Source organism: Nerophis lumbriciformis, linkage group LG11, assembly GCF_033978685.3.
Source record: "Nerophis lumbriciformis linkage group LG11, RoL_Nlum_v2.1, whole genome shotgun sequence".
Classification (NCBI taxonomy): domain Eukaryota; kingdom Metazoa; phylum Chordata; class Actinopteri; order Syngnathiformes; family Syngnathidae; genus Nerophis; species Nerophis lumbriciformis.
Genome location: NC_084558.2, coordinates 54,023,861 through 54,095,949, shown reverse-complemented (window position 1 = coordinate 54,095,949; position 72,089 = coordinate 54,023,861).

The following is a 72,089-nucleotide window of genomic DNA, read 5'->3' as shown; positions in this document are numbered from 1 at the left end:
ACTGTTTATTATTTACCGTCCAGACCTGTCATCCCTCAACAAGCGCAGCGAAATTGTATCAGCATGCCGCCACAGACGGAAACACCTCCTAGGTAACACATGAGCCAACCACCATGCCCCTACGCCAGCCTGTACCCACCCACTCTGTGCCCTATATAAACCATGGTATGTGAATGCTCCCATTAAAATCTCCTGATGATTGAGGGAACCCCTCATGAAACAGGCCTGTAGAGATGAAGTAGTCTTGTGATTTTTTTCCCCACACATACATATATATATATTTATATATATATATATCTCCTGAAAATATGCAAACAAAACTGTGTTTAGATAATTGATACTTCAAACTTGCATAAATAAATATTAAGGAATATAACAACTTGGCTTCTGAGAGCTTCAAAATGTAATGAATAAAATGCTAAAGTTGTTGATAAACAAGCAATTATTTTAATAATTAAATATGGTCATTTTAAATGAATTATTATGATAATTCAAAATGAATTATTTCAAATATGTTTATTTTAATGTATAATTCTAATGCCTGGATGTAATAAGGAGTCAGAAAAAATACAAATAAAAATACAATTAATTTTGATGTTTTTAGCAAAATACAGTAAAAATGTATTTATTTATTTATTTTTTAAATTAATAAATATATTTATTTTTAGGTAAGATAAACATAATAATACAATTTATCTCTAGTCTGGATGATTTAGTTCTTGTCACCCTGTTGTCCTCCCGTCGTGAAAAAAGGCTGTCCTCACTCAGGTCCGCATGGAGCTGGAGGGGGCGTGGCCTCCAGCTCGGCCTGAAAATCGGGAGATTTTCGGGAGAATATTTGTCCCGGGAGGTTTTCGGGAGAGGTGCTGAATTTCGGGAGTCTCCCGGAAAATTCGGGAGTGTTGGCAAGTATGTTGACAGTACATTGTTATACTCCATTACATGGTCTTTAACTGAGAGTCCGCCGCCCCCAGCGGTCAGCAGAGGTACTGCAGGGCTCTCCTAACATTTTGCTATGATTGGACTTAATTAGACTCATTTTTCCTTTTCATCAAATAGAAATATTTTTACATGCACATTCATTTTGCTTAGTGTTCACAATCCTAAACTGTCAATTTCCCAAGTTCCAAAAAAATTCCAGGAATTCACAGAAATCCTCTTTTTTCCAAACCCCTTTTTCACCCTTTCTCCTTCCACATTTTTCAACCCACTTCAACCGTTCCTCCGTCCAAACATTCCTCTTAAAAACAACTTTGTTTTTTGTCCTGTAAAAATCCCCGTTTTCCCCCGAAATTCCAGGAATTCCACAATACCATTTCTCAATGAAAAATGTTACTACTTCAACATTTCTCGAGCGATTTGGAAAAGTCCCACACCAAATATTTAAACTCATTCACAACATTTTAAAAATTTTTTTTAGCATTTTCAAAAAAATACTGTAAAAATTCCCATTTTTCCCGAAATTCCAGGAATTCCACAATACCATTTCTCAATTAAAAATGTTACGACTTGAACATTTCTCGACCGATTTGGGAAATTCCAACACCGATTATTTAAACTCATTCACAACATTTAAATTTTTTGGAGCATTTTCAAAAAAATTCCGTCTTTTCCTCGAAATTCCCAAATTTCCCTGAAAAGAATGGGACATTTTTCAAAGTTCCACAACTCCCACATTTTACTTCTGATTCAAATCGTTGCAACTTCAAAATATTCAGCCTGTTCAAGAATTGTGTGCTCTACTTCAACAAATTAAAAAAAATTCCCGAATTTCCTAGAATTTCTAATTATCAGAGACATTTTCCCTATTCAAAATGAATTATTCATTTTTCAAACTTCCCCAATTTCCACATTTTTCAACTGATTCAAACCATTCCACCTTCAACACATTCTATTCATCCTGGAAATTCAAACAACGATGTTTCCACGTTCAACGAATTTCCAGGAAATCCTGTTTTTAAAAAAAAAAACGTATTTCCAACCTTTTTTAGTGCGACGACTCCTTTCACATTTTTCAACCCATTTCAACCGTTCCTCCGTCCAATCATTCCTCTTAATCGGGACAAAAAACAAAGTTGTTTTTTGAACTTTAAAAATTCCCGTTTTTCCCGAAATTCCAGGAATTCCACAATACCATTTCTCAATTAAAAATGTTACGACTTGAACATTTCTCGACCGATTTGGGAAATTCCAACACCAATTATTTAAACTCATTCACAACATTTAAATTTTTTGGAGCATTTTCAAAAAAATTCCGTCTTTTCCTCGAAATTCCCAAATTTCCCTGAAAAGAATGGGACATTTTTCAAAGTTCCACAACTCCCACATTTTACTTCTGATTCAAATCGTTGCAACTTCAAAATATTCAGCCTGTTCAAGAATTGTGTACTCCCTCTCAACAATTTCCTAGAATTCCCAGTTTTAGGGAAATGTTTTCCCCGTTTAAAATAAATTATGCATTTTTCAAACTTCCACAATTCCCACATTTTCAAACTGATTCAAACCATTCCACCTTCAACACATTCAATTCATCTTGTAAATTCAAACAACCACAAATTTCCAGGAATTCCTGTTTTTTTTTTAAACTTATTTCCAACCTTTTTAGTGCGATGACTTCTTTCACATTGTTCAACCCATTTCAACCGTTCCTCTGTCAAATCATTCCTCTTAGTCAGGACAAAAAAAAAACTAAGTTGGTTTAAGAACTTGAAAAATTCCCGGTTTTCCCGAAATTCCGTTATACCATTTTTCAATTAAAAAACTGTTACTACTTCAACATTTCTTGACCGATTTAAACAATTCCAACATCAACCAATTCAGCTCATTCAGGACATTCATGCTTTTATTTATATTTTTAAAATCCTGCTTTTCCCCAAATTCTAAAATTTCCAGGAAGTTCTCATTAAACTGAATGGGATATTTCTCAAAGTTCCACAACTCCCACATTTTTTATCTGATTCAAACTGTTACAACGTCAAAATATTCAGCCTGTTAAGGAATTTTGTGCTCTTCTTCAGAAATTCTTTAAAAATGTTTCCGGATTTCTTAGAATTCATAGTTTTAGGGACATTTTCCCCCATTTAAAATGAATTATCCATTTTTCAAACTTCCACAATCCCTACATTTCTCAACCGATTCAAACCATTCTACCTTCAACACATTCAACTCATCCTGGAAATTCAAACTACAATTTTTCCACGTTCAACCAATTTCCAGGAATATTTTTTTTTCTTCTAACCTTATTTCCAACCTTTTTTAGTGCGATGTCTCCTTCCACATTTTTCAACCCACTTCAACCGTTCTACTGTCAAAACATTCCTCTTAGTCAGGACAAAAAAACAAGTTGGTTTAAGAACTTGAATAATTCCCGGTTTTCCCAAAATTCCGTAATACCATTTTTCAATTAAAAAACTGTTACTCCTTCAACAGTTCTTGACCGATTTAAACAATTCCAACACCAACCAATTCTGCTCATTCAGGACATTCGTGTTCCTAATCGTTTTCTAAAAAATCCTGATTTTCCCTAAATTCCCACATTTTCATGAAATTCCCACCGAAAAGAAAGGGACATTTTTCAAAGTTCCACAGCTCCCAAATGTTTCATCTGATTTAAACCGTTCCAACTTCTAAATATTCAGCCTGTTCAGGAATTGTGTGCTCCCCTTCAACAATGAAAAATAAAAATCCCAGATTTCCTAGAATTCCGGGTTTTTAGGGACATTTCCCCCATTCAAAATTAAATACAAATTTTTCAAACTTCCACAATTCCCACATTTTCAAACTGATTCAAACCATTCCACCTTCAACACATTCTGGAAATTAAAACTACAAATTTTCCACGTTCAACAAATTTCCAGGAATTCCTGTTTTGGTTTTTTTTTAACCTTATTTCCAACCTTTTTTAGTACTCCTTTCACATTTTTCAACCCACTTCAACCGTTCCACTGTCAAAACATTCCTCTTAGTTAGGACAAAAAAACAAGTTGGTTTAGGAACTTGAAAAATTCCCGGAAATTCCGTAATAAAATTTGTCATTTAAAAAACGGTTACTACATCAACATTTCTTGACTGATTTAAACAATTCCAACACCAACCAATTCAGCTCATTCAGGACATTCGTGCTCCTAATCATTTTCAAAAAAAATCCCACTTTTCCCGAAATTCCCAAATTTCCAGGAAGTTCCCATTGAAATGTATTGGACATTTTTCCAAGTTGCACAATTCCCACATATTTCAACCTATTCAAACCGTTCCACCTTAAACACATTCCACTCATCCTGGACATTCAAACTAACACTTTCCCAAGTTCCAAACCAAATTCCCGCTTTTCCCAAAATGCCCAAATTTCCATGAAATTCCCATTGAAATGAATGAGACATTTTCCAAGTTCCAAAACTCCCACATTTTTTATCCAATTTAAACCGTTCCAACTTCAAAATATTCAGCCTGTTCAAGAATTGTCTGCTCTACTTTGACAAATTAAAAAAAACAACCCCGATTTCCTAGAAATCAAATTTTCAGAGACATTTTCCCTATTCAAAATGAATTATCCATTTTTCAAACTTCCACAATTCCTAAATTTTTTCAACCGATTCAATTAATTCCACCTTCAACACATTAAATTCACTCTGGAAATTCAAACAACCATTTGTCCACGTTCAACAAATTTCCAGGAATTCCTGTTTTTTTCTCTTCTAACCTTATTTCCAACCTTTTTTAGTGCGACGACTCCTTTCACATTTTCAACCCATTTCAACCGTTCCATTGTCAAAACATTCCTCTTAATCAGGACAAAAAAAACAAGTTGGTTTAAGAACTTGAAAAATTCCCGGTTTTCCCGAAATTCCGTAATACCATTTTTCGATTAAAAAACGGTTACTACTTCAACATTTCTCGACCTATTTAAACAATTCCAACATCAACCAATTCAGCTCATTCAGGACATTCGTGCTCCTAATCATTTTCAAAAAAAAAATCCCACTTTTCCCGAAATTCCCAAATTTCCAGGACGTTCCCATTGAAATGAATTGGACATTTTTCCAAGTTGCACAATTCCCACATATTTCAACCTATTCGAACCATTCCACCTTCAACACATTCCACTCATCATGGACATTCAAACTAACACTTTCCGAAGTTCCAAACCAAATTCCCGCTTTTCCCAAAAGTCCCAAATTTCCATGAAATTCCTATTGAAATGAATGAGACATTTTTCCAAGTTCCAAAATTCCCACATTTTTTATCCAATTTAAACCGCTCCAACTTCAAAATATTCAGCCTGTTCAAGAATTGTCTGCTCTACTTTGACAAATTAAAAAAAAATCCCGGATTTCCTAGAAATCAAATTTTCAGAGACATTTTCCCCATTCAAAATGAATTGTCCATTTTTCGAACTTCCACAATTCCTACATTTTTCAATCGATTCAATTAATTCCACCTTCAACACATTAAATTCATCCTGGAAATTCAAACAACCATTTGTCCACGTTCAACAAATTTCCAGGAATTCCTGTTTTTTTTCTTCTAACCTTATATCCAACCTTTTTTAGTGCGACGACTCCTTTCACATTTTTCAACCCATTACAACCATTCCACTGTCAAAACATTCCTCTTAATTAGGACAAAAAAAACAAGTTGGTTTAAGAACTTGAAAAATTCCCGATTTTCCCGAAATTCTGTAATACCACTTTTCAATAAAAAAACGGTTACTACATCAACATTTCTTGACCGATTTAAACAATTCCAACACCAACCAATTCAGCTCATTCAGGACATTCGTGCTCCTAGTCATTTTCAAAAAAAAATCCCACTTTTCCCGAAATTCCCAAATTTCCAGGAAGTTCCCATTGAAATGAATTGGACATTTTTCCAAGTTGCACAATTCGCACATATTTCAACCTTTTCGAACCATTCCACCTTCAACACATTCCACTCATCATGGACATTCAAACTAACACTTTCCCAAGTTCCAAACCAAATTCCCGCTTTTCCCAAAATTCCCAAATTTCCATGAAATTCCCATTGAAATGAATGAGACATTTTTCCAAGTTCCAAAACTCCCACATTTTTTATCCAATATAAACCGTTCCAACTTCAAAATATTCAGCCTGTTCAAGAATTGTCTGCTCTACTTTGACAAATTAAAAAAAATCCCGGATTTCCTAGATATCAAATTTTCAGAGACATTTTCACTATTCAAAATGAATTATCCATTTTTCAAACTTCCACAATTCCTAAATTTTTTCAACCGATTCAATTAATTCCACCTTCAACACATTAAATTAATCCTGGAAATTCAAACAACCATTTGTCCATGTTCAACAAATTTCCAGGAATTCCTGTTTTTTTTTCTTCTAACCTTATTTCCAACCTTTTTTAGTGCGACGACTCCTTTCACATTTTTCAACCCATTTCAACCGTTCCACTGTCAAAACATTCCTCTTAATTAGGACAAAAAAAACAAGTTGGTTTAAGAACTTGAAAATTTCCCGGTTTTCCCGAAATTCCGTAATACCATTTTTCAATTAAAAAACTGTTACTCCTTCAACATTTCTTGACCGATTTAAACAATTCCAACATCAACCAATTCTGCTCATTCAGGACATTCATGCTCCTAATCGTTTTCTAAAAAATCCTGATTTTCCCTAAATTCCCAAATTCTCATGAAATTCCCACCGAAAAGAAAGGGACATTTTTCAAAGTTCCACAGCTCCCAAATTTTTCATCTGATTTAAACCGTTCCAACTTCTAAATATTCAGCCTGTTCAGGAATTGTGTGCTCCCCTTCAACAATGAAAAAAAAAATCCCAGATTTCCTAGAATTCCGGGTTTTTAGGGACATTTCCCCCATTCAAAATTAAATACAAATTTTTCAAACTTCCACAATTCCCACATTTTCAAACTGATTCAAACCATTCCACCTTCAACACATTCTGGAAATTAAAACTACAATTTTTCCACGTTCAACAAATTTCCAGGAATTCCTGTTTTGGTTTTTTTTTAACCTTATTTCCAACCTTTTTTAGTACTCCTTTCACATTTTAAACCCACTTCAACCGTTCCACTGTCAAAACATTCCTCTTAGTTAGGACAAAAAAACAAGTTGGTTTAGGAACTTGAAAAATTCCCGGAAATTCCGTAATAAAATTTTTCATTTAAAAAACGGTTACTACATCAACATTTCTTCACCGATTTAAACAATTCCAACATCAACCAATTCAGCTCATTCAGGACATTCGTGCTCCTAATCATTTTTAAAAAAAATCCCACTTTTCCCGAAATTCCCAAATTTTTAGGAAGTTCCCATTGAAATGAATTGGACATTTTTCCAAGTTGCACAATTCGCACATATTTCAACCTATTCAAACCATTCCACCTTCAACATATTCCACTCATCATGGACATTCAAACTAACACTTTCCCAAGTTCCAAACCAAATTCCCGCTTTTCCCAAAATTCCCAAATTTCCATGAAATTCCTATTGAAATGAATGAGACATTTTTCCAAGTTCCAAAATTCCCACATTTCTTATCCAATTTAAACCGTTCCAACTTCAAAATATTCAGCCTGTTCAAGAATTGTCTGCTCTACTTTGACAAATTAAAAAAAAAATCCCGGATTTCCTGGAAATCAAATTTTCAGAGACATCTTCCCTATTCAAAATTAATTGTCCATTTTTCAAACGTCCACAATTCCTACATTTTTCAACCGATTCAATTAATTCCACCTTCAACACATTAAATTCACTCCGGAAATTCAAACAACCATTTGTCCACGTTCAACAAATTTCCAGGAATTCCTGTTTTTTTTTCTTCTAACCTTATTTCCAACCTTTTTTAGTGCGACGACTCCTTTCACATTTTTCAACCCATTTCAACCATTCCACTGTCAAAACATTCCTCTTAATCAGGACAAAAAAAACAAGTTGGTTTAAGAACTTGAAAAATTCCCGGTTTTCCCGAAATTCCGTAATACCATTTTTCAATTAAAAAACTGTTACTCCTTCAACATTTCTTGACCGATTTAAACAATTCCAACACCAACCAATTCTGCTCATTCAGGACATTCATGCTCCTAATCGTTTTCTAAAAAAATCCTGATTTTCCCTAAATTCCCAAATTCTCATGAAATTCCCACCGAAAAGAAAGGGACATTTTTCAAAGTTCCACAGCTCCCAAATGTTTCATCTGATTTAAACCGTTCCAACTTCTAAATATTCAGCCTGTTCAGGAATTGTGTGCTCCCCTTCAACAATGAAAAATAAAAATCCCAGATTTCCTAGAATTCCGGGTTTTTAGGGACATTTCCCCCATTCAAAATTAAATACAAATTTTTCAAACTTCCACAATTCCCACATTTTCAAACTGATTCAAACCATTCCACCTTCAACACATTCTGGAAATTAAAACTACAATTTTTCCACGTTCAACAAATTTCCAGGAATTCCTGTTTTGGTTTTTTTTTAACCTTATTTCCAACCTTTTTTAGTACTCCTTTCACATTTTTCAACCCACTTCAACCGTTCCACTGTCAAAACATTCCTCTTAGTTAGGACAAAAAAACAAGTTGGTTTAGGAACTTGAAAAATTCCCGGAAATTCCGTAATAAAATTTTTCATTTAAAAAACGGTTACTACATCAACATTTCTTCACCGATTTAAACAATTCCAACATCAACCAATTCAGCTCATTCAGGACATTCGTGCTCCTAATCATTTTTAAAAAAAATCCCACTTTTCCCGAAATTCCCAAATTTTTAGGAAGTTCCCATTGAAATGAATTGGACATTTTTCCAAGTTGCACAATTCGCACATATTTCAACCTACCGGTATTCGAACCGTTCCACCTTCAACACATTCCACTCATCATGGACATTCAAACTAACACTTTCCCAAGTTCCAAACCAAATTCCCGCTTTTCCCAAAATTCCCAAATTTCCATGAAATTCCTATTGAAATGAATGAGACATTTTTCCAAGTTCCAAAATTCCCACATTTCTTATCCAATTTAAACCGTTCCAACTTCAAAATATTCAGCCTGTTCAAGAATTGTCTGCTCTACTTTGACAAATTAAAAAAAAAATCCCGGATTTCCTGGAAATCAAATTTTCAGAGACATTTTCCCTATTCAAAATGAATTGTCCATTTTTCAAACTTCCACAATTCCTACATTTTTCAACCGATTCAATTAATTCCACCTTCAACACATTAAATTCATCCTGGAAATTCAAACAACCATTTGTCCACGTTCAACAAATTTCCAGGAATTCCTGTTTTTTTTCTTCTAACCTTATATCCAACCTTTTTTAGTGTGACGACTCCTTTCACATTTTTCAACCCATTACAACCATTCCACTGTCAAAACATTCCTCTTAATCAGGACAAAAAAAACCAATTTGGTTTAAGAACTTGAAAAATTCCCGGTTTTCCCGAAATTCCGTAATACCACTTTTCAATAAAAAAACGGTTACTACTTCAACATTTCTTGACCGATTTAAACAATTCCAACACCAACCAATTCAGCTCATTCAGGACATTCGTGCTCCTAATCATTTTCAAAAAAAAAATCCCACTTTTCCCGAAATTCCCAAATTTCCAGGAAGTTCCCATTGAAATGAATTGGACATTTTTCCAAGTTGCACAATTCCCACATTTTTCAACCTATTCAAACCATTCCACCTTCAACACATTCCACTCATCATGGACATTCAAACTAACACTTTCCCAAGTTCCAAACCAAATTCCCAAATTTCCATGAAATTCCTATTGAAATGAATGAGACATTTTTCCAAGTTCCAAAACTCCCACATTTTTTATCCAATTTAAACCGTTCCAACTTCAAAATATTCAGCCTGTTCAAGAATTGTCTGCTCTACTTTGACAAATTTTAAAAAAATCCCGGATTTCCTAGAAATCAAATTTTCAGAGACATTTTCCCTATTCAAAATGAATTATCCATTTTTCAAACTTCCACAATTCCTAAATTTTTCAACCGATTCAATTAATTCCACCTTCAACACATTAAATTCACTCCGGAAATTCAAACAACCATTTGTCCACGTTCAACAAATTTCCAGGAATTCCTGTTTTTTTTTCTTCTAACCTTATTTCCAACCTTTTTTAGTGCGACGACTCCTTTCACATTTTTCAACCCATTTCAACCATTCCACTGTCAAAACATTCCTCTTAATCAGGACAAAAAAACCAAGTTGGTTTAAGAACTTGAAAAATTCCTGGTTTTCCCGAAATTCCGTAATACCATTTTTCGATTAAAAAACGGTTACTACTTCAACATTTCTTGACCGATTTAAACAATTCCAACATCAACCAATTCAGCTCATTCAGGACATTCATGCTCTTAATCATTTTAAAAAAAATCCCCACTTTTACCAATTTTCCAGGAAGTTCCCATTGAAATTAATGGGACATTTTTCCAAGTTGCACAATTCCCACATTTTTCAACCGATTCAAACCATTCCACCTTCAACACATTCGATTCATTCTGGAAATTCAAACTACAATTTTTCCACGTTCAACAAATTTTCAGGAATTCCTGTTTTTTTTTTTTTTTCAAACCTTATTTCCAACCTTTTTTAGTACTCTTTTCACATTTTTCAACCCACTTCAACCGTTCCACTGTCAAAACATTCCTCTTAGTCACGACAAAAAAACAAGTTGGTTTAGGAACTTGAAAAATTCCCGGTTTTCCCGAAATTCCGTAATAAAATGTTTCAATTAAAAAACGGTTACTACTTCAACATCTCTTGACCGATTTAAACAATTCCAACATCAACCAATTCAGCTCATTCAGGACATTCATGCTCTTAATCATTTTCAAAAAAATTACCACTTTTCCCAGGAAGTTCCCATTGAAATGAATGGGACATTTTTCCAAGTTGCACAATTCCCACATTTTTCAACCTATTCAAACCATTTCCAACATCAACACATTCCACTCATCCTGGACATTCAAACTAACACTTTCCCAAGTTCCAAACCAAATTCCCGCTTTTCCCAAAATTCCCAAATTTCCATGAAATTCCTATTGAAATGAATGAGACATTTTTCCAAGTTCCAAAATTCCCACATTTTCTATCCAATTTAAACCGTTCCAACTTCAAAATATTCAGCCTGTTCAAGAATTGTCTGCTCTACTTTGACAAATTAAAAAAAAATCCCGGATTTCCTAGAAATCAAATTTTCAGAGACATTTTCCCTATTCAAAATGAATTGTCCATTTTTCAAACTTCCACAATTCTTAAATTTTTCAACCAATTCAATTAATTCCACCTTCAACACATTAAATTCACTCTGGAAATTCAAACAACCATTTGTCCACGTTCAACAAATTTCCAGGAATTCCTGTTTTTTTTTCTTCTAACCTTATTTCCAACCTTTTTTAGTGTGACGACTCCTTTCACATTTTTCAACCCATTTCAACCATTCCACTGTCAAAACATTCCTCTTAAACAGGACAAAAAAACCAAGTTGGTTTAAGAACTTGAAAAATTCCCGGTTTTCCCGAAATTCCGTAATACCATTTTTCGATTAAAAAACAGTTACTACTTCAACATTTCTTGACCGATTTAAACAATTCCAACATCAACCAATTCAGCTCATTCAGGACATTCATGCTCTTAATCATTTTCAAAAAAATTCCCACTTTTACCAATTTTCCAGGAAGTTCCCATTGAAATTAATGGGACATTTTTCCAAGTTGCACAATTCCCACATTTTTCAACCCATTCAAACCATTCCACCTTCAACACATTCGATTCATTCTGGAAATTCAAACTACAATTTTTCCACGTTCAACAAATTTTCAGGAATTCCTGTTTTTTTTCAAACCTTATTTCCAACCTTTATTAGTACTCTTTTCACATTTTTCAACCCACTTCAACCGTTCCACTGTCAAAACATTCCTCTTAGTCAGGACAAAAAAACAAGTTGGTTTAGGAACTTGAAAAATTCCCGGTTTTCCCGAAATTCCGTAATAAAATGTTTCAATTAAAAAACGGTTACTACTTCAACATCTCTTGACCGATTTAAACAATTCCAACACCAACCAATTCAGCTCATTCAGGACATTCATGCTCTTAATCATTTTCCAAAAAAATTCCCACTTTTCCAGGAAGTTCCCATTGAAATGAATGGGACATTTTTCCAAGTTGCACAATTCCCACATTTTTCAACCTATTCGAACCATTTCCAACATCAACACATTCCACTCATCCTGGACATTCAAACTAACACTTTCCCAAGTTCCAAACCAAATTCCGGTTTTCCTGGAAATTCAAACTCTTCAACATTCCAAACAAACTATTCATACTACATTCTGTCAGCATTTCACTTCAACTTCAGCATTGGAACATTCACACCTCAACTAGTTCCTTAGTAAAGCAGGAAACATTGTATAAAATAAGTATATTTACTTGATATTTAAAGTGAGTATATATATTTATATCATCTCTGCCCATCAAATAGTCGTCCAAATATTTGAAGATCTCACTGGCTTGGAATGACATCACTGGCATGATTAATATCAATGCGATGCTTATCGGGACCACTCGGTCGGTGTGGATGGCAAAGCCTCAAAGGCGGGAAGACGCCCACATGGTCACCGAGCGCTTATCGGCCGGGCGTGGCCGCCGTGCAAACAAGCGCTTGTTGTGGTTAGCGTGTGCGTTTCAAGTCGGCGTGTGAGGGACGGACAATGAGCATGTCGTGCCATCCAGGAGACGTTGAAGAGGATGATCTCCTGCTGGAATGCCAGGAACCCACAACAAAGAAGCTCCTCTGTTTATCGCCGGGAGGGATCCATGCGGCTTATTGCACACCCATGTGCTCGCAGGTGTGCCCGCTATCAAGATGCATGCCAGAGATGCTACCTTCTGTTGTGGACCACATGTGTTAGTGCATAAGCTCTTCAAGTGGTGAGAACATGGCTGTCAAACTCTGATTTCATTAAGAGTATGTGAAAGTTCAACTCCTGCTTTGTTTACTTCTGTTAAAATTCTCTTTAAAGCAGAAATATTAAGCACCTAAAAGCATACTTGCCAACCTTGAGACCTCCAATTTCGGGAGGTGGAGGGTGGGGAGGTAGGGGGCGTGATCAGGGTGGGGCGGGGGCGTGGTTGGGGGGCGGGGCTAAGAGGGGAGGAGTATATTTACAGCTAGAATTCACCAAGTCAAGTATTTCATATATATATATATATATATATATATATGTATGTGTGGGAAAAAAAATCACAAGACTATTTCATCTCTACAGGCCTGTTTCATGAGGGGGGGTTCCCTCAATCATCAGGAGATTTTAATGGGAGCATTCACATACCATGGATTATATAGGGCACAGAGTGGGTGGGTGCAGGCTGGCGTAGGGGCGTGGTGATTGGCTCATGTGTTACCTAGGAGGTGTTTCCGTCTGTGGCGGCATGCTGTTACAATTTCGCTGCGCTTGTTGAGGGGTGACAGGTCTGGACGGTAAATAATAAACAGTTTCTCTTTCAAGCATAGGTTGCATCTTTTATTACCACTATTGTAAGGTGTGCTGGATGCAAGAATTTGCCATGTTATTGAATATTCAACATTATTGTCTTTGAGGTCCCAAATGTGTTTGCTGAGTTCTGTGGTATTTCGCAGGTTTTGGTTCCTGAAAGAAGCCTTGTGATTGTTCCATCTGGTTTTGAACTCTCCTTCAGTTAATCCTACATATGTGTCGGATGTGTTAATATCCTTGCGTGTTACCTTAGATTGGTAGACAACTGATGTTTGTAAGCACCCCCCGTTGAGAGGGCAATCAGGTTTCTTTCGACAGTTGCAACCTTTGTTGGTTTTGGAGTCGCTCTGTCCGGGGGCCGACGGCTCATTTGCAATTGTTTTGTTGTGGTTTGAGATGATTTGTCGTATATTGTTCATACAGCTGTAGCTCAATTTAATGTTGTTCTTGTTGAATACTTTTCTTAGGGTGTTGTCTTTGGGAAAGTGTTTGTCAATCAGATTGAGGAATTTGTGTCCAATGTTAGTTGAGACGTTTTTGCTGTATGGGGGGTTGTACCAGATGATGTCGTTTCGTTTTCTGTTCTTTTTCGGTTGGTTTCCTGGCGTGGGTTCATAGGTGAGGGTGAAATTGTATCCGCTTTCATCAAGGGCTTTTTGGTACGGGGGGGTTGCTTGGTCAAATTCAGCTTTGCTAGATGACAGCATCGATAGCCTTTTATTAATTCCGGTAGGTATTCTTTTCGTGGTGGTGGGTGGTATATATATATATATATATATATATATATATATATATATATATATATATATATATATATATATATATATATATATATATATATATATATATATATATATATATATATAAAAGAAATACTTGACTTTCAGTGAATTCGAGCTGTATATATATTTATGTTGTTATATATATATATATATATATATATATATATATATATATATATATATATATATATATATATATATATATATATAACAACACCCTAAGAAAAGTATTCAACAAGACAACACCCTAAGAAAAGTATTCAACAAGACAACACCCTAAGAAAAGTATTCAACAAGAACAACATTAAATTGAGCTACAGCTGTATGAACAATATGCGACAAATTATCTCAAACCACAACAAAACAATTGCAAATGAGCCGTCGGCCCCCGGACAGAGCGACTCCAAAACCAACAAAGGCTGCAACTGCCGAAAGAAACCTGATTGCCCTCTCAACGGGGGGTGCTTACAAACATCAGTTGTCTACCAATCTAAGGTAACACGCAAGGACATTAACACATCCGACACATATGTAGGATTAACCGAGGGAGAATTCAAAACCAGATGGAACAATCACAAGGCTTCTTTCAGGAACCAAAACCTGCGGAATACCACAGAACTCAGCAAACACATTTGGGACCTCAAAGACAATAATGTTGAATATTCAATAACATGGCAAATTCTTGCATCCAGCACACCTTACAATAGTGGTAATAAAAGATGCAACCTATGCTTGAAAGAGAAACTGTTTATTATTTACCGTCCAGACCTGTCATCCCTCAACAAGCGCAGCGAAATTGTATCAGCATGCCGCCACAGACGGAAACACCTCCTAGGTAACACATGAGCCAATCACCACGCCCCTACGCCAGCCTGTACCCACCCACTCTGTGCCCTATATAAACCATGGTATGTGAATGCTTCCATTAAAATCTCCTGATGATTGAGGGAACCCCCTCATGAAACAGGCCTGTAGAGATGAAATAGTCTTGTGATTTTTTCCCCCCACACATACATATATCAGTGTTCATTTATTTACACATATACACACACAACACTCATCTACTCATTGTTGAGTTAAGGGTTGAATTGTCCATCCTTGTTCTATTCTCTGTCACTATTTTTCTAACCATGCTGAACACCCTTTCGCAGGTACCCAGAAAGGTTTCGAGTACCACCAAAAAAACTGAATCTCTGAAGACAGTATAAAAATCTGTGTTCAAGGTGTACAAATACTGTTTGTATAACAAGCATGTTATTTTTTTTTTTTTTTTACAAATGAAGGTTAAGAGTTCAGTACTAAAAAAAAAAAAAAAGAATGTGGCTTTTTTTGGTTGGGTTGTTTATTTATTTTGAGTAACTTCTATGCATTTCTAAAAGGGGAATAATGTAATAGAGTGATCTATGTTTGTCTGTTGCCATCTCCTGGTGAATGTTGGCTATAGCGTACTGGGGTTACTTTTTGGTTGGCCAACGATTTACGTGGCGTTGCGCACCTGACGTCACTCAGGTCCGCATGGAGCTGGAGGGGGCGTGGCTTCCAGCTCCGCCTGATTTTCGGGAGATTTTCGGGAGAAAATGTGTCCCGGGAGGTTTTCGGGAGAGGCGCTGAATTTCGGGAGTCTCCCGGAAAATCCAGGAGGGTTGGCAAGTATGCCTAAAAATCAAATAGATAGTACTTCATTGATTCCTTCAGGAGAGTTCCCTCAGGAAAATGGATGTGTGGAGAGAGGGTTTTCCCATCATGCCTTGCAATTAATTAAAATGGCTTTTTTATGGTGAGGCCGGGGATGTTTTTTTTTAAATTATTATTATTAATATCCATAAAGTTCAGTGAGCAGGCTGTGTTGTGTGTGACCATGCGTGTTGACTTTTTTTTAATTTTTGCGCCATGACAAGGAAAGGTTGTTTGGATTGGGTCATATAGATAAATGCTGTGCGGGAAATTTCAAGAAGGTACACATCATAGTCACTGTCTCGGTTACTGAACACTGTGAAATAGCTCTGGGACTAATCTGTCACCGTGAACGTACTAACTCATGTTCACGTCATCATCCTTTCGCCCTATCCACCATTGCATTATCATTTAACAGATTAGCACATATTAGCAGTTTAAGTAGTTGTTTTTAGTGAACGGTTAATATCTATTTTTTTATATTGAACATCATGTAACCTATTTTTATGGACTTGCCTCTTTGTGATGTTAAGTTCCTGGTATAAGCTGTTACACAGTATATGCCTTGAGCTCTTATTTTGAAGGCGCAAAGAGCGGAAGTGGTGACACGTTGTACGTAAATGTAACCGAGGGTTTATATATGTCGCCTATACTGTATAAAACTACAAAATAACAAACACGGAGGCTCCAGTTTTACACGTGGAACACTTTATTTCGTTTGTTTTCAAAACTACGCTCCACCACAACGTGTCACCACTTCCGCTCTTCACGCCTTCAAAATAAGAGCTCAAGGCATATACTGTATAACAGCTTATAACAGTAACTTAGCATCCCAAAGAGGCAAGTACATAAAAATAGGTTACAATTATATTGAATTACTTGTGTGTTAAACATACTAAAGCTGATTCTGACCCAGATTGATCTAAACTCGTTAAAGTCGAGTCAACGCAGACTTCAACAGGAAGTGAACTCGCGTGACGTCACCAACCAGACGTGAAGAAAAGTTGGGCACACAATTTGCATTTATTAAAATAAATAAATAAATAAATAAACATTCTAAAACGTTTACAGAATAAAATAGAAGAAAATAAACATATTTAAACACTTAAATAAAAAATAATATGACTCTTATGAAGCCAAAACAATATTAAATGTTTCCTCTGCCAAGAACGTACATTGAGTGTCTATTTCAGTGTGTGTAAAAGTAGTTTTTGAGCACATTCGACAATACCGTTATAATAATGACAACAACAAGTGATCATTTTGGACACAATAAGAAAGAAGTATGAAAGAAGTAAACAACCTGCCTGTAACTCTCCTTTCCCGCCTGCAGGGCGCGCATACATCACATATTTCATATTTCACCTCGTCAACGCAGGAGTCTTTCTTAGGCCAATTAATGTGCAGGAAGTTGTTTAAACTTCACTTTGGTTCGACTTTTTGTTCTTAGGGGTTCCATACTCCAACGAAAGACAGCATTTTTGAACGTCCCTTCTGCCAGTTTTGTGCTTTGTCGAGTAAAAGTCCGGTGAGTGCACTGTCACTAGCCTGTTAGCTTAGCATGCTAGCTGAAGCTATCGCTGCTAATTGTTGACTTTATTGTGTTATAATAAGTATTGCGAGTCTTCTATGAATTAAACAAATCGATGGTATCGTGAATGTGATGTATATTTACATTAATGATTTATATTTAATTGTTATTTCATGATCATTCTTGTGCTAAACTAGCCATTTTCTGCATAGACGTCTTATAAGTAGAGGTGGGTAGAGTAGCCAGAAATTGTACTCAAGTAAGAGTACTGTTACTTTAGAGATTTATTACTCAAGTAAAAGTAAGGAGTAGTCACCCAAATATTTACTTGAGTAAAAGTAAAAAGTATGTTGTGAAAAAACTACTCAAGTACTGAGTAACTGATGAGTAACATACACACTCATATCATATATATATATATATATATATATATATATATATATATATATATATATATATATATATATATATATATATATATATATATATACATACATACATATACATTGATATATACAGTATATAATTTATATGTATTTATTTTGCTGTTTTTGTTTACATGTTAAAGGTGTTTTAATGAATATACATGCATGTTTAACATATAGATTCCTTTCTTTCATGAAGACAAGAATATAAGTTGGTGTATTACCTGATTCTGATGACTTGCATTGATTGTAATCAGACAGTCGTGATGATAACGTCCACGTTTTCAAATGGAGGAGAAGAAAAGTTCCTCCTTTCTGTCTAATACCACATGAAAGTGGTGGGTTTTTGGCATCTTATTTGTCCAGCTTCCATATTCGTTTTTATACACTTTACAAGAAATATATTGGCGTCAAACTCCGTAGCTTGCTAGCTTGTTTGCGCTGGCTTTCGGAGACTCTTGTTTTGAAAGCGCAGGCGCGATGGAGCGGCACTTTTATTGTGAAGACAGGAACGTCCTCGTGCGGTTGAAATAAAAAAGTATCTTTTTTCCTTCACACTTTTGATTGATTGATTGGAACTTTTATTAGTAGATTGCACAGTACAGTACATATTCCGTACAATTGACCACTAAATGGCAGAGGTGGGACCAAGTCATTGTTTTGCAAGTCACAAGTAAGTCTCAAGTCTTTGCCCTCAAGTCCGAGTCAAGTCCCGAGTCAAGACAGGCAAGCCCCGAGTCAAGTCCAAAGTCAAGACTGGAAAGTCTCAAGTCAAGTCCTAAGTCCTGCATTTTGAGTTTCGAGTCCTTTCAAGTCCTTTTAACCACAGACTAATATATTAACACAGATTGTGTATGCTTTTCAAACGCTGTATTTATTTATTAAAACAAGTGCATTTTAAATTGCAGGAAAGAAAATTGTGCTGACATTGCACTTTATAATAGCACTATTAACCAGTCATTTTAAACATTAACTCATTCCTTTACAGAACAAACACATTGAAAAATAAAGTGCAAATGTACTTATTTGTACAAAAGTGTTAACATTGAAAAAACATGACATATACGTGAACATAACAAAAAAGTTGTACTTTTTATATGTCAGGGCCCTATGCTGCATTGCATTTGCAAAAGACCAAATTAGCCAAGAGTCTGTCAGTCATTTGTGCACGATGGGGGCGTAGTATGATGCCACCATGGCTGAAAACTCGCTCCACTGGAGCACTGGAGGCAGGCACTGCCAAGACTCTCATGGCCACTCGGAACAGTGAAGGAAGAGTCTTCATGTTCAATGCCCAGAACAAAAGGGGGGAGAGAGTTGTTTTGGGTTGGTGCACTACTTGTAAGTGTATCTTGTGTTTTTTATGTTGATTTAATTAAAAAAATAAAAAAATAAAAAAATTCTTGTGCGGCCCGATACCAATCGATCCACGGACCAGTACCGGGCCACGGCCCGGTGGTTGGGGACCACTGAGGTAAACAACCAACAGTATGTCAGAAAGCTAGCTAAAACGGTACACATATTCATAATATAGTATACATTTTAACTGACCTTTATTTGACTATTTTTGTCTTTTTTTAGGTGGCTAAAATACGCGGTGCTGCTGACCGCCGTCTAACGTTACGTGTGATATATTGACTAACGTAACCCTGCTTAAAAAAAATCACTGAACAAAAAGTATGAATAAGGTAGTGAACTGCAACAGATTCCCGTGTTTGCAATAACGTTATAACGTTAGCAGTGAGTTTACAGCCTCACTGATTTAACTACACAGCAAATAAAAGTCACGTTACTTAGCCAATAAACGTTATCTTACATTCAAAACTTACCGTTCTTTGTGCAACTTCAAATGCCGGACGAAGTTGGAAGTTGTTTCCTCTCCATCAGTAATTTTCGAACCGCATGTGTTGCATACTGCAAACCGTTTTGTGTTGACCACCTCGTAATTTTTATACCCAAACAAAATTATTTTAGGTATCATTTTTTGTTCACTGGCGTGTGGTTTGGACATGTCTTCTTCGTTGGTTGTCCTGCAATTTGATTGGATGAATGCTGTGTGATGAAAACAAAGTAGATCTAATTTGATTGGCTGTTGTACTGAGAGCACACCAGCTGACACATGCAACGCTGATAGACAAGTACACAATGAAAAATACGGAGCGCTCCCGAATAACTTTTTCATCTTTGGGTTTTGGGGAAAGTAGCAAGTCATGTCAAGTCATGTCAATTCAAAAGGCTCAAGTCCAAGTGAAGTCACAAGTCATTGATGTTAAAGTCTAAGTCGAGTTGCAAGTCTTTTTACATTTTGTCAAGTCGAGTCTAAAGTCATCAAATTCATGACTCGAGTCTGACTCGAGTCCAAGTCATGTGACTCGAGTCCACACCTCTGCTAAATGGTAACTACTCAGTGGCCTAGTGGTTAGAGTGTCCGCCCTGAGATCGGTAGGTTGTGAGTTCAAACCCCGGCCGAGTCATACCAAAGACTATAAAAATGGGACCCATTACCTCCCTGCTTGGCACTCAGCATCAAGGGTTGCAATTGGGGGTTAAATCACCACAAAATGATTCCCGGGCGCGGCCACCGCTGCTGCCCACTGCTCCCCTCACCTCCCAGGGGGTGATCAAGGGTGATGGGTCAAATGCAGAGAATAATTTCGCCACACCTAGTGTGTGTGTGACAATCATTGGTACTTTAACTTTAACTTTAACTTTAACACCCGAATACGTTTTTCAACTTGTTTAAGTCAGGTCATGTGACCACCTGGCTCTGTTTGATTGGTCCAACGTCACCAGTGACTGCATCTGATTGGTGGAACGAAGTGAAACGTCACCAGTAAGGCAGGCACTTTGACGGTCTGTCTGACAGACCAAAACAAACAAAGCGTGCATTAACAGATCGATAAAAATTAGTAGCGAGTAGCGAGCTGAATGTAGATAAAAGTAGCGGAGTAAAAGTAGCGTTCCTTCTCTATAAATATACTTAAGTAAAAGTAAAAGTATGTTGCATTAAAACTACTCTTAGAAGTACAATTTATCCCAAAAGTTACTCAAGTAGATGTAAAGGAGTAAATGTAGCGCGTTACTACCCACCTCTGCTTATAAGTAGACAGGTGTGGCTGCTGAGACGCGAGAAATTGGGCCGCCATCTTGAAGTGGTGATGAGGAGTCGGCGAGCAGCCTAAACTGACAGTTGACAGGTAGAAAACATAGATGGTGTTTTGATTGATTGATTGAGACTTTTATTAGTAGATTGCACAGTACCGTACATATTCCATACAATTGACCACTAAATGGTAACACCCCAAAAAGTTTTTCAACTTGTTTAAGTCGGGGTCCACGTAATCAATTCATCTTCAGCGTTTTCCTGCTCAAATGAGCAGATCGTTGAAAATAGGAATCGGGGGATTCCTTTTCACAAGTAAGATTTAACATTAACATACTATTGGTTGTATATAGTTCTCTGCAAACCTATGGTGGCATCATGCCTTCAGTGTGCATATTGTATATAGTTCTCTGCAAACCTATGAAATGTTCTATTTTGTCTTCATTATTTTGTCAGAATGCTTCATTTGTATGTGCAAAATCACAAAGAAATCTTCTGGGGCAGGATGACCCCCCTACAGGGGTTTGCTTTACAAACTTTCAGCCTCACCTAAAACTAAATTCCCCAGTCGCCACTGATTATGATGCATTCTCATTTTAGGCAAAGTATAAGACAATACTTTCTTAACAGTGTAATTGTAACCAGGAATAAGTCTTCAAGTAACAATATTCAAATACTAACATTGTTGGGTAAGACAGAATGCGGTTTTTTTCGGAATCCAGTGAAACAGATTGGTGGTTTTAGTTGATATAAAGACTTTCAGGTGTTTATATATGCTTATGTTGAAGTATTTGGCAGACGCTTTTATCCAAAGCGACATACATAAAAAAAATACATATAAAACAATCAGTGTAAACATGATCATTTAAGGGAAGAATGTAATAGAAAATATCAATACAAAGTGTCAAGACAGAATAAACTCTCTGCTGCTGCAGCAACAGAGATACAGTCTATAAGATATATAGATATCTAATGTATTCATATATTGTTTATGTACGATATACACATGTATATATAACCTAATCATATTGTTTCTTCAATTTAAAAATAGCTGACCCTTTTTTCCCGCTTCTCTGGGATTATATTCCCAGTTTTGATCTCGGACATCTGGTCACTTATAGCATATAAGAATATTCTATTGCTGTTAAGCAAACTATGAATAATAAAACATGTGTCCTTTATCATAGCTACACGTGTGACAAAAAAAACATGTGAAAATCAGTGGTATTCAGTGAGGTAAGATGAATTGAATGCGCTGACAGTTCATTGCTCCTGCCAAATGAATTGTACTGAGTAGAGCGGATCACCACTCCAAGATGGCGGCCCCGTGTCTCGTCAGCGCCATTAGGCAGTAGCGCTCCATGCTGCGTACCCTTGTATGTGTGTATGATTTTCTGTACAGTAAGCTCAGGCAGCCATTTTAAGTTCATCTTTACATTGTTGAAAATAATGGGCGGCTGATTTCATATTTTGTCAGTGACTAGGAATAAAACAATGTATTGTGCATTTGTTGAGTAGATGTTTAGAAAATTGTCAGGTTCAAACACTGAGGACATTTATTAAACAGACAAAGAAGCAAGGAATTAAACAGAGACAAAATTCAATTGAGCTCAATTGAGGAGAAACGTCTGGGCTGTACTATTTGCAGTGACGTGCGGTGAGGTTGATGGCTGGTGAGGCACTGACTTCATCACAGTCAGATTTACAAACATATGAACCCTAAAGAGTATCTTATTCACCATTTGATTGGCAGCAGTTAACGGGTTATGTTTAAAAGCTCGTACCAGCATTCTTCCCTGCTTGGCACTCAGCATCAAGGGTTGGAATTGGGGGTTAAATCACCAAAAATGATTCCCAGGCGCGGCGCCGCTGCTGCCCACTGCTCCCCTCACCTCCCAGGGGGTGAACAAGGGGATGGGTCAAATGCAAAGGACAAATTTCATTACACCTAGTGTGTGTGTGACAATCATTGGTACTTTAACTTAACTTTAACTTTACACATACAAACTGTAGCACACAAAAAAGCAAATTTAATAAAAAAACGTTATTATGGTCTTACCTTTACCTTTAAATTAAGTCCATGCGCCGCAACTAAAGCCCTCACTTCAACTTTCCACGTGCAAGATTGAATCTATTTAAAAAAGTGTAACCGAGGGTTTATAAATGTGGCCTATACTGTATGAAACTACAAAATAACAAACACGGAGGCTCCAGTTTACACGAGGACCACTTTATTTACCTTCTTTCAAAAACCTCCGCAACGTGACATCACTTCCGCTCTTAGCGCCTTCAAAATAAGAGCTCAAGGCATATACTGTATAACAGCGCATAACAGGAACTTAACATCACAAAGAGGAAAGCCCATGAAAATAGGTTACAAAAGTTATTTAATAAGAAGCCAAAAAGTGCAAAAACAATAATGTTCCTGTTGGAGGAGTTGTGAATTAGATACACCTGCAGTCTGCAGGTGTACCTAATGTTGTGGCCCTGCAGTCATTCACAACTCCTCCAACACGAACATTATTGTTTTTGCACTTTTTGGCTTCTTATGAAATAATTTTTTTTAAAAGATTCAATCTTGCACTTGGAAAGTTTAAGTGTGGGCTTTAGTTGATATAACAATTCTACGGCGGGGGTGCAGGAGGCGGGGTTACTGGAGCCTCAGCCAGTGCGTCTTTTGCAGCCGTTTTATGATCACTCAGCACAAGAAATACGTTACACACATACAGTTGTTGACAAAATACACTGTACATTATATACCTCAGCTAACTAAACTATGGAAATGTATAATATAATTCATATAGCAATACAGTCTCACTGCATAGCAGGCCAGCAGTTAGCCGAGTCCGGAATCCATTTTTGAGGCACTGAGTGACGTGCCTCCACTGGCTGATGTTCACCGCACCGTCTCTTCTCAGTATTTGAACGGCAAATGTGAAAATTCAGCGATTTTGAATAAAAATAATCTAAAACTGGTGAAGTTAAATGGAAAATAACTTTATAGTATAATCACTGGATACATATAACAATTTAATTAATTTTTTTTTTCTTTTTACATTTTTTTTCTTTCCATGATGGCAGGTGAGGCCCCGCCTCACCTGCCTCTAGTGACTGCACGTCACTGACTATTTGTACAGTCTTCTACCACGGTCTGACGAAAGATTGTACGCCTCCTCTTTTATTTGGACTTTCCCTGATTACTTGGCAACAGCTGTTTCTAAAGCGAGGGTGGTCGTAAACAGCCGTCGCCTTTGGTTACAGAACAATTCAAAGAAAAGGTGCCTGGAGGGGGGTCAGGTCCTGCTTCCTCTCCGCTTTGTAGATCTCGGGTCAAGACAAAATCTTCCTGTGGATTACAATACATCAAAGAAACCGACACCTTCATGTTGCTTCCCATCCTACACAGTGGAGTTTTACAAGCCTTTTGCTTGGTAGTTCAAAGACAGCTTTTGTCTGCTCACCGGGAACTCATTGAAACACAAAGTTTTGTGATAACTTAGATACAATTATTCTGACAGTATTGTTGAGAATTTGAAGATTGTATTTGTTTTATTTGTTGTACTGCAAATTAAAGATGGCAGCTGGAATTGAGAGCAACACAACCTAAGAGCAAGATGCAGGCATACATGTGGCCGATGTGACGTCAGAGACCTTTCAGAAGTTCATCTGGAAGGAATACAACCATCTCTTCAAACGGGTAAGTAAATACAATTGCTTGTAGTCCATCACGTTACTTCTTCCAGGAAGTGAACAATAAATGGTAGTCAACCAAGCCAAGATGGCGCAAACTATCTGAGTACACACGGGGCTTAGCTCTTACCATTAAAAGCAGAAACGAGCAAAAAACTGAAACTATGCAATGGATTCGAGCCATATACTTGATGAAATAAGGATTTGTTGAGTGATATTAAGGATTATACGTCAGTGGAGTTTCCAGACGTATCAAACTATATTGTGCTCCAAGCCTAATTCTGCACAACAACACAGATGGAAACTTGGAGAAGCATGGAAGTTTTCAACTTCTTTGTGTGTGGCTGGGTCAAGGAAATTGGTATCAAGACTCTCCCGGATAAATATGCATCGTTGTGGCTCGGGTAAGGTTTCATTTCATGATTTAACTTTGCGTCTGGCAAGGACGCGTCCATGTAAACACACTGCTAAGACTGGCTGTCATCACCATATTTGAGTTTTGTCCTGTTGTCATATGTACCCTCACACAATTGTCTACAAAATAAACAAGAGGTGAGTCGTAGAAGTTGGAGTCGTAGAAGTACCATTGACCTTGACTTTCTTGTTTCTGTTTGTTAAAAAATAAAATACAAACAATATCAAGATAATACTTCAATGGGAAACACTAAACGTTAAAAGTACATACCTGCCAACTACTCCGGTTTTCCCGTAATTAGTACGGTTTTCATCAACCTATTCCGGGTTACGGTTGCAGTGATAAAAAATACGGTTTTTCATTAATTAAAAAAAAAAAAGGGTGAAAACTACGCGAATTGCACCTTGTGCAGACAAGATTTTTCGATCGGACACGGAGGAATTAGCGATGTAAAAGACCACGTTGGGACAAAAAAACACAAGTCTAATGCCGTTGCTAGCGATACAAGTGGAAAACTTTCAACGTTTTTCGTCGCCCAAACAGATTCTTTGGATGTGATAAATGCCGAAGTTTTATTTACGGAGGCAATAATTGAGCATGGACTTCCAATCGCACTGGCTGATCACATGGGACAGTTAAATGTTTGTAATGCAACCTTTAAAAATCATTACGCGGTGATCGCGGTCCCAAAAATAAACTTTTCTTGCATGATAATGTCCAGAAAAACTCGCTTTATATTACTATAGAGTCCTTTTAACGAATGAGTTTGATGGTTTATCACAAACCTTAAATGAAAGAAGTCCTTTGTTCTCCTGCACCATGCATGCGCTTTGGCCTTGCTTCGTGTTTGGTGCGCAATCCTGTCGGCTGTATATCACAGCACGTCTTTGACAACTTGAAGTGGCATAAAACATTTAAAACAAAGGGGTTATAGGAACAATCACTTTCAGTGTTTTATGCCACTTCAAGTTGTCAAAGACGGTATGCTGGTGCCCGACTGCCACAAGTGGAACAAACATTTGAAACAAAGGGGTTATAGGAACAATCACTTTCAGTGTTTTATGCCACTTCAAGTAAACTTATCATAAAGTTACCATATCATTTTTGCAGTATGATCAATCTGATAGAATAAATTTGGATTTTAGCCACAAAAAGGTAATGACACCAATGTTATCTATTGGAATTGTTTAGTACTGTTATACTGTTAAAAGTGTTTATACTATTTATGCTTTCAAGTCCAAGTTGAAGAAATCTTGTTAAATGTTGACAGCATAACTACCAAAATACAGAAGTATGTCCTTAATATTTTTGCAGTGCTATTTCTGTTGAAAAGTTAAAATGATTACATTAGAGATGTGATGTGCCACTTTTCAAGTGTCTGATGGCTTCAATTAATTTTCATTCATTTTTCATATTTTGAATTCTTTTGAAAGGCTTACAAAAAAACTACCCGTATTTTCCGCACTATAAGGCGCACCTAAAAACCACAAATTTTCTCAAAAGCTGACAGTGCGCCTTATATTCCGGTGCGCTTTATATATGGATAAATATTAAGATTCATTTTCATAAAGTTTCGGTCTCGCAACTTCGGTAAACAGCCGCCATCTTTTTTCCCGGTAGAACAGGAAGCGCTTCTTCTTCTACGCAAGCAACCGCCAAGGTAAGCACCCGCCCCCATAGAACAGGAAGCGCTTCTTCTTCTACTGTAAGCAACCACCCGCCCGCGTAGAAGAAGAAAAAGCGTGCGGATATTATCATTTCCTTTGTGTGTTTACATCTGTAAAGACCACAAAATGGCTCCTACAAAGCGACAGGGATCCGGTTCATGAAAAGACGCAATCTCTCCATCCGCACACGGATTACTATTTCACAGCAACTGATATTCCTGTGAACCGCACTGTGGATACAACGGGAGCACGTACGGTGAATATTCGCACCACAGGGAATGAGAAGTCATCCTTCACTGTGGTTCTAGCTTGCCATGCTAATGGCCAGAAACTTCCACCCATGGTGATATTCAAAAGGAAGACCTTGCCAAAAGAGACCTTTCCAGCCGGCGTCATCATAAAAGCTAACTCGAAGGGATGGATGAAGAAAAGATGAGCGAGTGGTTAAGGTAAGTTTAAGTTTACGCGAAGAGGCCGGGTGGCTTTTTTCACGCAGCTTCGTCCATGTTGATATACGACTCCATGCGCGCCCACATCACGCTGGTTTTAATATATTATTAAAGTTTGACTGACCTATTTGACTGTTTTTTTGACATTCCTTTAGCGCAGTTAGATGCGGCTTACAACACGGGGCGGCTTATAGGTGGACAAAGTTTTGAAATATGCCGTTCATTGAAGGCGCGGCTTATAACCCAGGGCGCCTTATGGTGCGGAAAATACGGTACATTTGAATTGTAATTCCATGCTATTGACAGGACTATTAATTTTAATGAAGTTAGCTTACCATGTTTACAGTATGATAATTGTGATAGAAATGTGAATTTTAGGCACATAATATTTTTGACAATTGAACAAGGCAGTAGATTATACAAGCTTGGACAGAAAGTTAATAATGACACCAATTTTTTTTTTAATGGAATTGTTTAGTACTGTTTTACCATTTGTTTACCGTAAAAAGTGTTTATACTTTCAATGAACAAATTGAAGTCTTGTGAAAGGTTGACAGGATAACTGGCATTAACTGTCAAAATAATTTCAAACTATTGAAGTTAGCTTACAGAATAAACATGTCAATCAACCCATATGATTTTTGCTGTAATATTTTTGTTTTGAAAAGTCACTGTGACTGATAGAAAAGTGATGGTTTTAGCAACATTTTAACCTGTCTGAATGCAATCAATCATTTTGCGTCGGGGGGCGAAGCCCTGAACCCTCCACCAGGACTTTGTCCTGGACCTACCGGGGCCTGCGGCCCTTGGACCCTGGCTACTAGGTTTTTCTGATTTCAAAACTTGGCAGGTATACTACTGTACTGTATGGCTATGTTTACTACGGCTGCACACAATTATCAATTCACAGCCGGATCGCAATTTCTTACTCAACCCAAATTTTGAATTGATTCATAATTTTCACAAATCGATTAAAAAAAAACTATTGTATATCCATGACCATCTCCATGCAACCAGAAGGAGCTTTTCTAACCTGTAACCTGTTTTGAAAAGGTTTCATTATGGGCCTGCTGCAATGCATGCAGCCCATATTATTATTCTTCATACTTCAAACTTTTATTATTATAGTTCCGCACGTTTCTCTTACGTCTAATACGCGACGATCCGGCCAACAAACCCCCACATATGCTATACCGTCGGAAAAGTCTCGTTCGCGCCGATTGCGGTACTTTAAATTGGGAACATTTCGTGTTAGCATGGCAACGCTATTCAGGAATTTAAAAAAAAATGGGTACATTAATTTTAATGGACGAATGCTCTGAGACAAACGCCAAAAAGACAAGATTACCTCCTCTTGTAGCTCAGCCATACTTTCACGTAGTTCGGTGCTCAACGTCTCATTTTGTTCACACACTTGTCTACTTTAACCCTGGCTAAAAGGTTTTGATGTCCAATGTTTGGTTTTGGCTGGGTGGCCATCGGAAGGAGACCAGCGCCATCAGCCTTCCTCCATTTTTACTAGAGCGTAGAAGCCCCGAAAATACGCTTTTCTTTTGGTGAACAAGCTGTCCTCACGGCCACATCTTTTATGCCACTGTCATGTGTTTCGGTGAAAACGTTGACACACATGTCCTCTCTCAGAAAATGTCACTTTTATGGAGGTCATTTGTCCCATTTGGCTTCTGGTGGCCCTCATAGCCAAAAAAAAGTCAGCTAAATCTCTCATTGACTCCAATGTTAAATGTCGGCGCAAAAAACACAAACATTCTTATTATCCTACTCGCTCTAACTCGGCCATTTCTCCACTTATCGGAAATCTGAGAACACCGGAACGTTCCTCAACGCCTTGAGGCCCTCATGTTTTTTACGAAAAGTCCATACATCTAAGCGTTTACCCACAATCAGACATTGTTCGGCATGAAGTTTTTCAACATACTACATAAACTGCTGTGTCATTGTGTAACAGTGGCAGGTTCATCTAACTACCGTATTTTCCGCACCATTAGCCGCACCTAAAAACCACAAATTTACTCAAAAGCTGACAGTGCGGCTTTTAACCCGGTGCGCTTTATATATGGATAAATATTAAGATTCATTTTCATAAAGTTTCGGTCTCGTAACTACGGTAAACAGCCGCCATCTTTTTTCCCGGTAGAACAGGAAGCGCTTCTTCTTCTACGCAAGCAACCGCCAAGGTAAGCACCCGCCCCCATAGAACAGGAAGCGCTTCTTCTTCTACTGTAAGCAACCACCCGCCCGCGTAGAAGAAGAAAAAGCGCGCGGATATTACCGTACGTTTCATTTCCTGTTTACATCTGTAAAGACCACAAAATGGCTCCTACTAAGCGACAAGGATCCGGTTCATGAAAAGACGCAATCTCTCCATCCGCACACGGATTACTATTTCACAGCAACTGATATTCCTGTGAACCGCACTGTGGATACAACGGGAGCACGTACGGTGAATATTCGCACCACAGGGAATGAGAAGTCGTCCTTCACTGTGGTTCTAGCTTGCCATGCTAATGGCCAGAAACTTCCACCCATGGTGATATTCAAAAGGAAGACCTTGCCAAAAGAGACCTTTCCAGCCGGCGTCATCATAAAAGCTAACTCGAAGGGATGGATGGATGAAGAAAAGATGAGCGAGTGGTTAAGGTAAGTTTACGCGAAGAGGCCGGGTGGCTTTTTTCACGCAGCTCCGTCCATGTTGATATACGACTCCATGCGCGCCCACATCACAGATGGTGTCAAAAAACAAGTGAAGCACACAAATACAACACTCGCCGTCATTCCGGGTGGATTAACCAAAGAACTCCAACCGCTGGATATTGGTGTCAACAGGGCATTCAAATCACGACTGCGAACGGCGTGGGAACAATGGATGACCGAAGGCGAACACACCTTCACTAAGACAGGGAGACAGCGCCGGACGACATACGCCAACATTTGCCAGTGGATCGTAAATGCCTGGGCAGATATTTCGGTCACAACTGTGGTCCGAGCTTTCCGGAAGGCAGGATTCACAGAACTACTGGACAACAACAGCGACACTGACTCTGATGACTTCGACGAGACGGAACCGGCCATTTTGGATCCCACATTTGCCCAACTTTTCATTTCGGACACCGAAGACGAAGAATTCGAAGGATTTACGAATGAAGAATAACTTCAGAAAGTGAGCGCTATGTTTATTTTGTGTGTTGAGACATTAACGTTCGAGCAACATTATGTTGCTATTGCTCTGCACTATTTTGAATTTTACTATGTTTGTGATTGCACATTTGCGTACATTTTGGGACAGAGTTGTTAGAACGCTGGTTTTTAATATATTATTAAAGTTTGACTGACCTATCTGACTGTTTTTTTGACATTCCCTTTAGCGCAGCGTAGGCGCGGCTTATAGTCCGGGGCGGCTTATTGGTGGACAAAGTTTTGAAATATGCCATTCATTGAAGGTGCGGCTAATAATCCGGTGCGCCTTATAGTGCGGAAAATACGGTACATGAAGTCCTTTGAAGTCCAGTGATAGCCCCTCCCCTCAGGTATCTTATCTGCAATGTTGAATATTCAATAACAATTTTATTTGCGCTTTACCTTCTCCCCCTTGGTTCTATTTTTAGGAAGTACAGTATTGCATTTCATTTTTACGCCAATGATTGCCAGATTTATTTTCCCATGGCACAAAATAACACGGTTCAACGTCTTATTGACTGCCTGCACGACATCAAAGTCTGGCTTTCAGCTAACTTCCTGAGCCTAAATGAAGACAAAACAGAAGTTATGTTGTTCGGTCCAAGTCGCTCTCCCTCCCCCAACGTTGACCTCGGCACTCTGACCCCGTATCTCAGCGACTCTGTCACAAACCTGGGGGTAAAGTTTGACTCAGATTTTAAATTCGAAAAACAAATCAGCAGCGTCGTTCAAAAAAGCTTTTATCAATTACGCCAAATAGCGAAAGTGAAACCGCTTCTATCAAGACATGATCTTGAGAAATTAATCCACGCTTTTATCTCGACTCGTCTTGATTATTGTAATGCCCTGTATGTTGGCATTAGCCAGGCCTCCCTCGCCCGCCTGCAGCTCGTGCAGAACTCTGCTGCTCGTCTGCTAACACAGACCCGCAGACGTGAGCACATCACCCCTATTTTAGCGTCCCTTCACTGGCTCCCTGTGCGTTACCGAATACATTTTAAACTCCTTTTATTTGTTTTTAAATGTCTAAACAACCTCGCGCCAACCTATCTCTCCGACCTCCTTCAGCCTTACTGCCCCACCCGATCCTTAAGATCAGCCGATCAGCTGCTGTTGACGGTCCCTGACACAAGGCTGAAGCTTAGAGGTGACAGAGCTTTCGCCGTTGCTGCTCCCAAGCTCTGGAACGACCTACCTCTGAGTGTTAGACAAGCCTCCTCTCTTCCTGTTTTTAAATCTCTCTTAAAAACATACTTTTATTCCATGGCTTTTAACACTGAGTGATATCCATCCTGCAATGGCGCCCCATAATACACCTGCTGTGATCCTGTTTTTATGTTTTTATTAATTCTATTTTAATTATTTATTTTTTATCGTGTTCTGTTTGTGTTGTGTTGTGTTTGCTCGGTACTCGTTTTATCTTTTAACCTGCTCATTGTACAGCACTTTGGCTACCCCTGTGGTAAATTTCAAATGTGCTCTATAAATAAAGTTGATTTGATTTGATTTGATTTCCTGCGTCATTAGAAATGTTGGTTGCCATGGAGACGTAAGCATTTAAGTTGTGTATTCGAAAGTGCCTCTTTTTCCTCAGAATGAAAGTCTGAAAGCAGCTCTGTGGAGACTTTTATCAATATTGATAGAATCCCAAACTAAACACTGGAAATATGTTCCGTCCTCCCTTCGCCCCCCCCCCCCCTCCCCCCTTACATTTCCACGCACCCAGATGGACAGCCAAAAGACACGAGAGGTGAAAGTGTCAAACTACACTTTCTTTGGGGTTTTATCACTTCTCCATCTTTATTCGCCCTTCTTTCTTATCACCTTTTCATTCACAACCCCCCCATGCTGTGATGTCACGGCCCTGCCTCCCTACTCCCACTCCCCATTCTACACACACACACACACACACACACACACACACCCATCCTCGACATCTTCCTCCTCAGCGGCTTTTCCTGCCTCGCACATCCATTAGTCGGTGTTATCTTCATGTCAACAGTCCACCTCAAATATTTACAATAAGAGTGGAGGGCGGGATGATTCACCCTTTGTTAACACAATCGTCCCCCCAAAAAGTAACTCTCCAAAAAAAACAAAAAAAACATCCACATGACAGATGTAGCCCAAGTGTCTGGAAAACATTGTTTGCTGCACTCGCAGAATATGTATCGCCACGCAAGTGAAATTACAAAACAAACACCGTATTTTCCGGACCATAGGGCGCACAGAATTATTAGGCGCATTGCAGATGAATGTTCTATTTTAGGTCTTTTTTCATATATAAGGCGCACAGGATTATAAGGCGCATTAAAGGAGTCATATTATTATGATTTGTTTCTAAATGCAAAAGACTTCCTTGTGGTCTACATAACATGTGATGGTCAAAATGTTGCATAGATGATGTTTTACACATCATCTTCAAGTCACTTTCTGACAGTCTCTTCAGGATGCGCCGGTTTGGTGGGCGGTCTTATTTACGTGCCTCCACTTCGACAGCGTCTTCTCCCCGTCATCTTTGTTGTAGCGATGTAGCGTGCAAGGATGGGAGTGGAAGAAGTGTCAAAAGATGGCGCTAACTGTTTTAATGACATTCACACTTTACTTCAGTCAATAACGGAGCAGCATCTCCTCATCCGTGGCTCACTAGCGCAACAACAACACCCGAAATGTGTCCCGTGAAAAAACGTCCGAGCGGAACTCTCGAATAACTCAAGTTCCTTGGGTGAATAATGTAAACTCACTACACCGGTATGTTTTAGCGCTTTCATGGCGAGTTTACTGACAGATATAAGTAAGAACTTTACACTACTTTATATTAGAAATGGCAACAGTGGAGGATGAATGTCACATAGAAGATAGAGAAAAAGAAGAAACTTATCGACTACGGTGTCTGCACAGACTACAAAGGCGAACACGCGCAATTTTTCAGGATTTATGCAGATCCCAAATACACATCAGAAGGTAAGAAAAGTTGGTTTTGCATAATATTGTGAAACAAATAGCCAGATAATGTCTTACCTTTTACACACACCACAATAATACTTGTATGCGCCGACAATCCATCAGGCGGTGCGGCTTCATAGCTTACCAAAGTCGTACTAAAACATTTTGATAGATTTTTGATATTTTCAATGGAACATATAACATGTTGGTGTTGTTTACTTGAGTCATATTGCAGTCTACACGTATCTCTTATGTGTGACTGCCATCTACTAATCACACTTATCATTACACTATGTACCAAATAAAAAAGCTTTGAGGTCGGTAAGCAAAACCAGAATTATTCTGTACATTAGGCGCACCGGGTTATAAAGCGCACTGTCGAGTTTTGAGAAGAAAAAAAAAGTTTTATAGTCTAGAAAATACGGTACTAAAAGAGAAGCGTGATTTTTAACAGGAATCAATGACAGTAAAACTTAATCACATAAAAATAAGCACTAAAACAAGGGCGTCAAACTCATTTTCATGGTGGGCCACGTCGCAGATAGCAAAGCCCTTGGAGAGCCACTTCATGATAATATTACACAGTTTCCATTTTTTTTTAATTATTATTGTTGTTTACCAACAAACCTGCTTTGGAATCCAAAGTCAAAGTGACAAGTTAATTCCAGCTGGTGTAGAATGTTCATCAGAAAAAGGGTTCGAGTGACACAAAGGCAAGAAATACAGTAGGAACGGGATTGAGAAGGCACTATTTGGTTTACTATCAACACTAGGCCTCCCTCAAAAAAAAAATCTGAACCTTAGGATAATATCATTTATTTAGTGAAGAAAAATAAAATAGATTGTGGGGAAAACTACAATAACATTTTTAGCGAACATTTTTTTCAGTTATGGAGAAATATGCATATTTAAAAAAATATTGGTTCATCATTGGGCGGAATTTCTATTTTTTAAAAGCATATTGTGGGAGGGAAAAGTTGTACTTTTAGGAGAAAAAAATGACTTTATTGCTGGTTATTACATTAGAAACACAATAATTGCCAGTCTCAGATCCCCCCTCCCCAGAGGTGGGTAGAGTAGCCAGAAATTGTACTCAAGTAAGAGTACTATTACTTTAGAGATTTATTACTCAAGTAAAAGTAAGGAGTAGTCACCCAAATATTTACTTGAGTAAAAGTAAAAAGTATGTTGTGAAAAAACTACTCAAGTACTGAGTAACTGATGAGTAACATACACACACATATCATATATATATATATACACACACACATATACATATATATATATATATATATATATATATATATATATATATATATATATATATACAAACATGTATATATATATATATACATATATATATATATATATATACACATATATATATACAGTATATAATTTATATTGATTTATTTTGCCGTTTTTGTTTACATGTTAAAGGTGTTTTAATGAATATACATGCATGTTTAACACATATAGATTCCTTTCTTTCATGAAGACAAGAATATAAGTTGGTGTATTACCTGATTCTGATGACTTGCATTGATTGTAATCAGACAGTAGTGATGATAACGTCCACGTTTTCAAATGGAGGAGAAGAAAAGTTCCTCCTTTCTGTCTAATACCACATGAAAGTGGTTGGTTTTTGGCATCTTATTTATTCAGCTTCCATATTCGTTTTTATACACTTTACAAGAAATACATTGGCGGCAAACTCCGTAGCTTGCTAGCTTGTTTGTGCTGGCTTTCGGAGACTCTTATTTTGAAAGCGCAGGCGCGATGGAGCGGCACTTTTATTGTGAAGACAGGAACTGTGCAGTCAGTCTTTAGGCTTTTGACGGGATGTACGGTTGAAATAAAAAATGGTCTTTTTTCCTTCACACTTTTGATTGATTGATTGAAACTTTTATTAGTAGATTGCACAGTACAGTACATATTCCGTACAATTGACCACTAAATGGTAACACCCGAATAAGTTTTTCAACTTGTTTAAGTCGGGTCATGTGACCGCCTGGCTCTGTTTGATTGGTCCAACGTCACCAGTGACTGCATCTGATTGGTGGAACGGAGTGAACGTCACCAGTGACTGTATTTGTTGAAACGCAGGCACTATGAAGGTCTGTCTGACAGACCAAAACAAACAAAGCGTGCATTAACAAATCGATAAAAATTAGTAGCGAGTAGCGAGCTGAATGTAGATAAAAGTAGCGGAGTTAAAGTAGCGTTTCTTCTCTATAAATATACTCAAGTAAAAGTAAAAGTATGTTGCATTAAAACTACTCTTAGAAGTACAATTTATCCCAAAAGTTACTCAAGTAGATGTAACGGAGTAAATGTAGCGCATTACTACCCACCTCTGCCCCTCCCGCTACAAAAGAGTTTAAGAACAAAATCATAATATTTTTTGTCGAGAAATGTACTTTAGTTTTTGGGGAAAGCTGTGTTTTCTTGAGAGAAATATAATATATTTTTAGCAAAACAAAAACCTTGGCAAGATTATCAGGACCTCAAAATCATAATACTATGTGAATAAAGTAATGAGGTAATAATTTCAAGAAAAATATGTACTTTTGAGAGAAATAAAGAGGTATGTTTGTTTTTATTTTCGGATGTATTTTTTAAATGTGTTATTTATATTTTAATATTTAAAAAAAAAAAAAAGTGACATATATTGAGAAAAATGCTGTATTTGAAACATGTGCCTACCAATAATTTGTATATTGTAAATGTTTGGGAGTGTAGTTTATATTCAAGGAGTAGAAGAGGAACACATAGGTTGAGTTATGGCGTCTCATAATTCAACCAACAGGCAGTAGCAAGAGAACCAAAACAAACTACAACAGTATAAACAAAAAATAACTACATGGCTGCAGATGTGTGGTACTGAACAAATATTGTGATAAACACACACACAAACATACATGCTTGTATAGCGTGAGGAAGGACTAATAAACACCGTGTCAGAGCGTCGTTCTCGTCCATCTTTAGCATCCTTTATCGTCAACGTCCTACCATATTTGTTTTAGGGTAGTCTGCTCACTGGGGGGAGGGGGACACTTAGTGTAAGGAAGTGCACAACAACAACTTCATGGAAGGAGGACATGGCAGAGGTGTGGACTCGAGTCACATGACTTGGACTCGAGTCAGACTCGAGTCATGAATTTGATGACTTTAGACTCGACTTGACAAAATGTAAAAAGACTTGCAACTCGACTTAGACTTTAACATCAATGACTTGTGACTTCACTTGGACTTGAGCCTTTTGAATTGACATGACTTGACATGACTTGCTACTTTCCCCAAAACCCAAAGATGAAAAAGTTATTCGGGAGCGCTCCGTATTTTTCATTGTGTACTTGTCTATCAGCGTTGCGTGTGTCAGCTGGTGTGCTCTCAGTACAACAGCCAATCAAATTAGATCTACTTTGTCTTCATCACACAGCATTCATCCAATCAAATTGCAGGACAACCAACGAAGAAGACATGTCCAAACCACACGCCAGTGAACAAAAAATTATACCTAAAATAATTTTGTTTGGGTATAAAAATTACGAGGTGGTCAACACAAAACGGTTTGCAGTATGCAACACATGCGGTTCGAAAATTACTGATGGAGAGGCAACAACTTCCAACTTCGTCCGGCATTTGAAGTTGCACAAAGAACGGTAAGTTTTGAATGTAAGATAACGTTTATTGGCTAAGTAACGTGACTTTTATTTGCTGTGTAGTTAAATCAGTGAGGCTGTAAACTCACTGCTAACGTTATAACGTTATTGCAAACACGGGAATCTGTTGCAGTTCACTACCTTATTCATACTTTTTGTTCAGTGATTTTTTTAAGCAGGGTTACGTTAGTCAATATATCACACGTAACGTTAGACGGCGGTCAGCAGCACCGCGTATTTTAGCCACCTAAAAAAAGACAAAAATAGTCAAATAAAGGTCAGTTAAAATGTATACTATATTATGAATATGTGTACCGTTTTAGCTAGCTTTCTGACATACTGTTGGTTGTTTACCTCAGTGGCCCGGTACTGGTCCGTGGATCGATTGGTATCGGGCTGCACAAGAAATAATTTTTTTTTCTTTTCTTTTTTTAATTAAATCAACATAAAAAACACAAGATACACTTACAAGTAGTGCACCAACCCAAAAAAACTCTCTCCCCCTTTTGTTCTGGGCATTGAACATGAAGACTCTTCCTTCACTGTTCCGAGTGGCCATGAGAGTCTTGGCAGTGCCTGCCTCCAGTGCTCCAGTGGAGCGAGTTTTCAGCCATGGTGGCATCATACTACGCCCCCATCGTGCACAAATGACTGACAGACTCTTGGCTAATTTGGTCTTTTGCAAATGCAATGCAGCATAGGGCCCTGACATATAAAAAGTACAACTTTTTTGTTATGTTCACGTATATGTCATGTTTTTTCAATGTTAACACTTTTGTACAAATAAGTACATTTGCACTTTATTTTTCAATGTGTTTGTTCTGTAAAGGAATGAGTTAATGTTTAAAATGACTGGTTAATAGTGCTATTATGAAGTGCAATGTCAGCACAATTTTCTTTCCTGCAATTTAAAATGCACTTGTTTTAATAAATAAATACAGCGTTTGAAAAGCATACACAATCTGTGTTAATATATTAGTCTGTGGTTAAAAGGACTTGAAAGGACTCGAAACTCAAAATGCAGGACTTAGGACTTGACTTGAGACTTTCCAGTCTTGACTTTGGACTTGACTCGGGGCTTGCCTGTCTTGACTCGGGACTTGACTCGGACTTGAGGGCAAAGACTTGAGACTTACTTGTGACTTGCAAAACAATGACTTGGTCCCATCTCTGGGACATGGAGTAACACAAGATGGTCATCTGGTGTGGCAACTAAGGCTTGATTTGTAGTGAATGTGTGACTTATTATTAAAAAAAAACCGTTAGTGCCTTTGTCACTTGATGCCTTAATTGAACATGTTTGACTTATTGCCCAACTTGTCATCAAAGTGTCCCTGACTGTCAGGTTGTGTTTGTGTGTAATGTTAACTGTTCCAAGAAACACAATGTAACGAGAGAGATCTAAAGTACTCTAACTATACCCTGAGGGGGCAAGCATGTCCCCTGCAACATGAACACACACACACACACACACACACACACACACACACACACACACACACACACACACACACACACACACACACACACACACACACACACACCATAACGTGTGACCCAAGGGTGAACTTTAGGAAGAGGAGCAGCCAGATGCACTTAATGCAACGCTGGACGTGAATACAATGGACTCATGCGGAGAAACTGTAAAGCTGTAAGCCAATACAAAGGAGCATTTTTAAAAGTAGTTTATTTTACAATGAAGTTTAGCAATGGTCGAAACTAAAGCTGCACAATTCTGACTATACTTCAAAATTATTCCAATGTCAGAGCAAGAAACCTGATGATTTTGAATTATGTTGGCGTTGGTTTGTCACCAGCACTTATTAACCCTTGTGTGGTGTTCGGGTCTGTGGGACCCCTTTTCATTTTTTATTTAAAGAAAAAATGATACAATTAATTAATTTTTCAAACTGAGACTCACTGGCTTTGGCTCATTTTCTGTGAAGAACATACAGGTAAAAGCCAGTAAATTAGAATATTTTGAAAAACTTGATTTATTTCAGTAATTGCATTCAAAAGGTGTAACTTGTACATTATATTTATTCATTGCACACAGACTGATGCATTCAAATGTTTATTTCATTTAATTTTGATGATTTGAAGTGGCAACAAATGAAAATCCAAAATTCCGTGTGTCACAAAATTAGAATATTACTTAAGGCTAATACAAAAAAGGGATTTTTAGAAATGTTGGCCACCTGAAAAGTATGAAAATGAAAAATATGAGCATGTACAATACTCAATACTTGGTTGGAGCTCCTTTTGCCTTTTGCCCTTACCATCACCCAACCATGCAAATTTTGCATTTCCTTTGGAAATCGAGGTCCCAGAGTCTGGAGGAAGACAGGAGAGGCACAGGATCCACGTTGCCTGAAGTCTAGTGTAAAGTTTCCACCATCAGTGATGGTTTGGGGTGCCATGTCATCTGCTGGTGTCGGTCCACTCTGTTTCCTGAGATCCAGGGTCAACGCAGCCGTCTACCAGCAAGTTTTAGAGCACTTCATGCTTCCTGCTGCTGACCTGCTCTATGGAGATGGAGATTTCAAGTTCCAACAGGACTTGGCGCCTGCACACAGCGCAAAATCTACCCGTGCCTGGTTTACGGACCATGGTATTTCTGTTCTAAATTGGCCCGCCAACTCCCCTGACCTTAGCCCCATAGAAAATCTGTGGGGTATTGTGAAAAGGAAGATGCAGAATGCCAGACCCAAAAACGCAGAAGAGTTGAAGGCCACTATCAGAGCAACCTGGGCTCTCATAACACCTGAGCAGTGCCAGAAACTCATCGACTCCATGCCACGCCGCATTAACGCAGTAATTGAGGCAAAAGGAGCTCCAACCAAGTATTGAGTATTGTACATGCTCATATTTTTCATTTTCATACTTTTCAGTTGGCCAACATTTCTAAAAATCCCTTTTTTGTATTAGCCTTAAGTAATATTCTAATTTTGTGACACACGGAATTTTGGATTTCATTTGTTGCCACTTCAAATCATCAAAATTAAATGAAATAAACATTTGAATGCATCAGTCTGTGTGCAATGAATAAATATAATGTACAAGTTACACCTTTTGAATGCAATTACTGAAATAAATCAAGTTTTTCAAAATATTCTAATTTACTGGCTTTTACCTGTATATCAGAATACATATTTAATGAACACACACCATACACCCCCCCCTACACATTTTTATTACTTATAAGCAGAGGTGGGTAGTAACGCGCTACATTTACTCCGTTACATCTACTTGAGTAACTTTTGGGATAAATTGTACTTCTAAGAGTAGTTTTAATGCAACATACTTTTACTTTTACTTAAGTATATTTATAGAGAAGGAACGCTACTTTTACTCCGCTACTTTTATCTACATTCAGCTCGCTACTCGCTACTAATTTTTATCGATCTGTTAATGCACGCTTTGTTTGTTTTGGTCTGTCAGACAGACCTTCAAAGTGCCTGCCTTACTGGTGACGTTTCACTCCGTTCCACCAATCAGATGCAGTCACTGGTGACGTTGGACCAATCAAACAGAGCCAGGTGGTCACATGACCTGACTTAAACAAGTGTAAAAACTTATTGGGGTGTTACCATTTAGTGGTCAATTGTACGGAATATGTACTGTACTGTGCAATCTACTAAAAAAAGTTCCAATCAATCAATCAAAAGTGTGAAGGAAAAAATATACTTTTTTATTTCAATCGTACATCCCGTCAAAAGCCTAAAGACTGACCGCACATGAGGACGTTCCTGTCTTCACAATAAAAGTGCCGCTCCATCGCGCCTGCGCTTTCAAAACAAGAGTCTCCGAAAGCCAGCGCAAACAAGCTAGCAAGCTACGGAGTTTGACGCCAATATATTTCTTGTAAAGTGTATAAAAACGAATATGGAAGGTGGACAAATAAGATGCCAAAAACCCACCAATTTCATGTGGAATTAGACAGAAAGGAGGAACGTTTCTTCTCCTCCATTTGAAAACGTGGACGTTATCATCACTACTGTCTGATTCCAATCAACACAAGTAATCAGAATCAGGTAATACACCAACTTATATTCTTGTCATCATGAAAGAAAGGAATCTATATATGTTAAACATGCATGTATATTCATTAAAACACCTTTAACATGTAAACAAAAACAGCAAAATAAATACATATAAATTATATACTGTATATATCAATGTATATGTATGTATGTATATATATATATATATATATATATATATATATATATATATATATATATGATATGTGTGTGTATGTTACTCATCAGTTACTCAGTACTCAGTAGTAGTTTTTTCACAACATACTTTTTACTTTTACTCAAGTAAATATTTGGGTGACTACTCCTTACTTTTACTTGAGTAATAAATCTCTAAAGTAACAGTACTCTTACTTGAGTACAATTTCTGGCTACTCTACCCACCTCTGCTTATAAGATGTCCGGAACCCGGGGCTAATAGAAGCGTGGAAATTGATGTTCTGTGTACCACACACACACACACACACACACACACACACACACACACACACACACACACACACACACACACACCATCATCATCGGCGGTCACTCGAACGAGTATGACGATCCTCCTGGTAGGGGTGTATCCCTTTATGGAGGATGCCTGTGCATGACTTTGTTTAACGTGGGGAGACTGGTCACCACACGATCCTTGACAGAAACGGGTCAGGGTCCAGTGGCATGGAGTCCAAGACGACTGGGGACCCGTTTCTGCTGCAGCCTTCTTCCGCCATCGCCGCCGTTGTGGTAGTTCTTAAAATCTACTGTCTTCCGCCTGCTCCGCCGTTGAGGTCTTCACCGTATCCCTGGCTAGGGGGCAGTCAGGTACTAGGCCTTTGCCAAGGGCCACCTGGGGTAACAGTAGTAAAGGGGTTAACCTCCTAGTGCCCCAAGACCCCCATAGAGGAGCCTCCACTGCCGGATGCACTTTAACGTCATGCCCAGGACAAAAAAAAATAAATACAAAAAAAAATAAATAAATAAAAATATATATATATATACAGGTAAAAGCCAGTAAATTAGAATATTTTGAAAAACTTGATTTATTTCAGTAATTGCATTCAAAAGGTGTAACTTGTACATTATATTTATTCATTGCACACAGACTGATGCATTCAAATGTTTATTTCATTTAATTTTGATGATTTGAAGTGGCAACAAATGAAAATCCAAAATTCCGTGTGTCACAAAATTAGAATATTAAGGCTAATACAAAAAAGGGATTTTTAGAAATGTTGGCCAACTGAAAAGTATGAAAATGAAAAATATGAGCATGTACAATACTCAATACTTGGTTGGAGCTCCTTTTGCCTCAATTACTGCGTTAATGCGGCGTGGCATGGAGTCGATGAGTTTCTGGCACTGCTCAGGTGTTATGAGAGCCCAGGTTGCTCTGATAGTGGCCTTCAACTCTTCTGCGTTTTTGGGTCTGGCATTCTGCATCTTCCTTTTCACAATACCCCACAGATTTTCTATGGGACTAAGGTCAGGGGAGTTGGCGGGCCAATTTAGAACAGAAATACCATGGTCCGTAAACCAGGCACGGGTAGATTTTGCGCTGTGTGCAGGCGCCAAGTCCTGTTGGAACTTGAAATCTCCATCTCCATAGAGCAGGTCAGCAGCAGGAAGCATGAAGTGCTCTAAAACGTGCTGGTAGACGGCTGCGTTGACCCTGGATCTCAGGAAACAGAGTGGACCGACACCAGCAGATGACATGGCACCCCAAACCATCACTGATGGTGGAAACTTTACACTAGACTTCAGGCAACGTGGATCCTGTGCCTCTCCTGTCTTCCTCCAGACTTTGGGACCTCGATTTCCAAAGGAAATACAAAATTTGCATGGTTGGGTGATGGTTTGGGGTGCCATGTCATCTGCTGGTGTCGGTCCACTCTGTTTCCTGAGATCCAGGGTCAACGCAGCCGTCTACCAGCAAGTTTTAGAGCACTTCATGCTTCCTGCTGCTGACCTGCTCTATGGAGATGGAGATTTCAAGTTCCAACAGGACTTGGCGCCTGCACACAGCGCAAAATCTACCCGTGCCTGGTTTACGGACCATGGTATTTCTGTTCTAAATTGGCCCGCCAACTCCCCTGACCTTAGCCCCATAGAAAATCTGTGGGGTATTGTGAAAAGGAAGATGCAGAATGCCAGACCCAAAAACGCAGAAGAGTTGAAGGCCACTATCAGAGCAACCTGGGCTCTCATAACACCTGAGCAGTGCCAGAAACTCATCGACTCCATGCCACGCCGCATTAACACAGTAATTGAGGCAAAAGGAGCTCCAACCAAGTATTGAGTATTGTACATGCTCATATTTTTCATTTTCATACTTTTCAGTTGGCCAACATTTCTAAAAATCCCTTTTTTGTATTAGCCTTAAGTAATATTCTAATTTTGTGACACACGGAATTTTGGATTTTCATTTGTTGCCACTTCAAATCATCACAATTAAATGAAATAAACATTTGAATGCATCAGTCTGTGTGCAATGAATAAATATAATGTACAAGTTACACCTTTTGAATGCAATTACTGAAATAAATCAAGTTTTTCAAAATATTCTAATTTACTGGCTTTTACCTGTATATGTGTATATATATATATATATATATATATATATATATATATATATATATATATATATATATATATATATATATATATATATATATATATATATACTAGGGATGTCCGATAATGGCTTTTTGCCGATTTCCGATATTATCCAACTCTTTAATTACCGATACCGATATCAACCGATATATACAGTCGTGGAATTAACACATTATTATGCCTAATTTGGACAACCAGGTATGGTGAAGATAAGGTACTTAAAAAAAAAAATTATAAAATAAAATAAGATAAATAAATTAAAAACATTTTCTTGAATAAAAAAGAAAGTAAGACAATATAAAAACAGTTACATAGAAACTAGTAATTAATGAAAATGAGTAAAATTAACGGTTAAAGGTTAGTACTATTACACACACACACACACACACACACACACACACACACACACACACACACACACACACACACACACACACACACACACACACACACACACAGCAGGCCTGGACAGGAGGAGGACAGAGTGGAGGTACACAGAACGTCAGAGGGTCAAATGTGCGAGAAAAAGAGAGCAGACGGTGTTGACAAACAATGTTGCAACCTTGTGTGGGAACCGCAGGTGCAGAAACACAAAAGAAGAATCCCTGTGGGATGCAGAAACTGGCAGAGAAATTTCCATGCAACGTTCATATTGTTGTTGCTCAGCCAGCGTTTGTGGGTCTGACGGACCCGTTGCATTTTGTGGCTTTTAATGCCTCACAATCAAACACTTGTATGTTAAAATACTGAACAGATGTTTATTGGGATAAGGTAAACATCTGTTCAGTATTTTAACATAAAAATGTTTAATTGTGAGGCATTAAAAGCCACAAAATGCAACGGGTCCATCAGACCCACAAACCTTGGCTGAGTAACAACAATATGAACATTACACAAGGGTTGTTAAAGATGGGGTACCTAAGTCACTGTATTTTCTGGACCATAGGGCACACCGGATTATAAGGTGCACTGCCGATGAGCGGGTCGAGTTAGGTCTTTTTTCATACAAAAGGCGCACCAGATTATAAGGCGCATTAAAGGAGTCATATTCAGATTATTTTCTAAATGTAAACGACTTCCTTGTGGTCTACATAACATGTAGTGGTGGTTCTTTGCTCAAACTGTTGCATAAATGATGTTTTACACATCATCTTCAAGTCACTTTCTGACAGTCTCTTCAGGATGCACCGTTTTGTGGGCGCTCTTATTTACGTGGCTCACCTTTGACAGCGTCTTCTCCCCGTCATCTTTGTTGTAGCGGTGTAGCGTGCAAGGACAGGAGTGGAAGAAGTGACAAAAGATGGCGCTAACTGTTTTCATGACATTCAGACTTTACTTCAATCAATAACTGGAGCAGCATCTCCTCATCCGTGGCTCACTAGTGCAACAACAACACCCGAAATGTGTCCCGTTAAAAAAAACCGTCCGACCGGAACTCTCGAATAACTAAAGTTCCTTGGGTGAATAATGTATACTCACTACACCGGTATGTTTTAGCGCTTTCAATGTCGAGTTTACTGACAGATATAAGTAAGAACTTTACACTACTTTATATTAGAAATGGCAACAGTGGAGGATGAATGTCACATAACAAGAAAATAGAGAAAAAGAAGAAGCTTATCGACTACAAAGGGAGATGCGCGCACATTTTCAGGACTTATGCAGATCCCAAATACACATCAGCAGGTACCAGAAGGTAAGAAAAGTTGGTTTTGCATAATATTGCGAAACAAAACACCAGATAATATGTCTGCTAATAGTTGCCATTTTGTGGTCCTTATACACACACCGCAGTAATACTCCTATGTTTACTGCGCCAACAATCCAACAAGCGGTGTGGCTTCATAGCTTTCCGAAGTCGAACTAAAAACATTTTGACAGATGTTTGAGCGCCGTGTGTAATGTTCTATATTCTCCATGGAACATTTAAAGTTTTGGTGTTGTTTACTGCCATCATATTGCAGTCTACACGTGTCTCTTATGTATGACTGCCATCTACCGGTCACACTTACATACCTGCCAACTACTCCGGTTTTCCCGTAATTAGTACGGTTTTCATCAACCTATTCCGGGTTACGGTTGCAGTGATAAAAAATAAGTTTTTTCATTAATTAAAATTGTTTTATTTTTTTTTAAGTTTTATTCACGAAATCGTGTAACAACAATGACAATCGACACTGCTTCCCGTAACTTCCTATCGAGCCATTCCGAATGCCATGTGCGAGGCTATTTATAGCACCGCTGCCAAGCACGAGGCACCAGTTGCCATTGTTTCCAAACGAGCGAACGATCATGGAATTAGCCAGAGAAAAATCGCAAACGAGTCTTAAACCGAAAAGAAAACTGCAGTCATTCCGTGAAGAATATTCAAAAGCCTATCCGGGAATAATTATCCCTTCCAAAAAGGGTGAAAACTACGCGAATTGCACCTTGTGCAGACAAGATTTTTCGATCGGACACGGAGGAATTAGCCATGTAAAAGACCACGTTGGGACAAAAAAACACAAGTCTAATGCCGTTGCTAGCGATACAAGTGGAAAACTTTCAACATTTTTCGTCGCTCAAACAGATTCTTTGGATGTGATAAATGCCGAAGTTTTATTTACGGAGGCAATAATTGAGCATGGACTAGAATAAATTTGGATTTTAGCCACAAAAAGGTAATGACACCAATGTTATCTATTGGAATTGTTTAGTACTGTTATACTGTTAAAAGTGTTTATACTATTTATGCTTTCAAGTCCAAGTTGAAGAAATCTTGTTAAATGTTGACAGCATAACTACCAAAATACAGAAGTATGTCCTTAATATTTTTGCAGTGCTATTTCTGTTGAAAAGTTCAAATGATTACATTAGAGATGTGATGTGCCACTTTTCAAGTGTCTGATGGCTTCAATTCATTTTCATTCATTTTTCATATTTTGAATTCTTTTGAAAGGCTTACAAAAAAACTACATTTGAATTGTAATTCCATGCTATTGACAGGACTATTAATTGTAATGAAGTTAGCTTACCATGTTTACAGTATGATAATTGGGATAGAAATGTGAATTTTAGGCACAGAATATTTTTGACAATTGAACAAGGCAGTAGATTATACAAGCTTGGACAGAAAGTTAATAATGACACCAATTTTTTTTTTTTAATGGAATTGTTTAGTACTGTTTTACCATTTGTTTACTGTAAAAAGTGTTTATACTTTCAATGAACAAATTGAAGTCTTGTGAAAGGTTGACAGGATAACTGGCATTAACTGTCAAAATAATTTCAAACTATTGCAGTTAGCTTACAGAATAAACATGTCAATCAACCCATATGATTTTTGCTGTAATATTTTTGTTTTGAAAAGTCACTGTGACTGATAGAAAAGTGATGGTTTTAGCAACATTTTAACCTGTCTGAATGCTAATAATCATTTTGCGTCGGGGGCGAACCCTGAACCCCCCACCAGGACTTTGTCCTGGACCTACCGGGGCCTGCGGCCCCTGGACCCTGGCTACTAGGTTTTTCTGATTTCAAAAGTCGGCAGGTATGCACTTATCATTACACCATGTACCAAATAAAATAGCTTCGAGGTCGGTAAGCAAAGCCAGAATTATTCCGTACATTAGGTGCACTGTCGATTTTTGAGAAAATTAAAGGATTTAAAGTGCGCTTTATAGCCCGAAAAATACGGTAAATTGTGAAGTCTCGCGGGCCAAACTGAAAACGCCAGTGGGTCGTAGTTTGGACACCCCTGCCCTAAACTCTAAATATGTATCTACATGTGGCAGTGTACCACATGCTAATTTTAGGAGGATGCTACGTGCTAACATATCATTACAAAATTGTCATACATACGGGTGGCACAGGGGTTAGTGCATGTGCCTCACAATACGAAGGTCCTGAGTAGTCCTGAGTCCAATCCCGGGCTCGGGATCTTTCCGTGTGGAGTTTGCGTGTTCTCCCCGTGACTGCGTGGGTTCTACTCTGGCTTCCTCCCACCTCCAAAGACATGCACCTGGGGATAGGCCCCTCCCACTTCCAAAGACATGCACCTGGGGATAGGCCCCTCCCACTTCCAAAGACATGCACCTGGGGATAGGCCCCTCCCACTTCCAAAGACATGCACCTGGGGATAGGCCCCTCCCACCTCCAAAGACATGCACCTAGGGATAGGCCCCTCCCTCTTCCAAAGACATGAACCTGGGGATAGGCCCCTCCCACTTCCAAAGACATGCACCTGGGGATAGGCCCCTCCCACTTCCAAAGACATGCACCTGGGGATAGGCCCCTCCCACCTCCAAAGACATGCACCTAGGGATAGGCCCCTCCCTCTTCCAAAGACATGAACCTGGGGATAGGCCCCTCCCACTTCCAAAGACATGCACCTGGGAATACGCCCCTCCCACCTCCAAAGACATGCACCTGGGGATAGGCCCCTCCCACTTCCAAAGACATGCACCTGGGGATAGGCCCCTCCCACCTCCAAAGACATGCACCTGGGAATAGGCCCCTCCCACTTCCAAAGACATGCACCTGGGGATAGGCCCCTCCCACCTCCAAAGACATGCACCTGGGGATAGGCCCCTCCCTCTTCCAAAGACATGAACCTGGGGATAGGCCCCTCCCACTTCCAAAGACATGCACCTGGGAATACGCCCCTCCCACCTCCAAAGACATGCACCTGGGGATAGGCCCCTCCCACTTCCAAAGACATGCACCTGGGGATAGGCCCCTCCCAATTCCAAAGACATGCACCTGGGGATAGGCCCCTCCCTCTTCCAAAGACATGCACCTGGGGATAGGCTGATTGGCAACACTAAATGGTCCCTAGTGTGTGAATGTTGTCTATCTATCTGTGTTGGCCCTGTGATGAGGTGGCGACTTGTCCAGGGTGTACCCCGCCTTCTGCCCGAATGTAGCTGAGATAGGCTCCAGCACCCCCCGCGACCCCAAAAGGGACAAGCGGTAGAAAATGGATGGATGGACAATCACATAATATACTGTAGTAATGACTATATAAAAGTGGTGTATTTTTCAATGAGGTTTGTCATTTGAACATAGCTGTCGCAACTATCCATCTATGCATTTTCTACCGCTTGTCCCTCTCGGGGTTGCTGGAGCCTATCCCAGCTGCATTCGGGTGGAAGGCTGGGTACACCCTGGACAAGTCGCCACCTCATCGCAGGGCCAACACAGATAGACAACATTCATCCTCCACAGAATCAATCGTTTGCATCAGAGCAAGAACCCTGGTCATTTTTTAATAATGTTGGCACATTTTTGGGGCCAGAATTCAACTTTTAAAGCAGTTGAAGCAAAGTGTTATAATGTAACACTGGTTGTGGCTCCCAGAGCTTTGTAATGAACACGGAATATGTTGAAGATTCATATGGCAGTGATTCATAGGTCGTAAAAATGACAGGAATTAAAAGATGTTTATGTTGAAGTAAACAGCATGGCAATAAAATGATTGTTTTCTTCAATTCCATACGTCGTTAAACGTAGCATCAAAGTGCTCATGAAAGTGGTCTACTATGTGTCCAGATAGTTTTCTAGCCAGCACGTGTTAGAATGAAGGTGTGTTTGGTCTAGGTAGGAGCATGTGAGTCATCCTGCATGCAGCTGTGGTCCAGATGATGGAGGGACACCTGCTCCACTTTTTGCTATTTCCTTTTCAGGCAGACTTCCAAACAACAACGTACACTGTCTGTCTGCTCTTGGATGGTTTGGACTAAAATCTCATTTTCTTGTACTTTTTAAGTGCGATGACAACAAAGTTCCATTTCATTCGGCACATGTGTAACATTTCCCCCTGGACGACCAATACACTTTGTTAATAATAAGAGTATTAATTCATCTGTTTGTATCTATTATTATGGGCCAGCATGCTAACTTTTTCATCTAATTTTACAATTTATTTTCTATATTTTTGCAGCCATACACTTGACCAGAGGTGGGTAGAGTAGCCAGAAATTGTACTCAAGTAAGAGTACTGTTACTTTAGAGATGTATTACTCAAGTAAAAGTAAGGAGTAGTCACCCAAATATTTACTTGAGTAAAAGTAAAAAGTATGTTGTGAAAAAACTACTCAAGTACTGAGTAACTGATGAGTAACATACACACACATATCATATATATATATATACATATATATATATATATATATATATGTCTTAATAAGGTTATCCAAAAAATAGTGCTCGATACCGTAGTAGAGCGCAATATATGTATGTGTGGGAAAAAAAATCACAAGACTATTTCATCTCTACAGGCCTGTTTCATGAGGGGGGGTACCCTCAATCATCAGGAGATTTTAATGGGAGCATTCACATACCATGGTTTATATAGGGCACAGAGTGGGTGGGTACAGGCTGGCCTAGGGGCGTGGTGATTGGCTCATGTGTTACCTAGGAGGTGTTTCCGTCTATGGCGGCATGCTGTTACAATTTCGCTGCGCTTGTTGAGGGATGACAGGTCTGGACGGTAAATAATAAATAGTTTCTCTTTCAAGCATAGGTTGCATCTTTTATTACCACTATTGTAAGGTGTGCTGGATGCAAGAATTTGCCATGTTATTGAATATTCAACATTATTGTCTTTACCCACTCTGTGCCCTATATAAACCATGGTATGCGAATGCTCCCATTAAAATCTCCTGATGATCGAGGGTACCCCCCCTCATGAAACAGGCCTGTAGAGATGAAATAGTCTTGTGATTTTTTCCCCCACACATACATATATATATATATATATATATATATATATATATATATATATATATATATATATATATATATATATACACACACACACACACACACACACACACACACACACACACACACATATATATATATATATATATATATACACACGTTTATATATATATACATATATATATATATATATATATATATATATATATACACACATATATATATATACAGTATATAATTTATATTTATTTATTTTGCCGTTTTTGTTTACATGTTAAAGGTGTTTTAATGAATATACCGTATTTTCCGCACTATAAGGCGCACCGGATTATTAGCCGCACCTTCTATGAATTACATATTTCATAATTTTGTCCACCAATAAGCCGCCCCGGACTATAAGCCGCGCCTACGCTGCGCTAAAGTGAATGTCAAAAAAACGCTGCGCTAAAGTGAATGTCAAAAAAACAGTCAGATAGTTCAGTCAAACTTTAATAATATATTAAAAACCAGCGTTCTAACAACTCTGTCCCAAAATGTACGCAAATGTGCAATCACAAACATAGTAAAATTCAAAATGGTGTAGAACAATAAATAGCAACATAATGTTGCTCGAACGTTAATGTCACAACACACAAAATAAACATAGCGCTCACCTTCTGAAGTTATTCTTCATTCGTAAATCCTTCGAATTCTTCGTCTTCGGTGTCCGAATTGAAAAGTTGCGCAAGCGTGGGATCCAAAAATGGCCGGCTCCGCCTCGTCGAAGTCATCGGATTCAGTGTCGCTGTTGTTGTGCAGCAGTTCTGTGAATCCTGCCTTCCGGAAAGCTCGGACCACAGTTGTGACCGAAACTATCTGCCCAGGCATTTACGATCCACTGGCAAATGTTGGCGTATGTCGACCGGCGCTATCTGCCCGTCTTAGTGAAGGTGTGTTCGCCTTCGGAGCTGTGTGAAAAAAGCCACCCGGCCTCTTCGCGTAAACTTCCCTTAACCACTCGCTCATCTTTTCTTCATCCATCCATCCCTTCGAGTTAGCTTTTATGATGACGCCGGCTGGAAAGGTCTCTTTTGGCAAGGTCTTCCTTTTGAATATCACCATGGGTGGAAGTTAGCATGGCAAGCTAGAACCACAGTGAAGGATGACTTCTCATTCCCTGTGGTGCGAATATTCACCGTACGTGCTCCCGTTCCACAGTGCAGTTCCCAGGAATATCAGTTGCTGTGAAATACGGTAGTAATCCGTGTGCGGATGGAGAGATTGCGTCTTTTTATGAACCGGATCCTTGTCGCTTAGTAGGAGCCATTTTGTGGTCTTTACAGATGTAAACAGGAAATGAAACGTACGGTGATATCCGCGCGTTTTTTCTTCTTCTTCCGGGGGCGGGTGAAGCGCTTCCTGTTCTATGGGGGCGGGTGCTTTCCTTGGCGGTTGCTTGCGTAGAAGAAGAAGCGCTTCCTGTTCTACCGGGAAAAAAGATGGCGGCTGTTTACCGAAGTTGCGAGACCGAAACTTTATGAAAATGAATCGTAATAAAGCGCACCGGGTTATAAGGCGCACTGTCAGCTTTTGAGAAAAATTGTGGTTTTTAGGTGCGCCTTATAGTGCGGAAAATACGGTACATGCATGTTTGACACATATAGATTCCTTTCTTTCATGAAGACAAGAATATAAGTTGGTGTATTACCTGATTCTGATGCCTTGCATTGATTATGCAGTAGTGATGATAACGTCCACGTTTTCAAATGGAGGAGAAAAAAAGTTCCTCCTTTCTGTCTAATAACACATGAAAGTGGTTGGTTTTTGGCATCTTATTTGTCCAGCTTCCATATTCGTTTTTATACACTTTACAAGAAATACATTGGCGGCAAACTCCGTAGCTGGCTAGCTTGTTTGCGCTGGCTTTCGGAGACTCTTGTTTTGAAAGCGCAGGCGCGATGGAGCGGCACTTTTATTGTGAAGACAGGAACTGTGCAGTCAGTCTTTAGGCTTTTGACGGGATGTACGGTTGAAATAAAAAAGGGTCTTTTTTCCTTCACACTTTTGATTGATTGATTGAAACTTCTATTAGTAGATTGCACAGTACAGTACATATTCCGTGCAATTGACCACTAAATGGTAACACCCCAATAAGTTTTTCAACTTGTTTAAGTCAGGTCATGTGACCACCTGGCTCTGTTTGATTGGTCCAACGTCACCAGTGACTGCATCTGATTGGTGGAACGGAGTGAACGTCACCAGTGACTGTATTTGTTGAAACGCAGGCACTATGAAGGTCTGTCTGACAGACCAAAACAAACAAAGCGTGCATTAACAGATCGATAAAAATTAGTAGCGAGTAGCGAGCTGAATGTAGATAAAAGTAGCGGAGTAAAAGTAGCGTTTCTTCTCTATAAATATACACAAGTAAAAGTAAAAGTATGTTGCATTAAAACTACTCTTAGAAGTACAATTTATCCCAAAAGTTACTCAAGTAGATGTAACGGAGTAAATGTAGCGGGTTACTACCCACCTCTGCACTTGACAGCCGTGTTACTTGAAATGTGTGACATGCTAAGTGTTAGCATTTTTATGTAAACATGCTACTGTTTTAGGCTAGCTCTGTGGCTCATTTTGTGCAGTTACTCCTAAAACTCCCGGATTCAGACACTCGGCACCATCTAATAAGTACGGCAGCTTCCGGCGACCCCCGACCAGAGATCCAGGGCACAGATAGCAGGCCCATCAAAATTTCCGCGGGAATTTTCTAGATTTATATTGTTGTTCCAGTATTACTTAATTACTGATAGTATTACCGTAAATTCCAAACTATAAGCCTCTACTTTTTACCAACACTTTGAAAACATTGCGGCTAGTTCATGGGTTTTTCTTCGCTGACGTCTGTAAGGAAATTAGTTTTCAAAAAAACAAGCAAAGACACTGAAAAAACGTGTTACTGTTTGTTCTCAGGCGCCTTCTTTTGGACGAGTTCGCTCACCGCAGGTTCGGCGGTGCCTTTCTGTTTAGAGTTTTCAACCGGAAGTAAAAGTGCTTTTCCGTTTTGTAACTGTCCGTAGCGTTTCTGCTTGTATGGAATCTTCATTCTTTACTCCAAGCAACATTTGTAAGTTTTACAATATAACTAAAACAATGGCTACTTACTGAACTTACATAAACTAAAACATTTTTCATACATATGTGTCCGTACTATCGTACTGTAATCAAGCGAGCGTTGTTAGCATTAGCAAATATGCTAACAGATTTACGAGTGTCTGTATTGGTCACATTAACTTACAATGGTATTTTGTTTTTGTACTGTTCTAGTTTCACAAATTCCCCGGTAAATTCACCAAAACATCACCGCGGAGTTATTGAGTCTGTTTAGCTGATTGGAGAGCTAGCTTGGGCACCTAGGGGGTCCATGACGATGACTTCTGTTTTGTTTGATCAGCTGTTTTACTGCCGTGTTACCGACACCGTTTAGAAACAATTAAGGTAAATAAATACAAATCTACAAAATCTTTTTGTGTAAATAACTAATTTCACAACGTATATATCTGAGACGTATAGTCCGGTGCAACTAATATATGGGAAAATATATTTTTCTTCTAAAATTTAGTGGGTGCGGTTTATATACCGGTGCACTCTACAGTCCGGAAAATACGGTAAATAACACATCTCTAAGAAATATGTGATTTTACAATTTTTTTGTTTTGAAATTAATCAATGCATATTATTAGTGATGGAAGGATGGTCAGCGCCTGAGAGCTGCAGCCTACCATCATGGCCCCTCACTCCCTCCCCTCTGTTGCTAGATATCTGGAGATGTACGTTGTAATATGTACATGTGCTTTGCTATGGAGGTTTTTTCCCACTCCAGACTGGGCCCTAGAGATGCGCGGTTTGCGGACACAACCGCGGAGTCCGCGGATTATCCGCGGATTGGGCGGTTGAAATAAAAAAAAAAAAAGATTTTATCCGCGGGTCGGGTCGGGCAGTTGAAATAAAAAAAAAATTAGATTTTAAATAGATTCAGGCGGGTGGCAGTTAAACCAATTGGGAAATATATATACATAGTTAAATGTTGTTACCCACATACGAAAAACGAGCAGGCACCTGCAGCATATGCCACAACAGAAGAAAAAAAAAGAAAAGAGATGGACACTTTTACGGAGCGGAGAAGGGACGCCTCGCCGGGGTCCGGGACCGAGGCCCCTTTCCCCGAGAGGGCCCCACCGGGAGCCGTAGCTGAGGTGATCCGCGAGAAGGGCCCGACGCACGTCCAGGGTCACCACCGCGCCCACCGCACCGACACCCCGCCTCGTCCGCCTTCGCCGCGGCCGGCGTCACGCGCAGCAGGTAAGCAGCTTACCTGCCTGCCACCCCCGTGGCCGGGGGCTCGTAACAGGGGTCACTCCGCGCGCAGTGCGCTCACGAAAGGAGTGGGGCTCACCCTGGTGAGCCGAGTGTGAGCAGAGAGTGATGAGCAGAACCGAACGCCGGGTTAAGGCGCCCGATGCCGACGCTCATCAGACCCCAGAAAAGGTGTTGGTTGATATAGACAGCAGGACGGTGGCCATGGAAGTCAGAACCTGCTAAGGAGTGTGTAACAACCCACCTGCCGAATCAACTAGCCCTGAAAATGGATGGCGCTGGAGCGTCGGGCCCATACCCGGCCGTTGCCGGCAGCGAGAGCCGCGAGGGCTATGCCGCGACGAGTAGGATGGCCGCCGCGGTGCGCGCTGAAGCCTCGGGCGCGAGCCCGGGTGGAGCCGCCGCGGGCGCGAGGGACATCGCACCTCCATGCGCTTGGAGGTGCGCTCAGCGCGGCTCCCAGATGATTGAGCACTGGTGTGCGTCTGGGCCGTGACAGTGTGGCGCGCATTGAATGTCTCTGCTGCATTGGATCAGTCTCCTTTCTTTAACAGGCAAAAGCTTTATAACCTCACTAATGCCTTGCATCGTCTATATTAGATATATAACAACGGGCGGGTGCGATGTTGATTAAATGTTAAATTCGGGTGGATGCGGATGGTTGACGACTTTTGTGATGCGGTTGCGGATGAAATAATTGCCTATCCGCGCATCTCTACTGGGCCCCCTTAGGAGCCCAGTCTAGATTGTATTTTTTTTACTCATCCTTCCCCAGCGTTGACCTTTTTCCCATCTTTTACGGGGCGCCTTGTGGCGACCCATCAGCATTCCTGTTGTTTAACCCTGTACACTGTTTGTTTGTCTCATCTTGAACGGGTTTGTGCTGAAAACAAAGTTTCGTTGTACTTGTGCAATGACAATAAAGACCTATCCTATCCTATCCTAAATAATCTTGAAACGGTGATCATTACTCAAACTATAGGCAGTCAAAATCTATAACCTTTGCATCCTTAGTGATCATAAAAACAAATGTCGACCTAATCACTGGGGTATTGATCATATACTGATACTATACTTGGTAATGTTACTGTCTATTTGTATCTATTCGCACACTGCTGTTTACATTCCATAGCTTTAGCTTAGCAGTTAGCCTGGCTTAGCATGCGTAGCAATCCCTGGTCCTCCAGTAATATGGTACTCTGAAAAAATCTTGATTATTTGCCGTGGAGGGTAGTTAGCCGCTTTTAGTCTTGGTGGTCGCGGTTTTCTCTGTAATACGCGGCCGTATCACATCTGAAGATAAACACGAGGCGTTGCTCTGCCTAATTGTTCTCTACTCGAGTCGCCAATCAAGGCGGTTTCTTGCCTGATTGGGTGGATGAGATGCAGCGTCTCTACTTCTATTTCCTTGTAGAATAATTGTAGCCTGTTTTTTATTACCACTTTTTGTTTATATCTTCATGAACAAAAGCGTGTGATTGTCTTTGCATGATCTCGCTTCTCGGTTACAGTCTTTGTTTACTGCAAATCAGCAAGAAAAAAAATGCATTTTGTTTAGTTTGTAATTGTATAGCTCTTAGGGAACCACCATAGTGGGGCGGGCCCCCCTGGAGAGGCAAGGGACTCTCAGTATTAGCCTCTTTTTTCATTCTTGAACGATACACAAGCTTTGGTGGCAGCACTGCTGGAATTAATCGACAGCAAACATGACCAAGTGAACGTACGTATACGACAAGGTGTCTGGGGGGGACGTGAGAAAACAATACACAGGTCTTCAGCTCGGTGACATGTAGGTGGCAAACCACTCAACTCAATGAGTGGTTTGGACAAATACATATTCATTTGATCAGGCTCTGAATCATATTTTAATTTAGGGGGTCATGACACCCTAAACACCTCCCTAGGTACCACCTCCGACTGGTAGGAGGCCACAGGAAAGACCCAGGACACGTTGGGAAGACTATGTCTCCCGGCTGGCCTGGGAACGCCTCGGGATCCCCCGGGAAGAGCTGGACAAAGTGGCTGGGGAGAGGGAAGTCTGGGCTTCTCTGCTTAGGCTGCTGCCCCCGCGACCCAATCTCAGATAAGCGGAAGAAGATGGATGGATGGGGTCATGACACGTTTGGTGCAGCCCTACATACAGTGGGGCAAAAAAGTATTTAGTCAGCCACCAATTGTGCAAGTTCTCCCACTTAAAATGATGACAGAGGTCTGTAATTTTCATCATAGGTACACTTCAACTGTGAGAGACAGAATGTGAAAAACAAATCCAGGAATTCACATTGTAGGAATTTTAAAGAATTTATTTGTAAATTATGGTGGAAAATAAGTATTTGGTCACTTCAAACAAGGAAGATCTCTGGCTCTCACAGACCTGTAACTTCTTCTTTAAGAAGTTCTTCTGTCCTCCACTTGTTACCTGTATTAATGGCACCTGTTTGAACTTGTTATCTGTATAAAAGACACCTGTCCACAGCCTCAAACAGTCAAACTCCAAACTCCACTATGGCCAAGACCAAAGAGCTGTCGAAGGACACCAGGAAAAGAATTGTAGACCTGCACCAGACTGTGAAGAGTGAATCTACAATAGGCAAGCAGCTTGGTGTGAAAAAATCAACTGTAGGAGCAATTATCAGAAAATGGAAGACATACAAGACCACTGATAATCTCCCTCGATCTGGGGCTCCACGCAAGATCTCATCCCGTGGGGTAAAAATGATCATGAGAACGGTGAGTAAAAATCCCAGAACCACACGGGGGGACCTGGTGAATGACCTGCAGAGAGCTGGGACCAAAGTAACAAAGGTTACCATCAGTAACACACTACGCCGACAGGGAATCCAATCCTGCAGTGCCAGACGTGTCCCCCGACATGTCCAGGCCCGTCTGAAGTTTGCCAGAGAGCACATGGATGATACAGCAGAGGATTGGGAGAATGTCATGTGGTCAGATGAAACCAAAATAGAACTTTTTGGTATAAACTCAACCCGTCGTGTTTGGAGGAAGAAGAATACTGAGTTGCATCCCAAGAACACCATACCTACTGTGAAGCATGGGGGTGGAAACATCATGCTTTGGGGCTGTTTTTCTGCTAAGGGGACAGGCCGACTGATCCGTGTTAAGGAAAGAATGAATGGGGCCATGTATCGTGAGATTTTGAGCCAAAACCTCCTTCCATCAGTGAGCGCTTTGAAGATGAAAGCTTCCAGCATGACAATGATCCCAAACACATCGCCCGGGCAACGAAGGAGTGGCTCCGTAAGAAGCATTTGAAAGTCCTGGAATGGCCTAGCCAGTCTCCAGACCTCAATCCCATAGAAAATCTGTGGAGGGAGTTGAAAGTCCGTGTTGCTCGGCGACAGCCCCAAAACATCACTGCTCTCGAGAAGATCTGCATGGAGGAATGGGCCAAAATACCAGCTACTGTGTGTGCAAACCTGGTAAAGACCTATAGTAATCGTTTGACCTCTGTTATTGCCAACAAAGGTTATATTACAAAGTATTGAGTTGAATTGTTGTTATTGACCAAATACTTATTTTCCACCATAATTTACAAATAAATTCTTTAAAAATCCTACAATGTGAATTCCTGGATTTTTTTTCACATTCTGTCTCTCACAGTTGAAGTGTACCTATGATGAAAATTACAGACCTCTGTCATCATTTTAAGTGGGAGAACTTGCACAATTGGTGGCTGACTAAATACTTTTTTGCCCCACTGTAAGGCCATTCCAGATAGTTAATAATACATAGATGAATGTTTCTTATACCTACCATTGTTCTCTGTTTGAATCATTTCACTTGGTCAAAACGTTTCTAACATTCCACATTACAAATAAATAAAAGTGTGTATGATTCCTGCTGATATCTTCTGATTCAATATTAGTATTGTGACGCATGTGAAAAAGTTGTATTTGGACACCCAGTAATAATAAAACATATTAGTGCCATATTCTCATTTTGCATCCATCCATCCATCTTCTTCCGCTTATCCGAGGTCGGGTCGCGGGGGCAGCAGCCTAAGCAGAGAAGCCCAGACTTCCCTCTCCGCAGCCACTTCGTCCAGCTCCTCCCGGGGGATCCCGAGGCGTTCCCAGGCCAGCCGGTAGACATAGTCTTCCCAACGTGTCCTGGGTCTTCCCCGTGGCCCCCTACCGGTCGGACGTGCCCTAAACACCTCCCTAGGGAGGTGTTCGGGTGGCATCCTGACCAGATGCCCGAACCACCTCATCTGGCTCCTCTCCATGTGGAGGAGCAGCGGCTTTACTTTGAGCTCCTCCCGGATGACAGAGCTTCTCACCCTATCTCTAAGGGAGAGCCCCGCCACCCGGCGGAGGAAACTCATTTCGGCCGCTTGTACCCGTGATCTTGTCCTTTCGGTCATGACCCAAAGCTCATGACCATAGCATACCTGCCAACTACTCCGGTTTTCCCGTAATTAGTACGGGTTTTGTCAACCTATTCCGGGTTACGGTTGCAGTGATAAAAAATACGTTTTTTCATTAATTAAATTTATTTTATTTTTTTTAAGTTTTATTCACGAAATCGCGTAACAACAATGACAATCGACACTGCTTCCCGTAACTTCCTATCGAGCCATTCCGAATGCCATGCGCGAGGCTATTTATAGCACCGCTGCCAAGCACGAGGCACCAGTTGCCATTATAATAATAATAATAATAATAACTGGGATTTATATAGTGCTTTTCTAAGTACCCAAAGTCGCTTTACATGTAGAACCCATCATTCATTCACCCTTGGTGGTGGTAAGCTACTTTCATAGCCACAGCTGCCCTGGGGTAGACTAGCGGAAGCGTGGCTGCAATTTGCCCCAACGGCCCCTCCGACCACCACCTATCATTGATCATTCAATTCACCGGTGTGAGTGGCACCGGGGGCAAAGGGTGAAGTGTCCCGCCCAAGGACACAACGGCAGCGATTTTTGGATGGTATGAGGCGGGGAGCGAACCTGCAACCCTCAAGTTTCTGGCACGGTTGCTCTACCCACTACGCCATGCCGCCCCATTGTTTCCAAACGAGCGAACGATCATGGAATCAGCCGGAGAAAAATCGCAAACGAGTCCATCCATCCATCCATCTTCTTCCGCTTATCCGAGGTCGGGTCGCGGGGGCAGCAGCCTAAGCAGGGAAGCCCAGACTTCCCTCTCCCCAGCCACTTCGTCCAGCTCCTCCCGGGGGATCCCGAGGCGTTCCCAGGCCAGCCGGGAGACATAGTCTTCCCAACGTGTCCTGGGTCTTCCTCGTGGCCTCCTACCGGTCGGACATGCCCTAAACACCTCCTTAGGGAGGCGCTCGGGTGGCATCCTGACCAGATGCCCGAACCACCTCATCTGGCTCCTCTCGATGTGGAGGAGCAGCGGCTTTACTTTGAGCTCCCCCCGGATGACAGAGCTTCTCACCCTATCTCTAAGGGAGAGCCCCGCCACCCGGCGGAGGAAACTCATTTGGGCCGCTTGTACCCGTGATCTTGTCCTTTCGGTCATAACCCAAAGCTCATGACCATAGGTGAGGATGGGAACGTAGATCGACCAGTAAATTGAGAGCTTTGCCTTCCGGCTCAGCTCCTTCTTCACCACAACGGATCGATACAGCGTCCGCATTACTGAAGACGCCGCACCGATCCGCCTGTCGATCTCACGATCCACTCTTCCCTCACTCGTGAACAAGACTCCGAGGTACTTGAACTCCTCCACTTGGGGCAAGATCTCCTCCCCAACCCGGAGATGGCACTCCACCCTTTTCCGGGCGAGAACCATGGACTCGGACTTGGAGGTGCTGATTCTCATCCCAGTCGCTTCACACTCGGCTGCGAACCGATCCAGTGAGAGCTGAAGATCCTGGCCAGATGAAGCCATCAGGACCAAATCATCTGCAAAAAGCAGAGACCTAATCCTGCAGCCACCAAACCGGATCCCCTCAACGCCTTGACTGCGCCTAGAAATTCTGTCCATAAAAGTTATGAACAGAATCGGTGACAAAGGGCAGCCTTGGCGGAGTCCAACCCTCACCGGAAACGTGTCCGACTTACTGCCGGCAATGCGAACCAAGCTCTGACACTGATCATACAGGGAGCGGACTGCCACAATCAGACAGTCCGATACCCCATACTCTCTGAGCACTCCCCACAGGACTTCCCGAGGGACACGGTCGAATGCCTTCTCCAAGTCCACAAAGCACATGTAGACTGGTTGGGCAAACTCCCATGCACCCTCAAGGACCCTGCCGAGAGTATAGAGCTGGTCCACAGTTCCACGACCAGGATGAAAACCACACTGTTCCTCCTGAATCCGAGGTTCGACGAGTCTTAAAACCGAAAAGAAAACTGCAGTCATTCCGTGAAGAATATTCAAAAGCCTATCCGGGAATAATTATCTGTTCCAAAAAGGGTGAAAACTACGCGAATTGCACCTTGTGTTCGATATTTCGATGACGACATTAGAAAAGTATTGTCAGTACTTCTGTTTTTGAGGGAATGCAATACGGCTTCCACAGGCGAAAACATTTACAAAATACTCGCGGAAGAAATAGACTCAAAAGAAATTCCTTGGCAGAATTTGGTTCGCTTTGCTGCCGATAATGCTGCAGTGATGATGGGATCTAAAAAGGGTGTTGCAGCTTTCATTACGGAAATGTCTCCTTCGGTTTACATCGCCGGTAAGTACAGTTCGTAGCATAAAAAAACTCACAAAACATACAATTTTAAGTAAATCTTTTATTACATAAACAATAAATCAAATCAAAAATAATTTCTGTGTACAGTATATCTTTTTATTTGTGATAACGATAACATGTTCAAAACAAGTAACATATAACTATCATACTATTCTATTACTTCTTAATTCTATGATGCTATTGAATTACATTTTAATGAAGTAAACTTATCATAAAGTTACCATATCATTTTTGCAGTATGATCAATCTGACAGAATAAATTTGGATTTTAGCCACAAAAAGGTAATGACACCAATGTTATCTATTGGAATTGTTGAGTACTGTTATACTGTCCTATTCCGGGTTACGGTTGCAGTGATAAAAAATACGGTTTTTCATTAATTAAAAAAAAAAAAAGGGTGAAAACTACGCGAATTGCACCTTGTGCAGACAAGATTTTTCGATCGGACACGGAGGAATTAGCGATGTAAAAGACCACGTTGGGACAAAAAAACACAAGTCTAATGCCGTTGCTAGCGATACAAGTGGAAAACTTTCAACGTTTTTCGTCGCCCAAACAGATTCTTTGGATGTGATAAATGCCAAAGTTTTATTTACGGAGGCAATAATTGAGCATGGATTTCCAATCGCACTGGCTGATCACATGGGACAGTTAAATGTTTGTCATGCAACCTTTAAAAATCATTACGCGTTGATCGCGGTACCAAAAATAAACTTTTCTTGAATGATAATGTCCAGAAAAACTCACTTTATATTACTATAGAGTCCTTTTAACGAATGAGTTTGATGGTTTATCACAAACCTTAAATGAAAGAAGTCCTTTGTTCTCCTGCACCATGCATGCGCTTTGGCCTTGCTTCGTGTTTGGTGCGCAATCCTGTCGGCTGTATTTCACAGCACGACATACTGTTAAAAGTGTTTATACTATTTATGCTTTCAAGTCCAAGTTGAAGAAATCTTGTTAAATGTTGACAGCATAACTACCAAAATACAGAAGTATGTCCTTAATATTTTTGCAGTGCTATTTCTGTTGAAAAGTTCAAATGATTACATTAGAGATGTGATGTGCCACTTTTCAAGTGTCTGATGGCTTCAATTCATTTTCATTCATTTTTCATATTTTGAATTCTTTTGAAAGGCTTACAAAAAAACTACATTTGAATTGTAATTCCATGCTATTGACAGGACTATTAATTTTAATGAAGTTAGCTTACCATGTTTACAGTATGATAATTGTGATAGAAATGTGAATTTTAGGCACAGAATATTTTTTACAATTGAACAAGGCAGTAGATTATACAAGCTTGGACAGAAAGTTAATAATGACACCAATTTATTTTAATGGAATTGTTTAGTACTGTTTTACCATTTGTTTACTGTAAAAAGTGTTTATACTTTCAATCAACAAATTGAAGTCTTGTGAAAGGTTGACAGGATAACTGGCATTAACTGTCAAAATAATTTCAAACTATTGAAGTTATCTTACAGAATAAACATGTCAATCAACCCATATGATTTTTGCTGTAATATTTTTGTTTTGAAAAGTCACTGTGACTGATAGAAAAGTGATGGTTTTAGCAACATTTTAACCTGTCTGAATGCTAATAATCATTTTGCGTCGGGGGGCGAATGAACCCCCCACCAGGACTTTGTCCTGGACCTACCGGGGCCTGTGGCCCCTGGACCCTGGCTGCTAGGTTGTTCTGATTTCAAAAGTTGGCAGGTATGCCATAGGTGAGGATGGGAACTTAGATGGACCGGTAAATTGAGAGCTTTGCCTTCCGGCTCAGCTCCTTCTTCACCACAACGGATCGATACGGTGTCCGCATTACTGAAGACGCCATCGATCCGCCTGTCGATCTCACCATCCACTCCTCCCTCACTCGTGAACAAGACTCCGAGGTACTTGAACTCCTCTCATTTTGCAAATTGTGTAAATTAGGCACTTTTAACTGTGCTCCTTCAAAACTTGAGACTGATTAAAACCTCACTTTTTTTAGTGAGGAGATGATGTTTGATACTCACCCATTGTGTAGTGTGGTCTTGATAAGGGCCATCTTCTCTGCTGGCTTCCTCAGTGTGGCCCCCACTGTCCTCAGCAAGGTCCATGTCCTTGTTGAGCCTCCGATTACTTGTCTCCATCCACATGTCAACAGCAGACTTTGGGTCAAATGTCTCTGTGGTCCTCCTTGACGGGTGAATGTGGATCAGGGCTGAGAGACGAGACGAGACCTGTACTTGCTTTTTATGATGTTTGGACGTGGGAATCTCCTCTCACAAGCTGCACTGCTTAAGGGCAGTGTAAGAGACAGCTTAACCACTTTATTGATGTTAGAGTAAACATCTGGGTTACTAGTATTTATTATTTGGACCAAGTCATACACAGAAGCGGCGCCCTGGTATTTTCCTTCCGTTTTTAAGCGCATTCGTCCTTTTTACAGTGACGTCTTTGTCAAGTTGTAAGGTGGCGTCGTATTTTCTTTAGAATGTTGCAAACGGTAGTATTTCCAAAACTTCCTGACACCATGTTGGTTGATCATACTTGCCAACCCTCCCGAATTTTCCGGGAGACTCCCGAAATTCAGCACCTCTCCCGAAAACCTCCCAAGACAAATATTCTCCCGAAAATCTCCCGATTTTCAGCCAGGACAACAGGGTGACAAGAACTAAATCATCCAGACTAGAGATACATTGTATTATTATGTTTATCTTACCTAAAAATAAATATATTTATTAATTGAAAAGAAAAATGTTTTACTATATTTTGCTAAAAACATCAACATTTATTGTATTTTTATTTGTATTTTTTCTGACTCCTTATTACATCCAGCCATAGAATTATACATTAAAATAAACATATTTGAATAATTCATTTACAATTATCATAATAATTCATTTAAAATGACTATATTTAATTATTAAAATAATTGCTTGTTTATCAACAACTTTAGCATTTTATTCATTATATTTTGAAGCTCTCAGAAGCCAAGTTATGTTATATTCCTTAATATTTATTTATGCAAGTTTGAAGTATCTATTATCTAAACACAGTTTTGTTTGCATATTTTCAGGATATATATATATATATATATATATATATATATATATATACAGGTAAAAGCCAGTAAATTAGAATATTTTGAAAAACTTGATTTATTTCAGTAATTGCATTCAAAAGGTGTAACTTGTACATTATATTTATTCATTGCACACAGACTGATGCATTCAAATGTTTATTTCATTTAATTTTGATGATTTGAAGTGGCAACAAATGAAAATCCAAAATTCCGTGTGTCACAAAATTAGAATATTACTTAAGGCTAATACAAAAAAGGGATTTTTAGAAATGTTGGCCAACTGAAAAGTATGAAAATGAAAAATATGAGCATGTACAATACTCAATACTTGGTTGGAGCTCCTTTTGCCTCAATTACTGCGTTAATGCGGCGTGGCATGGAGTCGATGAGTTTCTGGCACTGCTCAGGTGTTATGAGAGCCCAGGTTGCTCTGATAGTGGCCTTCAACTCTTCTGCGTTTTTGGGTCTGGCATTCTGCATCTTCCTTTTCACAATACCCCACAGATTTTCTATGGGGCTAAGGTCAGGGGAGTTGGCGGGCCAATTTAGAACAGAAATACCATGGTCCGTAAACCAGGCACGGGTAGATTTTGCGCTGTGTGCAGGCGCCAAGTCCTGTTGGAACTTGAAATCTCCATCTCCATAGAGCAGGTCAGCAGCAGGAAGCATGAAGTGCTCTAAAACTTGCTGGTAGACGGCTGCGTTGACCCTGGATCTCAGGAAACAGAGTGGACCGACACCAGCAGATGACATGGCACCCCAAACCATCACTGATGATGGAAACTTTACACTAGACTTCAGGCAACGTGGATCCTGTGCCTCTCCTGTCTTCCTCCAGACTCTGGGACCTCGATTTCCAAAGGAAATACAAAATTTGCATGGTTGGGTGATGGTTTGGGGTCTCAGAGAGTATGGGGTATCGGACTGTCTGATTTTGGCGGTCCGCTCCCTGTATGATCAGTGTCAGAGCTTGGTCTGTATTGCCGGCAGTAAGTCGGACACGTTTCCAGTGAGGGTTGGACTCCGCCAAGGCTGCCCTTTGTCACCCATTCTGTTCTGAACTTTTATGGACAGAATTTCTAGGCGCAGTCAAGGCGTTGAGGGGATCTGGTTTGGTGGCTGCAGGATTAGGTCTCTGCTTTTTGCAGATGATGTGGTCCTGATGGCTTCATCTGGCCAGGATCTTCAGCTCTCGCTGGATCGGTTCGCAGCCGAGTGTGAAGCGACTGGGATGAGAATCAGCACCTCCAAGTCCGAGTCCATGGTTCTCGCCCGGAAAAGGGTGGAATGCCATCTTCGGGTTGGGGAGGAGACCCTGCCCCAAGTGGAGGAGTTCAAGTACCTCGGAGTCTTGTTCACGAGTGAGGGAAGAGTGGATCGTGAGATCGACAGGCGGATCGGTGCGGCATCTTCAGTAATGCGGACGCTGTATCGATCCGTTGTGGTGAAGAAGGAGCTGAGCCGGAAGGCAAAGCTCTCAATTTACCGGTCGATCTACGTTCCCATCCTCACCTATGGTCATGAGCTATGGGTTATGACCGAAAGGACAAGATCACGGGTACAAGCGGCCGAAATGAGTTTCCTCCGCCGGGTGGCGGGGCTCTCCCTTAGAGATAGGGTGAGAAGCTCTGTCATCCGGGGGGAGCTCAAAGTAAAGCCGCTGCTCCTCCACATGGAGAGGAGCCAGATGAGGTGGTTCGGGCATCTGGTCAGGATGCCACCCAATCGCCTCCCTCGGGAGGTGTTTAGGGCACGTCCGACCGGTAGGAGGCCACGGGGAAGACCCAGGACACGTTGGGAAGACTATGTCTCCCGGCTGGCCTGGGAACGCCTCGGGATCCCCCGGGAGGAGCTGGACCAAGTGGCTGGGGAGAGGGAAGTCTGGGCTTCCCTGCTTAGACTGCTGCCCCCGCGACCCGACCTCGGATAAGCGGAAGAAGATGGATGGATGGATGGATGGATTAGGTGCACCGGGCTATAAGGCACACTGTCCATTTTTTAGAAAATGAAAGGATTTTAAGTGCCCCTTATAGTCTGAAAAATATGGTAGTTAGTAAAAAGCGACAAGTGTAGGTGAAATGAGATAGTCCTATTGATACCATGACAGTCAAGTACTTTACGTATATGCGCGGGGTAATTCAAATTACACATGCCGATTTCGCCTGCGTACCGTTTATGTGCACACCTGCCTATAACCCTAATAAGAATAAAAATATACATTTTAGCTCATTGTGGTGTCCAAATGTCCCATCCGCAATCAGGCATCTTGCTGTTCTGTGACAAGAATCAAATAAGCAGTGATTGTAGCTTTGATGGAGACCTTTTCCCAGCGAGCTCCTCCAATGGTTGATCTCCCACCCATTAAACAGCTTGAAGATGGACCACCAAGCGGGAAGATGGCGAGACACTCCGATGTCGTCTTTTGCAATTGGCTGTCCTTCCTAATTGGTCTGTGATCTTTTGTGTGCCGTGTTTACTTGTTTCCTCCCTCCTCCTCAGTCTTGATTACCTCGAGTGGGTGAGACGGACCAATTTGTTCCATCGGGGATCTAAGATTACCTGCCTGTCTGCTCACATGTGGTGATTTTCCCATCGGTGAGCAAATCAGCATTGTTTGGAGCGTTCCTTACGTGAGGTCTTCCCATGAGATTATTTACTGAAAATACCCTCAAAAATGGCCTGAAATTAGGCTTTAATTTAGCAACCTAACCCACCAAAGCCAGAAAAAACTGATACCATTTTAGAAATCCCAAAGTCTGGAGAACACAAAGGGAATATAAAGTCATCTACAGATTCACTGATTTTAACTTCAGCCAAGTCTCTTTTCTTTTTTACATATCATCCAAAAGCAATAGCCTGCTTACTTTGACAGATAACAATCATTTCTGCAGAACGAACATAGACTGAAATGTGTGATGAATTGACCTGACCTTTTCCTTCATGAACATGATCTCAGTGCCATCGTTCTTAAACATATCATTCAAAACCGAGAGTGTCACGTTCAAACACTGAGGACATCTATTAAACAAGACAAAAGGCAAGGAATCAAACAGAGACAGAATTCAATTTGGACTCAATATTGAGGAGAGACATGGCCACTGCACTCTCTGTACAGTCCTGCACCACGCTCTGACGAAGAAAGTTTTCGTCTCCTCATTTATCCAGATGTTCAATGTTCACGCACCAACACATGTCACAGCAGGAATGGGAAGTATGTAAAACAGTCATTGTTTTCGGTCTCATTGAAGTCCAAGAAGAGGATGTCTCGGGCTGGGCTCTTCCTGGATCCAGCTGGGGCAGGTGTTGGAGGACAACGGATAACCCCTCCCGTCTCCTGACCACAGCAACTTCAAGAGGGCAGCGGGTCGTAAATAGCGTTGACCTCGGTTACCAAATAGTTGGAAGAGAGTTTGTGAAATACTTCAGAGAGAGTTCGTTTAACACTTCAAAGAGAGTTCCTCTGGAAGTTGAGCAGATCCTGCCATCTGTCCGTGTTGAAATCACAGTGGCGTTTCACAAGCCTTCTTCCTCTTGTTAGGCCTCGAAAGACAGCATTCATAATACAACGTTTCTTTTGTGATAACTTACAAACAATTATTCCAACAAAGAGTCTCTTTGCTTATCAATCAATCAATCAATGTTTATTTATATAGCCCTAAATCACAAGTGTCTCAAAGGGCTGCACAAGCCACAACGACATCCTCGGTACAGAGCCCACATAAGGGCAAGGAAAAACTCACCCCAGTGGGACGTCGATGTGAATGACTATGAGAAACCTTGGAGAGGACCGCATATGTAGGTAACTGTCACGTTCAAACACTGAGGACATCTATTAAACAAGACAAAAGGCAAGGAATCAAACAGAGACAGAATTCAATTTGGACTCAATATTGAGGAGAGACATGGCCACTGCACTCTCTGTACAGTCCTGCACCACGCTCTGACGAAGAAGGTTTTCGTCTCCTCCTTTATTCAGATGTTCAATGTTCACGCACCAACACATGTCACAGCAGGAATGGGAAGTATGTAAAACAGTCATTGTTTTCGGTCGCTTTGAAGACCAAGAAGAGGATTTCTCGGGCTTGGGCTCTTCCTGGATCCAGCTGGGGCAGGTGTTGGAGGACAATGGATAACCCCTCCCGTCTCCTGACCACAGCAACTTCAAGAGGGCAGCGGGTCGTAAATAGCGTTGACCTCGGTTACCAAATAGTTGGAAGAGAGTTTGTGAAATACTTCAGAGAGAGTTCGTTTAACACTTCAAAGAGAGTTCCTCTGGAAGTTGAGCAGATCCTGCCATCTGTCCGTGTTGAAATCACAGTGGCGTTTCACGAGCCTTCTTCCTCTTGTTAGGCCTCGAAAGACAGCATTCATAATACAACGTTTCTTTTGTGATAACTTACAAACAATTATTCCAACAAAGAGTCTCTTTGCTTATCAATCAATCAATCAATGTTTATTTATATAGCCCTAAATCACAAGTGTCTCAAAGGGCTGCACAAGCCACAACGACATCCTCGGTACAGAGCCCACATAAGGGCAAGGAAAAACTCACCCCAGTGGGACGTCGATGTGAATGACTATGAGAAACCTTGGAGAGGACCGCATATGTAGGTAACTGTCACGTTCAAACACTGAGGACATCTATTAAACAAGACAAAAGGCAAGGAATCAAACAGAGACAGAATTCAATTTGGACTCAATATTGAGGAGAGACATGGCCACTGCACTCTCTGTACAGTCCTGCACCACGCTCTGACGAAGAAGGTTTTCGTCTCCTCCTTTATTCAGATGTTCAATGTTCACGCACCAACACATGTCACAGCAGGAATGGGAAGTATGTAAAACAGTCATTGTTTTCGGTCGCTTTGAAGGCCAAGAAGAGGATTTCTCGGGCTTGGGCTCTTCCTGGATCCAGCTGGGGCAGGTGTTGGAGGACAATGGATAACCCCTCCCGTCTCCTGACCACAGCAACTTCAAGAGGGCAGCGGGTCGTAAATAGCGTTGACCTCGGTTACCAAATAGTTGGAAGAGAGTTTGTGAAATACTTCAGAGAGAGTTCGTTTAACACTTCAAAGAGAGTTCCTCTGGAAGTTGAGCAGATCCTGCCATCTGTCCGTGTTGAAATCACAGTGGCGTTTCACGAGCCTTCTTCCTCTTGTTAGGCCTCGAAAGACAGCATTCATAAAACAACGTTTCTTTTGTGATAACTTACAAACAATTATTCCAACAAAGAGTCTCTTTGCTTATCAATCAATCAATCAATGTTTATTTATATAGCCCTAAATCACAAGTGTCTCAAAGGGCTGCACAAGCCACAACGACATCCCCGGTACAGAGCCCACATAAGGGCAAGGAAAAACTCACCCCAGTGGGACGTCGATGTGAATGACTATGAGAAACCTTGGAGAGGACCGCATATGTGGGTAACTCCCCCCCCCTCTAGGGGAAACCAAATGCAATGGATGTTGAGTGGGTCTAACATAATATTGTGAGAGTACAGTCCATAGTGGATCCAGCATAACAGTAAGAGTCCAGTCCACAGTGGGGGCAGCAGGAAACCATCCCAAGCGGAGACGAGTCAGCAGCGCAGAGATGTTCCTAACCGATACACAGGCGAGCAGTCCAACCCCGGACAGCCAGCACCCCATCCATGGCCACCGGACCTGACTGGCTCCCCCTCCACAAGGGATTGGGGGGAGCAGAGGAGAAAAGAAAAGAAACGGCAGATCAACTGGTCTAAAAAAAAAAAGGGGGCTATTCAAAGGCTAGAGTATACAAATGAGTTTTAAGATGGTACTTAAATGCTTCTACTGAGGTAGCATCTCTAATTGTTACCGGGAGGGCATTCCATAGAATAGAAAACGCTCTATAGCCCGCAGACTTTTTTTGGGCTCTGGGAATCACTAATAAGCCGGAGTTCTTTGAACGCAGATTTCTTGCCGGGACATATGGTACAATGCAATCAGCAATACACAGAACAATCATTTCTGGATGCAAGAAAGAACATCAGTCTTAAATGTGTGACTGCTAGACTGCGGAATAGAAATGTGTCCCCTGATACGCTGATCTGCTTCAGCACCATCTGTTTTTGGTCATTATTCAAAAGCAATAGTTTTCTTGCATTCCAACTGAGCACTAATCTCTGAAACAAAAACATTGGGTAAAATGTGTGACTACTTGAGCACTGAAAATAATCTCATTAACTGATTTGATCTGTGACCTCATCTACTGTACTTTAGCACCATCTGTTTTCACATATCACTCAAAAATAGTCTGCTAGTTTTGAAAAAAACAAAAACAGTAATCTCTAGATGCAAGAACCCATCCATCCATCCATCCATCTTCTTCCGCGTATCCGAGGTCGGGTCGCGGGGGCAGCAGCCTAAGCAGGGAAGCCCAGACTTCCCGCTCCCCAGCCACTTCGTCCAGCTCTTCCTGTGGGACCCCGAGGCGTTCCCAGGCCAGCCGGGAGACATAGTCTTCCCAACATGTCCTGGGTCTTCCCCGCGGCCTCCTACCGGTCGGACGTGCCCTAAACACCTCCCTAGGGAGGCGTTCGGGTGGCATCCTGACCAGATGCCCGAACCACCTCATCTGGCTCCTCTCGATGTGGAGGAGCAGCGGCTTTACTTTGAGCTCCCCCCGGATGGCAGAGCTTCTCACCCTATCTCTAAGGGAGAGCCCCGCCACCCGGCGGAGGAAACTCATTTCGGCCGCTTGTACCCGTGATCTTGTCCTTTCGGTCATAACCCAAAGCTCATGACCATAGGTGAGGATGGGAACGTAGATGGACCGGTAAATTGAGAGCTTTGCCTTCCGGCTCAGCTCCTTCTTCACCACAACGGATCGATACAGCGTCCGCATTACTGAAGACGCCGCACCGATCCGCCCTTCGATCTCACGATCCACTCTTCCCTCACTCGTGAACAAGACTCCGAGGTACTTGAACTCCTCCACTTGGGGCAAGATCTCCTCCCCAACCCGGAGATGGCACTCCACCCTTTTCCGGGCGAGAACCATGGACTCGGACTTGGAGGTGCTGATTCTCATCCCAGTCGCTTCACACTCGGCTGCGAACCGATCCAGTGAGAGCTGAAGATCCTGGCCAGATGAAGCCATCAGGACCACATCATCTGCAAAAAGCAGAGACCTAATCCTGCAGCCACCAAACCGGATCCCTCAACGCCTTGACTGCGCCTAGAAATTCTGTCCATAAAAGTTATGAACAGAATGGGTGACAAAGGGCAGCCTTGGCGGAGTCCAACCCTCACTGGAAACGTGTCCGACTTACTGCCGGCAATGCGGACCAAGCTCTGGCACTGAGCATACAGGGAGCGGACTGCCACAATCAGACAGTCCGTTACCCCATACTCTCCGAGCACTACCCACAGGACTTCCCGAGGGACACGGTTGAATGCCTTCTCCAAGTCCACAAAACACATGTAGACTGGTTGGGTAAACTCCCATGCACCCTCAAGGACCCTGCCGAGAGTATAGAGCTGGTCCACAGTTCCACGACCAAGACGAAAACCACACTGTTCCTCCCCTAGATGCAAGAACAAAAAACATATACTGAAACGTGTGACTG